This window comes from Bufo bufo, chromosome 5 (assembly GCF_905171765.1).
Source record: "Bufo bufo chromosome 5, aBufBuf1.1, whole genome shotgun sequence".
In the NCBI taxonomy this organism is placed as follows: Eukaryota; Metazoa; Chordata; class Amphibia; order Anura; family Bufonidae; genus Bufo; species Bufo bufo.
This window is the reverse complement of record NC_053393.1, coordinates 12,481,277-12,553,365: the sequence shown is the minus strand read 5'-3', so window position 1 is coordinate 12,553,365 and position 72,089 is coordinate 12,481,277.

The following is a 72,089-nucleotide window of genomic DNA, read 5'->3' as shown; positions in this document are numbered from 1 at the left end:
TGGTGTGCTGCTTTAAACCTACTGTTTCCATAGAACGGCGCTAGAGGAATTACAGAGTAATAGACAGTCTGGTCGGACTAAAAAGTCAGAGATATCAAAATTATTCTAATGCCACAGCGCAAAATACATTTCATAGTGCTGCGCCTGCCACAGTGGAGCTATCACCCTCAGAAGACGAAGCCATAACGCTCCTCAACTTGCACAGAAAAGAGCGCATTAGAGCAGCGGAGCGCCAGCATATACAACCGCGCAGCAACTGTTCCCTGAGTGAGCAAGCAAAGACACCTCCGCGGAGCTACCATAGAAGTCATAGAACGAGTACAGTAGTCAAACTGCAGCCGACTCTTAAAGTAGCAGAACGGCAAAGGCAAAATCGTCAGAGAAAGAGCGCCATCCCTCCTGCGATCCCTAGAGAGAGAAGGAGATGCATGGTGGGAGGCCAAAGTCCAGAGCTAGAGGGCCCGCACCACTATCCATAAAATAGGTCCTAAAGAACACTTCAGACTCCAAAAGTATGGTGACTTCCAGCAAGCATGCAGCAATGCCATCCCACATGTTCAATGACTGGAAGTACTGAACGACTATCTAGAAAACCACAGAATGCTAACTAAGCTATCTGAAAAAGTGGCTTCTAGATGAAATCGCTATGTGACTAAACAATTAGATCTAGGTAAGGACTTCCCAAGTCCTAGGTAAGGACTTTCCCAAGAAAGGCCTGCAGGAGAGATAAGACGAGCAAAAGCAACTAGCTTTGCAACCAACACAGCAGCTAAAGGTCTAGACACCTACGAGAGCAAGTTCATAGTCACTTTGTACTTGAGAACCAACTGTGTTTTGGATGTCTAAGAAAAGGCCATGTTATTAAGGAGTGTAAGAAAAAGGCCACATGCAGCATTTGCAAAGGACGCCATCCTACACCACTACATGAAGAATGTCCAAAGAAAGATAAATCCTCAATACCTAAAGATACTGAGGAAGGAAAGAAAGTATCGGTATTCTCTTGCAGAGTGAGGGAAAGAGAAAGCAATGGGACATCAATGGTTGTACCAGTGTGCATATTAATTCCTAAAAGGAAGAACAAGAAGGTATACGCCTATGCGCTACTGGATGCCCAGAGTGATGTCACTTTCATTGATCAAGAAATCTGCAAGAAATTACAAGTGGCTACAGAACCAGTGAAGCTCAAACTCACCACAATGAAGGGGAGAGACACATTAGTGAACAGTCAAAGGGTCAAAGGACTAAGAGTTAGAGGACTTCATTCAAACTTTACATTAGATCTACCTCCAGCTTATACAAAAGATGATATACCTCTAGATCAAGATCGCATATCTACCTGTGAAACAGCCAATGAAACGGAGCACCTACCTGTCATATCTCATAAAATGTCCCCGCTGAATGGTACCACAAAAGGTAATCACAGGAGGAAAGGGTGAACCCTACGCTGTTTAAACTGATCTAGGATGGGATGTTGATGGAGGAAAACAACAGATCGCAAACTCAAGACAGGTGACAGGATTGTGTCATTGAATATCTGTCCAAGAGTTACCAACTGTAAGTCCAGCGAAAGTAATCAAGATCCTTGAATCCGACTTTGCAGACATAAGTTCTAAAGAAAAGAGTGTATCCCAAGAAGACATAAAGTTCGTACATACTCTAGAAGAAAGTATTCAACAGAATCAACAAGGTCATCTTGAAATGCCCTTACCTTTTAGAGAACGACCTCGTCTGCCAAATAACAGAAATCTTGCCCTAGCAAGATTGAAATGTTTGAAGAAAAGAATGGGAAGAGATCCCAAACTCAAGAAGGATTATTTGAAATTCATGGAAGGCATCCTCGAAGACTCACATGCAGAGAAAGTTAACCTCTTCCCGACTGCAATCTGTATATATACGTGATAGCTGCACATGCCCCGTGCAGCTATCACGTCTATAAACGTCAAGACAGTTCTTTAATCCAAGCGCTGCAAAGCGCTTGGATTAAAGCTTCTGCCCCTGCCCTGCTGCTGTCACGGACAGCATACAGTGCAGTAATGCCGGCAAAGGACCAATCAGAGTCCGCTGTTGCCACCTACAGGGCATCTGATTGTATTATACTTTGCAATGCAAGAGCATTGCAAAGTATAGTACAGCCATCAGCCCCACTGGATCTTCAAGATCCAAGAGGGACTTGATAAAAAAAAAAGTGAAAATAATAAAAAGTAAAAATAAATAAATAAAAATGTAAAATTAAAAAAATAAATTGCCTTTTCCTATAAAAAATAAAAATAAAAATACACATATTAGGTATCACCGCGACCGTAACGACCGTCTCTATAAATATATCACATGATAGACCCCGTCCGATAAACACCATAAAAATAAAATTAAAAAAACTGTGTAAAAAAAGCAATTTTTGTCACCTTACATCACAAAAAGTGCAACAGCAAGCGATCAAAAAGGCTTATGACCCCCAAAATAGTACCAATCAAACCGTCACCTCATCCCGCAAAAAATTATACCCTATTTAAGACAATCGCCCAAAAAATAAAAAAGCTATGGCTCTCAGACTATGGAGACACTAAAACATCATTTTTTTTGTTTCAGAAATGCTATTATTGTGTAAAACTTAAAAAGATAAAAAAAAGTATACATATTAGGTATTGCCACGTCCGTAACGATCTGCTCTATAAAACTGTCACATGACCCAACCCCTCAGATAAACGCTGTGAAAATAAATAAATAAAAACTGTTCCAAAACAGACAATTTTTTGGTCGCCTTGCCCCATAAAGTGTAATAATGAATGATCAAAAAATCCTATGTACCCAAAAATGGTACCAATAAAAACCTCAACTCTTTCTGCAAAAAACGAGCCCCTGCACAAGACTATCGGCAGAAAAATAAAAAACATATGGCGTTCAGAAAATGGACACACAAAAACATAATTTATTTTTCAAAAATGCTTCATTATGTAAAACTGAAACAAACCAACAAAGAAAGTAGACATATTTGATATCATTGCGTCCGTAACAACCTGCTCTATAAAAATAGCACATGATCTACCCTGTCAGATGAATCTTGTAAAAAAAATAAAAAATAAACGGTGCCAAAACAGCCATTTTTCAGTTACCTTGCCTCACAAAAAACTTAATATAGAGCAATTAAAAATCATATGTACCCCAAAATAGTACCAATAAAACTGGCACCTTATTCCCTAGTTTCCAAAATAGGGTCACTTTTTGGGAGTTTCTACTCTAGGGGTGCATCAGGGGGGCTTTAAATGGGACAAGGCATCTAAAACCAGTCCAGCAAAATCTGCCTTCCAAAATCCATACGGCGTTCCTTTCCTTCTGCGCCCTGCCGTGCGCACCTACATCAGTTTACGACCACATGTGGGGTGTTTCTGTAAACCGCAGAATCAGGCGAATAAACATTGAGTTTTGTTTGGCTGTTAACCCTCAATGTGTTAAAGAATTTTTTTTTATAAAATGGAAAATCTGCCAAAAAAGTAAAATTTAGAAATGTCATCTCCATTTTCCTTTAATTCTTGTGGAACACCTAAAGGGTTAACAAAGTTTGTAAAATCAGTTTTGAGTTACTTGAGGGGTGTAGTTTCTACAATGGGGTCATTAATGGGGGGTTTCCACTTTGTAAGCCTCACAAAGTGACTTTAGACCTGAACTGGTCCTTAAAAAGTGGGTTTTGGAAATTTTCTTAAAAATTTTAAGAACTGCTTCTAAACTTCTAAGCCTTCCAACGCCCTAAAAAAATAAAATGACATTTCCAAAATGATGCCAACATAAAGTAGACATATGGGAAATGTTAAGTAATAAATATTTTATTAGGTATGACTTTCTGTTTTAGAAGCAGAGAAATGTAAATTTAGAAAATTGTGAATTTTTCTAAATTTTTGGTAAATTTGGGATTTTTTCATAAATAAAGGTGAAATATATTGACTCAAATTTTTGACTATCATGAAGTACAATATGTCACGAGAAAACAATCTTAGAATGGCTTGGATAAATAAAAGTGTTCCAAAGCTATTACAACATAAAGCGACGCATGTCAGATTTGTAAATTTTGACCTGGACACTGGGGCATCAATGACCCTTGGTCATGAAAGGGTTAATAATCAACCTAAAGAAGGAGAAGTGTGGTACATTCCAAATCAAGGTGTTTACCACCAGGGGCGGGCTGGGCCGGAGGGCAGGGAGGCAATTGCCCCCCAGGCCACCCTAAAAAAACGGCCGCTGGGCCGTCTTTAACAAAATATTTTATTTTATTTTTTTAATTCCTCAGGGCCGCACCGCTGATCACCACAGGCGGCACGGCCCTGTATGTAGTTGCGGCGGGCAGCAGTGGCGGCGGGCAGTAGAAGATGAGCGCTTCCATTGTGGAAACGCTCGTCTCCATATTCATCTGTATCGCCGTCCTCAGGACAGAGATACAGATGGCTGTGCTGTGGGGCAGGGGAGGGAAAGGCGTGCCCCTCCCCTGTTCTTCTGATAGGCCGCAGGCCCTAATGCCTGCAGCCTATCAGAGGCCGGCTCAGGCAGCGTGATGACGTCATTATCATCGCGCCGCCTGAGCCGGGCAGCACACAGCAGGGATACAGGCCGGAAGAGGCTGCATCGCTGCTGATGGGGGTAAGTAGTGGTTTGTTTTTTTTCTTTGCGTGGGGAGCTTGCACTATGGGGGGGCTGGCACTATGGCTATGGGAGGAGCTGGCACTATGGCTATGGGAGGAGCTGGCACTATGGCTATGGGGGGAGCTGGCACTATGGCTATGGGGGGAGCTGGCACTATGGCTATGGGGGGAGCTGGCACTATGGCTATGGGGGGAGCTGGCACTATGGCTATGGGGGGAGCTGGCACTATGGCTATGGGGGGAGCTGGCACTATGGCTATGGGGGGAGCTGGCACTATGGCTATGGGGGGAGCTGGCACTATGGCTATGGGGGGAGCTGGCACTATGGCTATGGGGGGGAGCTGGCACTATGGCTATGGGGGGAGCTGGCACTATGGCTATGGGGGGGAGCTGGCACTATGGCTATGGGGGGGAGCTGGCACTATGGCTATGGGGGGGAGCTGGCACTATGGCTATGGGGGGAGCTGGCGCTATGGGGGGGAGCTGGCACTATGGCTATGGGGGGGGGCTGGCACTATGGCTATGGGGGGGGGGCTGGCACTATGGCTATGGGGGGGGCTGGCACTATGGCTATGGGGGGGCTGGCACTATCGCTATGGGGGGGCTGGCACTATGGCTATGGGGGGGCTGGCACTATGGCTATGGGGGGGCTGGCACTATGGCTATGGGGGGGCTGGCACTATGGCTATGGGGGGAGTGGGCACTATGGGAGGAGCGGGCACTATGGGAGGAGCGGGCACTATGGGAGCATTTCTTACTGGCACATTATGGGGGGGCACCATGGGGGAGAGGAGCACTATGGGGGTATCTGGGGGCTCTAAAGGGGCTTTTTAAATTATTGGCACATTATGGGGGGCACTATAGGGGAGACCGGCACTATGGGGCATCTGGTGTCACTATAGGGGCATTATTTGGGGGCACTATGGGGAAGTGGGGGCTCTAAAGGGGCCTTTTTATTGGCACATTATGGGGGGCACTATGGCATTTGGTGGCACTAAGGGGGCATTTTTTACTGGCACATTATGGGAGGCACTATAGGGGAGAGCGGCACTATGGGGCATTATTTGGGGGCACTATGGGGGAGTGGAGCACTATTGGGGTATATTGTGGCACTAAGAAGGGGCATTTTTTACTGGCACATTGTGGGGGAGAGGAGCACTATAGGGGCATCTGCTGGGGGCACTAAGAAGGGGCATTTTTTTTACTGGCATATTATGGGGGATACTATGGGGAAGGGGGAGAGGAGCACTATGAGGGCATTTACTGGGGCACTATAGAAGGGTATTTTATACTGGCATACATTATGGGGACATTAGCTCAACTGCGGGCACTAAGCGGGGGTATTTCATGTACTGTCATATTATAGGGAGAATTATTACTACTAGGGGGTGTGGGAAATGTGGGAAACTAATGTCTGTTTCTCAATCTCTGCAGAGACGGGAGATGGCTGAAGAATCATCATGGCGGTCTGGGCTGAATGGAGAAGATAAAGAAAGAGAACGTCTACAACCAAGGTGAAATCACTGGATGTAAGAGGTATGGGGCGCTATGTAGGAGAGGAGATGCTCCGGCTCCCCCCCCCCCCTGCCATTTGCAGAAGGAGGATTCAGAGCTGGGTGAGGACGGCCAAAGGGGGCAGCAGGCCACGGGCGGGTGGCAGATGGTGGGGGGAACCACAGGCCTTGAGCAGGATCGGGGGAGGGAGGAGAGCGGAGGAGCTTCCTGGCTGTAGCTTGTTGTATAATGTGAAGCAGGCAGTGCAGCCAGGACGGGCCCCCCCTCTCCGTATGATGTGTAGAGACAGGCCGCAACTATAGAATGTCAGCTGTACAGTGTGTGTTGGGAGTGGCCTATTATATGTAGGAGGGGCTTTTAATAATGGGCGGGGCTAAAATGGGCCACTTGCCTGGATTTGCCCCCCAGGACTAAGGCTGCCAGCCCTCCCCTGTTTACCACTCAAATAAACCAGAAAAGATTAGAGTAGTATTTGATTGCTCAGCAAAGTACAATGGTGTTGCATTGAATGATCATCTACTAAAAGGACCAGATCTTACAAACACTCTGCCTGGAGTACTCTGTAGATTCAGAAAGTATCCCGTAGCGGTCATGTGTGACGTTGAAAAGATGTTCCACCAGTTTCATGTGAAGAATGACGATAAAGACTCTGAGGTTCCTATGGTGGGAAGACAGAGATACAGATTCAGAGCCAGCAGAATACAGAATGAAAGTACACTTGTTTGGAGCAGCAGCATCTCTAGGTTGTGCCAATTATGGTATGAAGTACCTGGCTAATCAGAATGAAGAAAAACTTTTATGTAGATGATGGTCTTATAAGTCTAGAGTCCACAGAATATGCAATCAAACTAGTGAAAAAAAAGCCAAGAGTTATGCGCAAGAGGAAACCTGTGCCTTCATAAATTCATCTCAAACAACAGAGAGGTACTGGAATCCATCAGTGACTCTGAACGTGCAGCAACAATGAAGAATGTAGATCTCAGTTATAATCATCTTCCAGTCCAGAACGTACTTGGATTGGGATGGAATGTAGAGAATGAAAAGTTCTTCTTTGAAGTATCTATTGAAGAGAAAGTTGCAACAAGACTTACCATTCTTTCCGCAGTGGCTTCTATATTTGATCCATTGGGATTCTTGGCCCCAGTAATACTCAGAGCAAGAGAAATACTACAAGACTTATGCAGACAGAAGTTGGGATGGGATGAGCCCATACCTGAAAATTTGAGACCAGGGTGGGAGAGTTGGATAAGAGACTTGCAAAACCTAAGAGAAGTTCGGATACCCAGATGTTTTGTACCTCATGATTTTGGAAAGTACAAGAAAATAGAACTTAATCACTTTTCAGATGCCAGTAGTTATGGTTATGGTCAGTGCTCCTACATCAGAGTTACAGGAGAATAAAAGATACACTGTGCCCTGGTTATGGGAAAGGCCAGAGTCGAACCTACCAGTATTCAGACAATACCAAAACTTGAACTGACAGCAGCTGTTGTTTCAGCATGAGTAAGCACGTTTCTGAGAGAAGAATTGGAGTTAAAAATAGATGAAGAATATTTTTGGACAGACTCACAGGTTGTCTTAGGATACATAAACAACGAAGCCCGAAGAGTCCATATCTTTGTCGCCAATAGAGTTCAGAAAATTCGGAAAATAAATCCGGAACATAAGATGATGCTTCAAGAGGCCTGAATGTAACAGAATTGAAAAAATCTAACTGGTTCACTGGTCCAGAGTTCCTTTGGGAAAAGGAAATCACACCCAGGAAAGGTTACACATAATTGTCTATGGGTGATCCAGAAGTAAAAGTTGTACAAACATTGAGCACTGCTGCCAAGTGTCAAGATGGCATACTTGAAAGACTAGCTGGATGTTCAAAATGAAATACGGTCATAAATGTAGTAGCTTGAATTCAATGTTTGGCAAAGGGAATCAGAAAGAAGGAATTGTCAAATGTAGAAGAAAGAATGAAAGCTGGAGGAACAGTCATAAGACTCATTCAACAGAGATTCTACAGTGAAGAGTTGAAGAGACTTAGTCAAGAACCTAAAAGGCTTCCAAACAACCACCCATTGTACAAGCTTAATCTTGTTCTGCAGGATGGTATACTGAAGGTGGGAGGGAGACTGGAAAATGCATCGTTACCTAGCAGAGTGAAGCATCCAGCAATTCTACCCAAAATCTGCACCTTCACAAGATTGATTATTGATCACTACCACAACAAATCCTTGCATCAAGGAAGAAGCTTTACCCAAAGCTGTTTGAGAGAATGTGGTGACTGTATAGTAAAAGGAAGCAAAGTAATAGCAAAGAATATAAGTAAGTGTGTAGTCTGCAGAAAGGCACGTAGACCCACCGAAGAGCAAAGAATGTCAGATTCACCGGCAGATCGTGTAAACCTATCACCATTTCTTTATAGCGGAATGGATTGCTTTGGCCCATTTATCACCAAACAGAACCGCAATGAGTACAAGTGATATGGACTAATATTTACATGTCTCAGCTCCAGAGCAATTCACCTGGAAATGTTAGAAGATACAGTACAGACCAAAAGTTTGGACACACCTTCTCATTCAAAGAGTTTTCTTTATTTTCATGACTACGGTCTTCCAACAGTCTTGAAGGAGTTCCCAGAGATGCTTAGCACTTGTTGGCCCTTTTGCCTTCACTCTGCGGTCCAGCTCACCCAAAACCATCTCGATTGGGTTCAGGTTCGGTGACTGTGGAGGCCAGGTATTCTGGCGCAGCACCCCATCACTCTCCTTCATGGTCAAATAGGCCTTACTTTCAAAGTTTTCCCAATTTTTTCGGCTGACTGACTGACCTTCATTTCTTAACGTAATGATGGCCACTCGTTTTTTCTTTACTTAGCTGCTTTTTTCTTGCCATAATACAAATTCTAACAGTCTATTCAGTAGGACTATCAGCTGTGTATCCACCTGACTTCTCCTCAACGCAACTGATGGTGCCAACCCCATTTATAAGGCAAGAAATCCCACTTATTAAACCTGACAGGGCACACCTGTGAAGTGAAAACCATTTCAGGGGACTACCTCTTGAAGCTCATCAACAGAATGCCAAGAGTGTGCAAAGCAGTAATCAAAGCAAAAGGTGGCTACTTTGAAGAACCTAGAATATGACATATTTTCAGTTGTTTCACACTTGTTTGTTATGTATATAATTCCACATGTGTTAATTCATAGTTTTGAGGCCTTCAGTGTGAATCTACAATTTTCATAGTCATGAAAATAAAGAAAACTCTTTGAATGAGAAGGTGTGTCCAAACTTTTGGTCTGTACTGTATGTCAACTGACGCATTTATTAACGCCTTGGGATGTTTCATAGCCATTAGAGGTACCGTCAGAGAGCTTAGATCTGACCAAGGATCTAATTTTGTCGGAGCGAAGATTGAATTGAAGAAAGCTCTAAAAAGAGATCGATAAAGAATAAGTAACTGAGTATTTGTTAGATAAACTGTGATTTTCATATGAATGCTCCACATGCAAGCCATACAGGAGGAGTTTGAGAAAGACAAATCAGAACTGTGAGAAATGTGTTAAGTTCAGTGCTGAAAAAGAACGCCGGAAGAATAGATGATGCTTCACTTAGGACCCTATTCTATGGAGTAATGTCTATTGTTAACAGTCGTCCACTTACAGTTGATAACATCAACGATCCAACAAGTTTGGACCCTTTAACTCCCAACCATCTACTTCGCTGTAAGTCTGATTACATACAGCCACCGCCTGGCAAGTTCACCAAAGAGGATTTATATGCTAAAAGGAGATGGCGAAGAGTTCAATATCTATCAGAACCGTTTTGAAATAGATGGAGGAAAGAGTACGTAGCCAATCTGATGCTAAGAAGTAAATGGCAAACACCCAGAAGAAATGTCCAAGTTGGTGACAAAGTGTTAGTAAAAGAAGAAGATTTACCTAGAAGTCAATGGAAATTGACCAAAGTTCTTGAAGTTCAAAAGGATGAAGACAGACTAGTAAGAAGAGTGTTGTTACAAATAGGAGACTCAAAACTTGAAAAAAATGCAAAACGTCTCACTACTCCACTCAAGGTGAAATGTCCTATACAGAAGTTAGTTGTTCTACTTGAGAGTGATAAAAAAGACACTTGGAAGTTTAGAACCTGATGGAAAATTCCTCTAATTCATGTTTAAGTCCTACCACTAAGAACATAGAATTATAGGTAATTTTGGTGGGAGTGTAGCTGGCCAGCTAATACCTGTCCTAGGTTGCTAATATAGCTTGTATGTTTATACAGCTAGACCTGCCAATAACTTTAATACAGTTCCTATGTTTATATGTTAAAGACAAAAACAGAGTTATTTACTGTAACTTCATGTTTTTGGATGTCATGTAACAGTTATATATTGTGTTCACAGAAGCAGAAAAGAAAATTTGCCTTCATTATATGAATGTAAGGTAAGCTCAATGACACAGCAGACACAACAGAAAGCATAGAGTTAAACTGTTGTTACTGAGAAGGAGGTAAGACCAATCACAGCCAGTCTCACACTGAGCAGGAGTCTTGGCCAATCACAGCCAATCTTACACTCAGCCTGTGTGGGAAATTCCCCTGGTAGAAAAATTATACACCAGAGGAGAGAAGCTGAACAGACATTCGCTCCACTAAGAGCTGTGTTTTATGGAAGAAGAGAGGCCAAAATAGGTATTTAGAACAGTTATATAATGTTCCTACTGTTAATATAGTGATTAGAACTGTATACTGAACTAGTTATATGTGTATTTACTTACAGTTCCACCAAATTGCAAATTATGAACTGTTCATGGCAGATCATACTGAGCCATAAAAGCAAACTGCCCAATGCAAATATATAGAGTAAACTGTAAACCAAGTAGAGCAAGTAGAACTATTAGTTAGACCTCAGATAAACCTCTCAGAGAGATCATAAAGTGCTTAAATAGTTTAAAGTGAGAGTACAGATACTCAAGAGAGAAATATATCCACCATTTTATGTTGAATGACAAGATTAAACAGTTGAACCACCATCTTATGCATACCGCCATTTTAAGATACTTTATTCAACACGTGTTATGTACATGGACTATCTGCTGCGGAGGCGGCAGTATTATATATGAAGAAAAGTTGAAGATAATAAAAAAGTTATTTCAAGCATTTGGTGTGCTGCTTTAAACCTACTGTTTCCATAGAACGGCGCTAGAGGAATTAGAGTAATAGACAGTCTGGTTGGACTAAAAAGTCAGAGATATCAAAATTCTTCTAATGCCACAGCGCAAAATACATTTCATAGTGCTGCGCCTGCCACAGTGGAGCTATTACCCTCAGAAGACGAAGCCATAACGCTCCTCAACTTGCACAGAAAAGAGCGCATTAGAGCAGCGGAGCGCCAGCATATACAACCGCGCAGCAACTGTTCCCTGAGTGAGCAAGCAAAGACACCTCCGCGGAGCTACCATAGAAGTCATAGAACGAGTACAGTAGTCAAACTGCAGCCGACTCTTAAAGTGGCAGAACGGCAAAGGCAAAATCGTCAGAGAAAGAGCGCCATCCCTCCTGCGATCCCTAGAGAGAGAAGGAGATGCATGGTGGGAGGCCAAAGTCCAGAGCTAGAGTGCCTGCACCGCTATCCATAAAATAGGTCCTAAAGAACACTTTATGTTGAATGACAAGATTGAACAGTTGAACCACCATCTTATGCATACCGCCATTTTGTGATACTTTATTCAACACGTGTTTTGTACATGGACTATCTGCTGCAGAGATGGCAGTGTTATATATGAAGAAAAGTTGAAGTTAATAAAGCAGTTATTTCAAGCATTTGGTGTGTTCTTTAAACCTACTGTTTCCATAGAAAGGCTCTAGAAGAATTACAGAGTAACAAACAGTCTTGTTGGACTAAAAAGTTAGAGATATCAAAATTCTTCTAATGCCACAGCGCAAAAAAAAACTTCATAGTGCTGTGCCTGCCACACATGGCATTGTGGGTGATACCTTGTTCCCAGAGTTCCTTTCTCTATATCCTAACACGTGCAACAGCCATTTTAGGAAAAAATGTGATTCGGTACCACGAAGCGTGAGGAAATTCGGATTCGGTGCAAATCGAATAATTCCTGAAATTTGGATCTAATTCCACTTCGTCAGCTTCGATTCGCTCATCTCTAATTACGATATCCGGTCACCTGAACATGAACATTGGCGCGAAAGTCTGTGTCTGTGTTTGGATTTTAAATAAAGCTTGTTGAAAGGCTGGAGGACAACCAATTAACAAGCTTTTAAGCTGTGGGCATTTGGAAGCAATCACAGTCAAGGTTAGTATAGGCAGCATGTGACCCGGCCTTTATGGTGCTGCTATTATGCTCTGACTAGTGTACGGACAGGACGCTGCTGCTGTAAGGGACAGTGTTAGGGTTTTAATAACTCTGTGGGTGACCTGTAGGCATTTATGTGGGTGCAATACACCACCTTTGCACCAGTAACACAGAAATACAATTCTTAATCGGCCGGTTCAGTCTGTGGGTGACCTATAGCCATTTTTTGGGGTGAGATACACCTCATTTGCACCTATGACACAGAAATACAATTGTTCGTAAAAAAAAAAAAAGAGAGCATCAAATGGACGTGGCCGTGGTGCTGCTGGTGGAGCTCCTGGTGCAGGGAGAGGACGTTTTCGATCTGTGCCACCTACAAGCCTAAATAAAACACCTTCCTCTGGTGCACGCAGGCGACAGGATGTTCTGCGTCATTTTGTAGGCCCGATTACCGCTCTAAGAATGGTGAGGCCAGAACAAGTAGAGGCGGTAGTATATTGGATTACTGACAGTGCCTCCAGTTCCTTCACATTGTCTCCCACCTAGTCCACTGTTGAAAGCGCAGAGTTGGCACCATTGGCCGATGGGCATCCGTCATCCACCTCTACCCCTTGCCCATCAGTCAAGCAGTCTAAGCCCCAAGTCATGCAGCAGTCACTTATGCTTTTTGCTGACTCATGACTGTTTTTATGGGCCATCCACCTAGCCCTGCCCCAGAAGGGGAAGATATTGAGTGCACCGATGCCCAACCACTTATGTTTGAGGATGAGGATGTAGGAGAACCACCATAGCACATCTATGATGATGAAACAGGTTTTAAATGCTGGGTCTTTCTGCACTGTGCAGACTGGCCAGGAGGGCATGGGTGAGGAGTGGGTGGAAGAAGACGTGGACGATGATGAGGTCCTAGACCTCACATGGCATCCAGGTCATGAGCAGGGTGCAAGAGCCGAGCGGCCGCCCCCTAGACAGTACGCCTTCTACTGCCCAACGCACCAAAGCCAGTTCCCTGGCGTGGCAGTTCTTCAGGCAGTGTGCTGATTACAGGACACGGGTGGTTTGCACTCTTTGCAGTCAGAGCCTGAAGCAAAGCATAAATGTTCTTAACCTGAGCACAACCTGCATGATTCAGCATCTAACCGCAAAGCACCGGCTGCAGTAGAGTAGACACCTCAAGAACCACGGAAGATCTGAGGCTCCTCCTGCTCCCTCTTCTGCTGCGGCTTCACCCATACCTCCCAAGTGTCCCTCTTTTGGAGGGACAGTCCCTCTTTTTGACCCTAGTCCCTCTCTGCTCCTTAACCCCTTAAGGACTCGGCCCTATTTCACCTTACTGACTTGGCCATTTTTTGCAAATCTGACCAGTGTCACTTTAAATGCTGATAACTTTAAAACGCTTTGACTTATCCAGTCCACTCTGAGATTTTTTTTTTTGTCACATATTGTACTTCATGACACTGGTAAAATTTATTTAAAAAAATACCAAATTTACCCAAAATTTGTAAAAAATTGCAAATTTCCAAGTTTCAATTTCTCTACTTCTATAATACGTAGTAATACCTCCAAAAATAGTTATTACTTTACATTCCCCATATGTCTACTTCATGTTTGGATCATTTTGGGAATGATATTTTATTTGGGGATGTTACAAGGCTTAGAAGTTTAGAAGCAAATTTTGAAATTTTTCAGAAATTTTCAAAAACCCAATTTTTAGGGACCAGTTCAGGTCTGAAGTCACTTTGCGAGGCTTACATAATAGAAACCACCCAAAAATGACCCTATTCTATCAACTACCCCCCTCAAGGTATTCAAAAATGATTTTACAAATGTCGTTAACCCTTTAGGTGTTCCACAAGAATTAATGGAAAATAGAGATACAATTTCAAAATTTCACTTTTTTGGCAGATATTCTATTTTAATATTTTTTTTCCAGTTACAAAGCAAGGATTAACAGCCAAACCAAACTCAATATTTATGGCCCTGATTCTGTAGTTTACTGAAACACCCCATATGTGGTCGTAAACTACTGTACGGGCACATGGCAGGGCGCAGAAGGAAAGGAATGCCATACGGTTTTTGGAAAGCAGATTTTGCTGGACTGTTTTTTTTTTACAACATGTCCCATTTGAACAAAAAATAAAAACGGTGCCAAAACAGCCATTTCTTGTTATCTTGCCTCACAAAAAGTGTAATATAGAGCAACCAAAAATCATATGTACCCTAAACTAGTACCAACAATACTGCCACCCTATCCTGTAGTTTCTAAAATAGGGCCACTTTTTTGGAGTTTCTACTCTAGGGGTGCATCAGGGGTTTAATTAACACAGTTTTTATTTTTTATTTTTTACGGTGTTCATCTGAGGGGTTAGGTAATGTGATATTTTTATAGAGCCGGTCGATACGGACGCGGCGATACCTAATATGTATACTTTTATTTATTATCTAAGTTATACACAATAATATCATTTTTGAAACAAAAAAAAAATCATGTTTTAGCGTCTCCATATTCTGAGATATAGTTTTTTTATTTTTTGGGCAATTGTCTCAGGTAGGGGCTCATTTTTTGCGGGATGAGGTGACGGTTAGATTGGTACTATTTTGGTGGGCAAACGCCTTTTTGATCGCTTGCTGTTGTACTTTTTGTGATGTAGGGTGACAAAAATATGGTTTATTTAGCAAAGTTTTTATTTTTTACGTGTTCATCTGAGGGGTTAGGTCATGTTTTTAGAGCCGGTCGATACCTAATATGTATACTTTTTTCCCTATTTTTTAAACTTTGAAGCAGCGGCGTTGCAAGGGGGGGTGCAGGCTTCACCGGGTGACACCAGTGATTGGGTGACCGTGACACCAGCAGGGCCGGCATTTACGAATCCCAGGCATAGTCATTTGTTTTGCCGTTCTCAGGAGAGGGAAAGATGTGTCTGGGATTCGAACCCACGACGTTCTGTATCAGAGGCAAGGCACTTACCCACACAGCCATAAGAGCTGCATTGCCACTGACTGAAAAAATATGAGACTTCTACTGTTATAGCTGGCTAAGTGTACATCTATACACATGACAGCTGCCCTAACACACCCAGCACTGCTATATCTCTATATGACATCTGTCCCAGCACACTCAGCTCTGCTATATCTCTATATATGATAGCTGCCCCAGCACACCCAGCTCTGCTACATCTAATACACATGACAGCTGCACCAGCACACTCAGCTCTACTATATCTCTATATATGACAGCTGCCCCAGCAAACCCAGCTCTGCTACATCTATACACATGACAGCTGCCCAAACACACCCAGCTCTGCTACATCTATACAGATGAGAGCTGCCCCAGCACACTCAGCTTTGCTATATCACTATATATCTATCTATTGTATAGCAATACTTAGAGATATATAGATGTAGCAGAGCTGGGTGTGCTGGGGCAGCTGTCATATATAGAGATATAGTAGAGCTGAGTCTGCTGGTGCAGCTGTCATGTGTATTAGATGTAGCAGAGCTGAGTGTGCTGGGACAGCTGTCATATAGAGATATAGCAGTGCTGGGTGTGTTAAGGCAGCTGTCATGTGTATAGATGTACACTTAGCCAGCTATAACAGTAGAAGTCTTATATTTTTTCAGTCAGTGGCAATGCAGCTCTTATGGCTGTGTGGGTAAGTGCTTTGCCTCTGATACAGAAGGTTGTGGGTTCGAATCCCAGCAGAAACTTTTCTGAAATACAGGCTAATTTAGAATACACAAGCACTGACTCCATATATGGACATAAAGGGCAGGACACAGGAAGAGGCTGACATGACAAGTATAAGTGTTTTTTTTATTTTTTTATAACCGACTGTTACTGCCATGGGGGGAGCGGGAGGCACTTGATACTGGCACATGGGGGAGAGGGGTTGGCACCTGAAACTGGCACATGGGGGGGGGAGGAGAGAGGCACCTGATACTGGCACATGGGGGGGGGAGGGGTTGGCACCTGATACTGGGACATTGGGGGGGGGGTGGTTGGCACCTGATACTGGGACATTGGGGGGGGGTGGTTGGCACTATGATACTGGCACATGGGGGATGGAGAGAGGCACTTGATACTGGCACTTTTGGGGGGGGGAGATGGCACTATGATACTGGGACATGGAGGGGGGAGGAGAGAGGCACTTGATACTGGCACTTTTGAGGGGCGGGGGATGGCACTATGATACTGGGACATGGGGGGGAGGAGAGAGGCACTTGATACTGACACATGGGTGGGTTTGGCACTATGATACTGGCACATGGGGGGAGAGAGGCACTTGATACTGGCACATGGGGGGGAGAGAGAGGCACTATGATACTGGCACATGGGGGGAGAGAGGCACTATGATACTGGCACATGGGGGGGAGAGGCACTTGATACTGGCACATGGGGGGGAGAGGCACTTGATACTGGCACATAGGTGGGAGAGAGGCACTTGATACCGGCACTTTTTTTGGGGGGGCACTATGATACTGGGACATGGGGGGAAGAGAGAGGCACTTGATACTGGCACATTGGGGGGGGGAGATGGCACTATGATACTGGGATTTGTGAGGGGAGGAGAGAGGCACTTAATACTGACACATGATGGGGAGGCATCTATGGGGACACTTACTGGCACATTATTGGGGGGCATTATGGGGGACACTAGGCCGGCAGCCTATCAGAGGCCGGACACTGAGGGCATCTACTGGGGCACTATATATGGGGCATTTTATACTGGTACATTATGGGGGCACTAGCAGGAAGAGGGGAGAGGAGCACTATGGGGGAATTTACTGGGGGTACTATATAGGGGTATTTTATACTGGGACATTATGGGGGCACTATGGGGACATTAGCTCAACTGGGGGCATTACAAGGGGGTATTTTTTGCACTGTCACATTATAAGGAGAATTATTTCTACTGGGGGGGCATTATGGTGGGCTTTATTACTCCCCCACGGTATGACCCCCTAGTAGCAGCACCAGTCTCTCCCTGCTCTGCTATCCCTCTGCCCCTTCTCCAAATCCTTATTATGAAATCTTTCTCATTAGGATAAAACACAACATCAGCTCCGCCGTGCCCCCGTCCAAAGTGTGAAAGTGGTGTCCGAGATCCCCAAGGGCCAAGCCAAGTAACTGTAAGTTTTCATGTGAAATATGTTTATGTTATACACATATAGCACACACTGTGCCCCACAATATACAGTATACCGCTACACTGTGCCACACAATATACAGTATACAACTACACTGTGCCCCACAATATACAGTATACCTCTACACTGTGCCCCACAATATACAGTATACCGCTACACTGTGCCACACAATATACAGTATACCTCTACACTGTGCCACACAATATACAGTATACCGCTACACTGTGCCACACAATATACAGTATACCTCTACACTGTGCCCCACAATATACAGTAGACCGCTACACTGTGCCCCACAATATACAGTACACCGCTACACTGTGCCCCACAATATACAGTATACCTCTACACTGTGCCACACAATATACAGTATACTTCTACACTGTGCCCCACAATATACACTATACCTCTACACTGTGCCACACAATATACAGTATACCACAATATACAGTATACCTCTACACTGTGCCCCACAATAACATAGTAACATAGTACATAAGGCCGAAAAAAGACATTTGTCCATCCAGTTCGGCCAGTTATCCTGCAAGTTGATCCAGAGGAAGGCAAAAAACCCTGTGAGGTAGAAGCCAATTTTCTCCACTTTAGGGGAATAAAAAATTCCTTCCCGACTCCAATCATGCAATCAGAATAACTCCCTGGATCAACGACCCCTCTCTAGTAGCTATAGCCTGTAATATTATTACGCTCTAGAAACACATCCAGGCCCCTCTTGAATTCCTTTATTGTACTCACCATGACCACCTCCTCAGGCAGAGAGTTCCATAGTCTCACTGCTCTTACCGTAAAGAATCCTCTTCTATGTTTGTGTACAAACCTTCTTTCCTCCAGACGCAGAGGATGTCCCCTCGTCACAGTCACAGTCCTGGGGATAAATAGCTGATGGGATAGATCTCTGTACTGACCCCTGATATATTTATACATATTAATTAGATCTCCCCTCAGTCGTCTTTTTTCTAAAGTGAATAACCCTAATTTTGATAATCTTTCAGGGTACTGTAGTTGCCCCATTCCAGTTATTACTTTAGTTGCCCTCCTCTGAACCCTCTCTAGCTCTGCTATGTCTGCCTTGTTTACAGGAGCCCAGAACTGTACACAGTACTCCATGTGTGGTCTGACTAGTGATGTGTAAAGTGGTAGGACTATGTTCATATCACGGGAATCTATGCCCCTTTTGATGCAACCCATTATCTTGTTGGCCTTGGCAGCAGCTGCCTGACACTGGTTTTTGCTGCTTAGTTTGCTGTTTATTAAAATTCCTAGATCCTTTTCCATGTCAGTGTTACTGAGTGTTTTACCATTTAGTATGTACGGGTGACTTGCATTTTTCCTTCCCATGTGCATAACCTTACATTTATCAGTGTTAAACCTCATCTGCCACTTATCTGCCCAAGCCTCCAATCTATCCAGATCCCTCTGTAGTAGTATACTGTCCTCTGTAGTGTATATACAGTATACTGTCCTCTGTAGTATATATACAGTATACTGTCCTCTGTAGTATATATACAGTATACTGTCCTCTGTAGTATATATACAGTATACTGTCCTCTGTAGTATATATACAGTATACTGTCCTCTGTAGTATATATACAGTATACTGTCCTCTGTAGTATATATACAGTATACTGTCCTCATCAGTGTAAATTACTTTACACAGTTTAGTGTCATCTGCGAAAATTGATACTTTACTATGCAAGCCTTCTACAAGATCATTAATAAATATACTTAAGATGATAGGGCCCAATACTGACCCCTCTGGTACTCCATTAGTGACAGTGACCCAATCTGAGTGTGTACCGTTAATAACCACCCTCTGTTTTCTATCACTCAGCCAGTTACTTACCCACATACAGATGTTTTCTCCCAGTCCGAGCATTCTCATTTTATATACTAACCTTTTATGCGGTACAGTGTCAAATGCTTTGGAGAAGTCCAGATATACGACATCCATTGATTCGCCGCTGTCAAGTCTAGAACTTACCTCCTCATAGAAACTGATTAAATTAGTTTGACATGACCGATCCCTCACGAAGCCATGCTGATATTGCGTTATTTGCTTATTTCCGTTGAGATGCTCTAAGATAGCATCTCTCAGAAAACCTTCAAACAGTTTACCCACAACAGATGTTAAACTTACCGGCCTATAGTTTCCAGGCTCTGTTTTTGGCCCCTTTTTGAATATTGGCACCACATATGCCACGCGCCAATCCTGTGGGACATTCCCTGTCAGTATAGAGTCCGCAAATATCAGAAATAAGGGTCTGGCTACGACATTACTTAATTCCTTTAGGATACGGGGGTGTATGTCATCCGGTCCTGGCGATTTGTCTATTTTAATCTTTTTAAGTCGCTGATGTACTTCTTCCTGGGTCAGACAGGACACTTTTAATGGGGAATTTATTTTTGCATTCTGCATGTCATCTGACAGTTTATTTTCCTCAGTGAATACATTGGAGAAAAAAATATTTAACAGCTTTGCTTTCTCCTCGTCGCTCTCTGCGACTCCCCCCTCATTACTCTTTAAAGGGCCAACACCTTCAGCTTTATACTTTTTAACATTTATATAATTGCAGAACATTTTAGGGTTAGTTTTACTCTCTTTGGCAATTAATCTCTCGGTCTCTAGTTTGGCCGCTTTTATTTGTTTTTTACATGTTCTATTTTTTTCCTTATAGTTTTTCAGTGCTTCCGTGCAACCCTCCTGTTTTAGTTTTTTATATGCTTTCTTTTTGTCATTTATTGCTTTCTTTACAGTTCTGTTTATCCACATTGGTTTCTTTTTGTTCCTTAACCTTTTATTACCATACGGTATGTACCTCTCACAATGAGTTTTTAGGATGTTTTTAAAGATATCCCATTTTGTGTCTGTATTTGTGTATTACTTTGTCCCAGTTAGTTTGGCCTATGGCCTCTCTTAGTTGGCTAAATTTAGCTTTTTTGAAGTTTGGTATTTTTGTTCCTCCCTGTAGAAATGCTCTTTTGAATGATAATTGGAAGGTTATTACTTTATGGTCACTATTTCCCAGGTGTCCCCCGACCTGCACGTCTGTTGTTCTGTCAGGTCTATTGGTTAATACTAAGTCCAGTATGGTCGTCCCTCTAGTCGGGTCCTGAACCAGTTGGGAAAGGTAATTGTCTTTGGTTATAGCCACGAACCTGTTTCCCTTATGAGATATACAAGTTTCAGTTTCCCAGTCTATATCTGGGTAGTTGAAGTCCCCCATAATAACCACCTCATTATGATTTGCCGCCTCGTCTATCTCGTTTAGTAGTAGATTTTCTGTGGACTCTGGTATATTAGGTGGTTTATAGTAAACTCCTATTAGTAATTTATTGTTGTTTTTAGCTCCATGTATCTCTACCCATAGTGACTCCACATGTTCATGTCCCTCACTTATATCTTCTCGGACTGTGGGCTTTAGACAGGACTTTACATAAAGGCAGACCCCCCCCCTCTCTTGTTTTGACGATCCTTTCTAAACAGACTGTAACCTTGTACATTAACTGCCCAGTCATAGCTATCCTCCAGCCATGTCTCAGTTATTCCCACTATGTCATAGTCCTCCTAACACATCACTAATTCCAGTTCACCAGTTTTATTAGTCAGGCTTCTGGCATTAGTATACATACATTTGAGAGGTTTATGTATATTTTTTACCTTACACCTTTCCTTTTGAACTGTTCTAGTCCCTCCTTCCATTTCTCCCCCAGTCCCACTACCCTGCCCCCAGTCTCTATCTGCACTATCTTCCCCTCCTATAACGTAATTTCCCTCCCCCCCAGTCCCTAGTTTAAACACTCCTCCAACCTTCTAGCCATCTTTCTCCCCAGCACAGCTGCCGCTTCCCCATTGAGGTGCAGCCCGTCCCTACGATAGAGCCTGTTGCCGATAGAAAAATCGGCCCAGTTCTCCAGGAACCCAAACCCCTCCTTCCTACACCAGTTCTTGAGCCACTTGTTAATCTCCCTAATCTCCCATTGCCTTTCTTGTGTGGCTCGTGGTACAGGCAGTATTTCGGAAAATACTACCTTTGAGGTCCTTGCCCTCAGCTTTTGACCTAAATCCCTGAAATCATTTTTAAGGACTCTCCACCTACCTCTAACTTTGTCATTGGTTCCGATATGGACCATGACCGCTGGATCGTCTCCAGCCCCTCCCAGTAATCTGTCAACCCGATCCGCGATGTGTCGAACTCTAGCGCCAGGAAGACAGCACACTGTTCGGCGATCACGGTCTTTGTGACAGATTTCCCTATCTGTTCCCCTAATAATGGAGTCTCCCACTACCAGCACCTGTCTGGCCTGCCCTGCTCTCCTGGTTCCCTGCTTACTGGAGCTGACATTCCCCTGACTGGCAGAGGAAGTGTCTGGCTGCAGCAGTGCCGTCCCTGGACTGACATCCCCCTCATCTGCCAAACGTGCAAACTTGTTGGGGTGTGTCAGATCAGGGCTAGCCTCCCTGGCACTCTTCCCTCTACCCCGCTTTCTAACTTTTACCCAGCTAGCTACCTCACTTTCCTCAGCCTCCTCTCTGTCACCCTCCCCCTCATCTACCCCAAAGAGTGCTTGCTCGGTGAGAAGCAAACTCTTTTGCAAATTGTCAATGCCTCTCAGTGTTGCAACTTGCCCGTTTAGAGACTCGATCTGCGATTCCAAACGGGTAATTTGCTCACATCTAGAACAAAGATATACACCCTTGAACTCCTGTTCCAGGACTGCATACATCATGCAAGATGTGCACTTGACTGTGTTGTAAATTGTGCAACACATACTAAATGGGGATTACAACAGTAAAAAAGTAAAACAGTATAAATGATTTAGATTTAGACCCTGTCTGCTGTAGTTGAAGGACCACGTAAAATTAAGCCAACAACATACAAGGAAATTATATCCAACCTTAGTTTCCAAACTCCTTTTCTTAAACTCCTTATTTTTTAACTCCACTTAATAAGAAGCCACTTAGCAGAGCAAGCCTCAGAAAGAGCAGGCTCTGAAGAGTATAAGTGGCTCAATTTATAGCACCTGGTTGCCCCGGGCACTCGCCTTAATTAAGCAGAGAAAAAAAAAAAAAAAAAAAAGCGATTTTAAATGCAAGTACAAGAATACAAACACTTAACTTTCAATGGTCTCTGCTACAATCCACACTCAGCCACCTGCAATCACTCCCACAAAACCACACACAGCTCTAGAACTCCTTATTTTTTAACTCCACTTAATAAGAAGCCACTTAGCAGAGCAAGCCTCAGAAAGAGCAGGTATACATCTACACTGTGCCCCACAATATACATCTACACTGTGCCACACAATATACAGTATACCTCTACACTGTGCCACACAATATACCGCTACACTGTGCCCCACAATATACAGTATACCGCTACACTGTGCCCCACAATATACAGTATACCTCTACACTGTGCCACACAATATACAGTATACCTCTACACTGTGCCACACAATATACAGTATACCGCTAAACTGTGCCACACAATATACAGTATACCGCTACACTGTGCCACACAATATACAGTATACCGCTACACTGTGCCACACAATATACAGTATACCGCTACACTGTGCCACACAATGTACAGTATACCTCTACACTGTGCCACACAATATACAGTATACCTCTACACTGTGCCCCACAATATACAGTATACCTCTACACTGTGCCCCACAATATACAGTATACCTCTACACTGTGCCCCACAATATACAGTATACCTCTACACTGTGCCCCACAATATACAGTATACCTCTACACTGTGCCCCACAATATACAGTATACCTCTACACTGTGCCCCACAATATACAGTATACCTCTACACTGTACTACACAATATACAGTATACCTCTACACTGTACTACACAATATACAGTATACCTCTACACTGCCACACAATGTACAGTATACCTTTACACTGTGCCACACAATATACAGTATACCTCTACACTGTGCCCCACAATATACAGTATACCTCTACACTGTGCCCCACAATATACAGTATACCGCTACACTGTGCCACACAATGTACAGTATACCTCTACACTGTGCCCCACAATATACAGTATACCTCTACACTGTGCCACACAATATACAGTATACCTCTACACTGTGCCCCACAATATACAGTATACCTCTACACTGTGCCCCACAATATAGAGTATACCGCTACACTGTGCCACACAATATACATTATACCTCTACACTGTGCCACACAATATACAGTACATTATACCTCTACACTGTGCCACACAATATAGAGTATACCGCTACACTGTGCCACACAATATACATTATACCTCTACACTGTGCCACACAATATACATTATACCTCTACACTGTGCCACACAATATACAGTATACCTCTACACTGTGCCCCACAATATACAGTATACCTCTACACTGTGCCACACAATATACAGTATACCTCTACACTGTGCCACACAATATACAGTATACCTCTACACTGTGCCACACAATATACAGTATACCGCTACACTGTGCCCCACAATATACAGTATACCTCTACACTGTGCCACACAATATACAGTATACCGCTACATTGTATAGTCTGTTCTATAAGCACCATTGTTTTGTGGCGGCGGACAGAAAATAATCTGAAAAGTGCCCCTCCCGAGACCAGGCTCTGACTGCTAGGGGGGGTTCTGCTGAGCTAATGGATGCCCCCTATAGCAGTAGCACCACCATAGCCCCCATATATGGCTAAAAAATTATTGCTTCGGGAAGGGGGGGGGGTGACACAATTTTCTACCGCATCGGGTAACACCAGCCCTAGCAACGCCACTGGACCCAGCCTCTATATAAGCTGGAGTCACGTAGCGCTGCACGTCACTCTGCTATTACTAGTGTAGGGAGAGGATGTTGCTTGTGATTTCAGAGAGAGAATAGGAGAGAGTCTAACTCAGCGATCTACATACATTGTGTTGTGTGGGTGCAGGGCACAATTTTTTTACCCTGCCCTGAGCCCAGTGCCCGAAAAAAACAACAACTTTAATAAGTCAGTTAGGTGGGCGGCGGCGGCGGCCATTTTATGCAAGCTCAGTGCACTAGCACTGCATCAGAGCTTTTGGGACGTTGAAAATCCCAATTTTTTGGGCAATTTACAACATCTGGTGCATTTGCAGGCTTAGTCAGTGTGCAATTTAAGCTAGAAATACAGCCATCTTTTTCTGGGTTTTTAAAAACACACTTTTTTTTGCTAAAAAACACTATTTTCCAGATCTGCAAGTGTTAAATTCAAGTTTAATATATATACAGCTTTCATATTCTGTTACCACAAAAACACCATTTTGGCAATCTACAACATCTTGATTTGTCTGTGTGCAATTTAAAGAGGACCTTTCACCGATTCTTACCCTATGAACTAACTATACAGACATGTGGAGCGGCGCCCGGGGATCTCACTGCACTTACTATTATCCCCGGGCGCCGCTCCGTTCTCCCGCTATGCCCTCCGGTATCTCCGCTCACTAAGTTAGAGTAGGCGGAGATTCCAGTCCCTAAGTTATGGTAGGCGGAGTCTGCCCTTGTTCTGCTCTAGCGCTGGCCAATCGCAGCGCAGAGCTCACAGCCTGGGAGGTTATTTTCTCCCAGGCTGTGAGCTCTGCAATACGATTGGCCAGCGCTACAGAAGAACAAGGGCAGACTCCGCCTACCATAACTTAGGGAACGGAGATACCGGAGGGCATAGCAAGAGAACGGAGCGGTGCCCAGGGATAATAGTAAGTGCAGTGAGATCCCCGGGCGCCGCTCTCCATGTCTGTATAGTTAGTTCATAGGGTAAGAATCGGTGAAAGGTCCTCTTTAAGGTAGAAATACAGCCATCATTTTTTGGGTTTTTAAAAACACACTTTTTTGCCAAAAAACTATATTTTCAGGCCTTGCAGCATCAGCACGTGTGAAATTCCAGGCTTATATACTGCTGTCAAATTCAGTTTTTAAACAAACACCCGTTTGGGCAAAAAAAAAGTTTATTTAGCAGCATTTGCTGCAGATGTCATTGTGATATACCGCCATGTGGTGCGCAAATCTTTAATTGAGGCCTAGTCTGGTTCAGGGCATGTGAGATACACCCTTTAAATACAGGGGTTTGATTCAGGTATTTAAAATACAGCCATTTTGGGCAAACAAATGTAATTAATGCCTAGTCTGGTTCAGGGCGTGTGAGATACACCCTGTACATACTGTTGTTCTATTCTACTATTAATTAAACACCCATTTAGGGCAAGATCCTAAAGTCGAGAAATATCAGGAGAGCTTCAAATAAGGGACGTGGCCCCGGTCGTGGTGCTGCTGCTGGTGGGGCTCCTGTTGCAGGGAGAGGACGTGGTCGATCGGTGTCAGCTACACGCACAAGTGAAACCCCTTCCTCAGGTGCGAGAAGGCGACAGAACCTGCAGCGGTTTTTGGTCGGGCCTAATGCTTCTCTACGAATGGTGAGGCCTGAACAAGTACAGGCGATAGTAGATTGGGCTGCTGACAGTGGATCCAGTTCCTTCACATTCTCTCCCACCCAGTCTCCTGCTGAGAGACCACAGTTGGCACCTGCAGCTGATGTCCATTAGTCTTTCTCCTCACCCCCTTGCAAATCAGCCAAGCAGTCTGAGCCCCAAGTCATGCAGCAGTCTCTTCTGCTTTTTGATGACTCTGTCAGGCCAGGGTTTCCCAGGGCCATCCACCTAGCCCTGCCTCAGAAGTGGAAAAGATTAAGTGCACCGATGCCCAAACACTTATCTTTCAAGATGAGTACATGGGAGGACCATCGCAGCACGTCTCGGATGATGACGAAACACAGGTGCCAACTGCTGGGGCTTTCGAAAGTGTGCAGACCGACAAGGAAGGCAGGGGTGAAGACTCGGTGGAAGATGATGTGGAGGACGATGAGGTCCTCGACCCCACATGGAAACAAGGTCATGCGAGTGACCTATGTAGTTTGAAGGAAGAGACGGTAGTCGCACAGAGCAACCAGCACAGCAGAAGAGGGAGCAGGGTGCAAAAGCGGAGCGGCCGTCCTCTAGACAGTACGCCTCCTACTGCCCACCACAGCAAGGGACCGAGCACACCAAAGCCAGCTCCAAGGAGTTCCCTGGCGTGGCAGTTCTTCAGACAATGTGCTGACGACAAGACACGACTGGTTTGCAAGCTGTGCAACCAGAGCCTGAAGCGAGGCATAAACGTTCTTAACCTGAGCACAACCTGCATGACCAGGCATTTAAGTGCAAAGCAAGAGCTGCAGTGGAGTAGACACCTCAAAAACCAAGAAAGGTCTCTGGCTCCTCCTGCTGCAGACTCAGCCTCTGGAGTGACAGTGCCACCTGCCACCCCGCAAACAGAGGATCTGCCAGCAACACCACCACATGGGTCACCAAGCATCTCCACAATGTCTCACAGAAGCATACAGCTCTCCATCTCCCAAACACTGGAGAGAAAGAAGAAGTAACCCCCCTACCCCCCACTATCCCTAGCCCTGAATGCCAGCATTTCTAAATGATTGGCCTTTGAAATGCTGTCATTCCGTCTGGTGGAGACGGATAGTTTTAAAGGCCTTCTGGCGGTGGCTGTCCCACAGTACGTCATGCCCAGCCGCCACTACTTTTCCAGGAGAGCCATCCCTTCCCTTCACAACCAAGTAGGGGACAAAATCAGGTGTGCACTGCGCAACGCCATCTGTGGCAAGGTGCACCTCACTACGGATACGTGGACCAGTAAGCACGGTCAGGGACGTTATATCTCCATAACAGCACACTGGGTAAATGCAGTGGCGGCTGGGCCTGAGGTGGATAGCAGTTTGGCGCATGTCCTTCCACCACCGAGGATTGCAGGGCACTTCAGTTTGCTTCCTATTGCTTCCTCCTCCTACTGTCACAACCAGACAGCTGAGAAGCTCTGACAGGAGCCGTCCAGATCCTCCTCCTTGAGTTTCTTTGTTTTGGTTTCTGTTCCTCACCTCGTTAGTCTATCTCAGCTGTCATGCAGTCGGACTGATTACTTCCCTTTAAATTCCTACCCATAAGGCAGTAGTGTGCGGCTGATACAACTTCCTGGAGTGTGTGTGCATGCTGTCCCAGTTCCCAGTTCCCAGTTCCCAGCTCCCAGCTCCCAGTTCCCAGTTCTCTGTCCACAGTCGTCTGCAAGATAAGTTCTGTTTATGTATTTATGATTTTCTGTTTTCTGGATCCAGGTGACCCTGACTCCCTCCGTGCCTGTGTAGGGAGCCGGTGGTCGTGTCCCCTCACTATTGTAGGGCCTTCAGGTCTAAGATAGCCGAGGTACGTGGATATGCGCCCATCCACCTTTGGGGTGGTCGCATAGGCTGAGCAATAAGGGAGAGCGGCAGGTCGATTGCAGGGGTCTCCCGTTTGTTCCTTAGTTGTGGGTCCAGTGAGTCATTGTTTGTATTGTATTATCTTGTTTCCTGTACACCATCCGTGACATTATCAGCCGCCAAAACCGTCTCAAGCATGGATCCGGTTACACTTTTGGCTGAACGCTTTCAGGGTCTTGCTTTGGAGGTAGCTGATCTCCGTAAGACTTTTTCTCAGTTTCAAGTGACCGGTTCAGCTTGCGTTCATGGAGTTTGTGCTGAGCCTAAGATCTCGCTCCCGGATACGTTCTCCGGGGGTAGTGAGAATTTTGTACGTTTTAGAGAGGCTTGCAAACTCCATTTTCGCCTTCTTCCCCATTCTTCTGGTGATGAAGAACGAAGAGTGGGTATCATTATATCGCTGCTCAGGGGTAACTCTCAGTCCTGGGCCTTTTCGCTGCCGGAGGGGGCACGGCCCCTCCGTTCAGTGGATGAATTCTTTCTAGCTCTGGGTCAGATATATGATGATCCGGATCGTATTGCTCTGGCTGAGTCTAGACTACGTCTGTTATGCCAGGGTAAACAATCCGCAGAGATTTACTGCTCAGAATTTCGGAGATGGGCAGCAGATACGGGTTGGAATGATGCTGCACTCCGAAGTCAATTTTGCTATGGTCTTTCAGAGGGATTGAGAGATGCATTTGCCTTTCATGAAAGACCTACCTCCTTGAATTCTGCTATGTCTCAGGCTGTTCGTATTGACAGGCGTCTTAGAGAGAGAGGAGAGATCTCTCCTTCCTGTCATACTCAGTCCCGGGACAGTGCAGCCAGGGCCGGATTAACGTAGGGGCGGATGGAGCTGCAGCTCCAGGCCCCTGCATGAAAATAGGCCCAGCAGCCCGCATACAGGGCCGCACTGGCACGGCCCGTTAGGCCGGTAACCTTGACTGCTGCACGGCCGGCCGTGCCGACAGTGAGGAGGCTCCTTGACTGGTGCAGTATTACACAGAGGGACTGACAGAGAGAGGAGCCCATCCCCGGCCCCGCCCCCAACAGCAGGCTCCAGCACGGACATTGCCCGGAGCCTGACTCCTCCCACACATGTGACTGATCACATGATCGTGACATCACGGAAGGTCCTTCAGCCTGCTAGCTGCTGCTTGTGCAGAGCTGTCATCCGGCTGTTCAGGGCTGTGTATCAGGTAGGACTCGGAGGCTGAGCACAGAGTACAGTCATAGCACACATCCCCTATAACAGTGCATCATCCATAGGTCCCCCATAACAGTGCCAACCACAGATCCCCATAACAATGCCATCCACAGATCCCCATAACAGTGCCATCCACAGATCCTCCATAACAGTGCCATCCACAGATCCCCATAACAGTGCCATCCACAGATCCTCATAACAGTGCCATCCACAGATCCTCCATAACAGTGCCATCCACAGATCCCCATAACAGTGCCATCCACAGATCCTCATAACAGTGCCATCCACAGATCCTCCATAACAGTGCCATCCACAGATCCCCATAACAGTGTCATCCATAGATCCCCTCCATAACAGCGTGATCCACAGATCCCCCATAACAGTGCCAACCACAGATCCTTCATAACAGTGCCATCCACAGATCCTCCATAACAGTGCCATCCACAGATCCTGTATAACAGTGCCATCCACAGATCCTGTATAACAGTGCCATCCGCAGATCCCCCATAACAGTGCAGGGGTGTGGAAATTTTTTTAAAAAACTACTTGTCGAAGGACTAAAGCGGGGGCTCGATCTACTTGTCCCTCATGACAACCTACTTGTCCTGATACAAAAAATAATTTTAAATCAAAACCTTATTTCAATGCACCGCCACGCTTTCTTATGCAGGGATGGGTGGCTGGCTTGCGTTCCAGCCTTTGTGGTGTGAAATGACTAAGTTTAGGCCTCGTTCACACCAGATGATTCTGTCCAGAATGCCTACATCGCGGCCGGCTCACTATGTTGTGGGGCAGGAGGGGGCGTGACAATCCATTGAAGTGAATGGCACCGTAGCCACAGGCGCAGGCGATCGGATGCACGGGATCGCAAGGCACAATTATGCCTGAGGTCCGGTCACAAGGCTGCTTGCAGCATTTTGTTTGGACTGGACCGCAGGCATAATGTGCCTTGCGATCCTGTGCAGCCAATCGCATTGCAGCCGTTGGGCATGGTTATGGTGCCAATCACTTCAACAGACCACTACACCCCTTCCTGCCTCACAATATAGTTAGCCGGCCGCAATGCGGTGCAGGGCATTCTGGACAGAATCAGGCCGGAACGCACTGCCTGGTGTGAACGAGGCCTTAATGTGATCACAGCAATTAGTTTAGTGCACACTCTTGCTAATCTTAGCACATTACTACCCGTACCTCTAGGTGGTTTAGGCAAACTAGCTGCTGATGTGGCATGGAAAGGACCCCCGTCACCTTCCCAGTTTGACAACACCTGCAGAAAGGGTGTCCTCTGAGGGGTGCTGGCAGAGGTGAAAGTTCTATCAATGCCCCTGGCTCTGTAACGGCTCTGTCACTGCTCCTCCCCCAGAACCTTTCATTGCTCCACCCCTCCAGCTCTGTAATTTCTTCTTCCCCACCCTGTCACTACACCACGCCCCCCCCCCCCCTTCCCACTCTGTCACCGCGGATGCGTCACTGCTCTTAGAGATGGGAAGTTCGGATCTTTTTCATGAATCGGATCTTCGGTTCACTTCCTGAGGCTACTTTCACACTAGCGTTCGGAGCGGATCCGTCTGATGTTTCATCAGACGGATCCGCTCCTATAATGCAGACGTTTGCATCCGTTCAGAACGGATCCGTCTGCATTATTACTTAGAAAAATTTCTAAGTCTGAAAGTAGCCTGAGCGGATCCGTTCAGACTTTACATTGAAAGTCAATGGGGGACGGATCCGCTTGAAGATTGAGCCATATGGTGTCATCTTCAAGCGGATCCGTCCCCATTGACTTACATTGTAAGTCTGGACGGATCCGCTCGCCTCTGCACGGCCAGGCGGACACCCGAACGCTGCAAGCAGCGTTCGGGTGTCCGCTCACTGAGCAGAGCGGAGGCTGAACGCAGCCAGACTGATGCATTCTGAGCGGATCTGCCTCCACTGAGAATGCATCAGGGCTGGACGGCTGCGTTCAGGACCGCTTGTGAGCCCCTTCAAACGGAGCTCACGAGCGGACACCTGAACGCAGGTGTGAAAGTAGCCTGAGTCGGCTCTCAAGTGAACCGAAGGTCAGGAGGGACTCGCTCCTGGCAAACACAGCTCTGCTGCAGTGAATGCCGTGGAGCAGACTGTGATGTAGTGGCTATAGTTATTGCAGGGACTCAGATAATTGTCTGAGAGTTTATTAGTTAAAAGAATGGTGTCACTGAGTCCCTACCAGGCTTCCTGCTCTGCTGCATGCACCCTGTACACACACAGCTCTGCTACATGCTATACTAGCTCTGCTACATGCTACACACAGCTCTGCTACATGCTATACTAGCTCTGCTACTTGCTACACACAGCTCTGCTACATGCTATACTAGCTCTGCTACATGCTACACACAGCTCTGCTACATGCTATACTAGCTCTGCTACTTGCTACACACAGCTCTGCTACATGCTATACTAGCTCTGCTACTTGCTACACACAGCTCTGCTACATGCTATACTAGCTCTGCTACATGCTCCCCCCCCCCCCCCATGGGGGTTCTACAAAAGAGCTATTGTGGGGCAAAATTCATATTCGTGTTTTAAAATGAACGCTTTCGCCTTTTATAAACAAGTAAATAAGGACACAATGCTGTTCAACTTTTGGTGTGCAACTTTTTCCAGGGCTGGTTTTTATCCCCAGTCCGGCCCTGCCCGCATAGGCCAACCGGAGCTAGGCCCGCATAGGCCGCCTCGCTGAGGTTGCCTGGCGGCCGCCCCGCAACCCTTTAGTAGGACCGAACCGTGCCGACTGTCAGATGATGACAGGGCCGGCGCGCAAGGAGAAATCTCCCAGGCCGGCCCTTTACAGAACTCACCAGGACAGTGACAGCTGACAGATCAGGTCAGGTGACAGGTCAGCTGTGCACGCCGCGCTGCGTCGTCACGTCAGACTCCTCCCCTGGGGCCTAGGCCATGCCGTAAAGTGAAAGACCGTGACGGCTGCTGCACGCGGGAAGTTCAAAATTCTTCCTGCGTGGAGTCAGGGGTGCTGCCAGCGGTGAGTCGCGTTCAGCAGCCTTCAGTGTACTGCCCAGAAAACAACTCCTAGGCGGTAAGTAAATCAGCATTGGCTCACCTCACCTACTGTATAATTTATACATGTCATTCAGGAGCATGGAAAAGCTGGGTGATGATTTTTTTCACCTAGCTTTTCCATGCTCCTGAATTGCATATCTGCTTATAGGCATATATATCTTTATAATAGCTGAGCCTGATCTATTATAAACAGATATGCCATTCAGGAGCATGGAAAAGCTAAGTGAGAAATAGTCACCTAGCTCTTCAATGCTCCTGAGTGGTATATCTGCTTATAATAGATCAGCTATTATAAACAGATATGCCTAAAGGCAGATTTGTCATTCAGGAGCATAGCATGGAAAGGTAAGGTGAGAAATTGTCACCTAGCTTTTCCATGCTCCTGAATGATATATCTGCTTATAATAGTTCAGCTATTACAAACAGATATGCCTAAAGGCAGATCTGCCATTCAGGAGCATGGAAAAGCTAGGTGACTGTTTCTCACCTAGCTTTTCCATGCTCCTGAATGGCAGATCTGCATATAATAGCTTGGCTATTATAAACATGTATGCATATAAGCAGATATGCCATTCAGGAGCATGGAAAAGCTAGGTGACTATTTCTTGCCTACCTATCTTTTCCAAGCTCCTCAATGGCAGATCTGCTTATAATAGATTAGCTTTTATAAACACATATGCCATTCAGGAGCATGGAAAAGCTAGACGTGAATAGCTTTTTCATGCTCCTGAATGACATATCCAGCAGCACTAGTTAACTCCTTGGGGGGTGGCTATACATAATACAGCCATCTATATAGATGGCTGTATATTTAAACTGTGGCCAGAGATGTACATTTAGGCTAAGTTCACACAGCAGATTTTTCACACGCAAACCCGTGCGTAAATCTGCTTCAAAATTACGCATGAACTTTAGTCCGATAGACTTGAATGGGATTACGCAGACCCGTTCACACTTCAAACTTTATGCATGCGTATTTTCACATGTGTAATTTTGCGTAAATTCACACTTTATTTGTGCTATAAAAAGTTGCTCTGCGTTGCGTTTTCATTTTCTATAAAAAGGCCCATTAAAATCTTCTGCACCAGGCCCATGATGCTCTTGATCCGGCCCTGAGTGCAGCGGTCTCATTCTGTGCACAGGGGTCTCAGTCGCTGTCAGCCCCTTCTGAGCAGGAGCCCATGCAGCTGGGGTTGATTGCCTCTGACAATAGAAGATTCAGCCCACAGGGGAGGGTTTGTTTTTGTTGTGGAGGTATAAATCATCTGGCAAATGTTTGTCCCTCTAGGAGATTCAGGCAGTTTTCTGGGAGTAATAAAGAGACAAAAAGGAAGAAATCTTTTAAGAATGTTCCGTCTGTTACTATTGGCAGGGTTGAGGCGGAAATTGAAGGTTTTCCTTTTGCTTGTAGTTCCCGTTTTGTCCTGCCTGCTAGGGTGGCGCTAGAGAGCAAGAGCATTTTTTGTGAGATTTTTGTGGATAGTGGAGCAGCTGTCAACCTCATTGATAATCAATTTGCAATAACTCATGGTTTCCAGGTATGCACTTTGGGAAGAGATATTCCTGTTTTTGCTATTGATTCAGCTCCACTTTCTCAGAAATCATTAAAGGGCATAGTTCACAATATCCGTTTAATTGTGAATGATGCTCATGTTGAGGATGTGTCATGTTTCGTCCTTAGCGGTTTGCCTACTCCTCTAGTGTTGGGGCTACCCTGGCTCACTAAACATAACCCCACCATTGATTGGCAAGCGAGGCAAATAAATGGTTGGAGTGACTTTTGCAGAGAGAATTGCCTCATAACATCTATTTCTGAGGTTTCTACTAAAACTGTACCACCTTTCCTCTCTGAATTTTTGGATGTCTTCTCTGAGAGTGGAGTTCAGGGTTTACCTCCGCACAGGGAGTATGATTGCCCTATTGATCTCATCCCAGGCGCCAAGCTGCCTAAATCTCGTTTATACAATCTTTCCCAACCTGAGAGGGTCGCTATGCGTGCTTATATCTCTGAGAGTCTGAGAAAAGGACACATACGACCCTCGAAGTCACCTGTTGCCGCTGGTTTTTTCTTTGTTAAGAAAAAAGATGGTTCTTTAAGACCTTGTCTGGATTTCAGGGAGCTGAACAGTATCACTATTCGTGATCCTTATCCGCTTCCTCTGATCCCGGACTTGTTTAACCAGGTTGTTGGGGCGAAAGTCTTTTCCAAATTAGACCTAAGAGGGGCATACAACCTGGTTAGGGTCAGAGAAGGAGACGAATGGAAGACGGCTTTCAATACCCCTGAGGGCCATTTTGAGAATTTAGTTATGCCTTTTGGTTTGATGAATGCCCCAGCCGTTTTTCAGCATTTCGTCAACAGCATTTTTTATCATTTAATGGGAAAATTTGTATTAGTGTATTTGGATGACATTTTGATTTTTTCTCCTGATTTCAAGAGTCATAAGGAACACTTACGTCAGGTCTTACTCATCCTGCGGGAGAATAAATTATACGCGAAACTGGAAAAATGTGTGTTTGCGGTTCCAGAGATCCAATTTCTGGGGTTTCTTGTCTCCGCTTCTGGTTTTCGCATGGACCCCGAGAAGGTTCGCGCTGTGCTTGAGTGGGAGCTTCCTGAGAATCAGAAGGCGCTGATGCGTTTTTTGGGCTTTGCTAATTATTACAGGAAATTTATTTTGAATTATTCCTCTGTTGTTAAACCACTCACTGATATGACCAGAAAGGGGGTAGATTTTTCTTGCTGGTCGGTAGAGGCGCGTAAGGCTTTTTCTAATATCAAGGAGAGTTTTGCTTCCGCTCCCATCCTAGTACAACCTGATGTTTCGTTACCCTTCATAGTTGAGGTTGATGCTTCTGAGGTAGGGGTGGGTGCGGTCTTGTCTCAGGGTTCCTCTCCTGCCAAATGGCAACCGTGTGCCTTTTTCTCAAAGAAGCTCTCCTCCGCAGAGAGAAATTATGATGTGGGAGATAGGGAATTGTTGGCCATCAAGTTGGCTTTTGAGGAATGGCGCCATTGGCTAGAGGGAGCCAGACACCCTATTACCGTGTTTACTGACCATAAAAATCTGGCCTACTTGGAGTCAGCCAAGCGTCTGAACCCGAGACAGGCCAGATGGTCTTTGTTCTTTTCAAGGTTTAATTTTGTTGTTACGTTCCGCCCTGGGGTTAAGAATGTGAAGGCAGATGCCCTATCACGTTGTTTCCCGGGAGGTGGGAATTTTGAAGACCCGGGTCCCATTTTGGCTGAAGGTGTGGTGGTCTCTGCTCTTTTTCCTGAATTGGAGGCAGAGGTGCAGGCAGCTCAGTCAGAAGCTCCTGATCTTTGTCCTCCTGGGAGGTTGTTTGTGCCTCTCGCTTTGAGACACAAGATTTTTAAAGAACACCACAATACGGTCCTTGCTGGGCACCCGGGGACAAGAGCCACACTGGATCTCATTGCCCGGAGATTCTGGTGGCCTGCGCTTCGTAAGTCGGTTGAGGGTTTTGTGGCAGCTTGCGAGACTTGCGCTCGTGCCAAGGTCCCTCATTCACGGCCATCAGGTCCTCTCCTTCCTTTGCCCATTCCTTCCCGTCCTTGGACACATCTGTCCATGGACTTCATAACGGACTTGCCTCGTTCCTCGGGGAAGTCTGTGATTCTGGTGGTGGTGGACCGTTTTAGCAAAATGGTGCATTTTATCCCTTTTCCTGGTTTGCCCAATGCTAAGACGCTGGCGCAGGCATTTGTTGACCACATTGTCAAATTGCATGGGATTCCTTCAGACATAGTCTCTGATAGGGGCACGCAGTTTGTTTCCAGATTCTGGAAGGCCTTCTGTTCTCGCTTGGGGGTTCGCTTGTCATTCTCTTCTGCTTTCCATCCGCAGTCGAATGGCCAGACAGAGCGTGTCAATCAGAATCTGGAGACATATCTGCGCTGTTTTGTGGCGGAGAATCAGGAGGATTGGTGTTCTTTTTTGTCCCTTGCTGAGTTTGCTTTAAATAACCGTCGTCAGGAGTCCTCTGATAAGTCACCATTTTTTGGTGCATATGGGTTTCATCCGCAGTTTGGGACTTTCTCTGGAGAGGGCTCTTCTGGTTTGCCTGATGAGGACAGATTCTCCTCGTCTTTGTCATCTATTTGGCAAAAGATTCAGGATAATCTAAAGAACATGAGTGAGAGATATAAGCGTGTGGCGGATAGGAGACGTGTGCCTGGTCCGGACCTGAATGTTGGTGATTTGGTGTGGCTGTCTACCAAGAATATCAAATTGAAGGTTCCCTCCTGGAAGTTGGGTCCTAGGTTTATTGGGCCTTACAAGATCCTGTCTGTCATCAATCCTGTTGCCTACCGTCTTGATCTTCCTCAGACTTGGAAGATCCATAATGTTTTCCATAAGTCCTTATTGAAACCTTATGTTCAACCTATTGTACCCTCGCCTTTGCCTCCTGCTCCGATTATTGTTGATGGAAATCTTGAATTTCAGGTCTCTAGGATTGTGGATTCTCGTCTTGTCCGCGGTTCCCTCCAGTACCTCGTTCATTGGGAGGGTTATGGTCCTGAGGAGAGGATGTGGGTCCCAGTGACTGACATTAAGGCCTCTCGTCTCATCAGGGCTTTCCATAGGTCCCATCCTGAGAAGGTGGGCCCTGAGTGTCCGGAGTCCACTCCTAGAGGGAGGGGTACTGTCACAACCAGACAGCTGAGAAGCTCTGACAGGAGCCGTCCAGATCCTCCTCCTTGAGTTTCTTTGTTTTGGTTTCTGTTTCTCACCTCGTTAGTCTATCTCAGCTGTCATGCAGTCGGACTGATTACTTCCCTTTAAATTCCTACCCATAAGGCAGTAGTGTGCGGCTGATACAACTTCCTGGAGTGTGTGTGCATGCTGTTCCAGTTCCCAGTTCCCAGCTCCCAGCTCCCAGTTCCCAGTTCTCTGTCCACAGTCGTCTGCAAGATAAGTTCTGTTTATGTATTTATGATTTTCTGTTTTCTGGATCCAGGTGACCCTGACTCCCTCCGTGCCTGTGTAGGGAGCCGGTGGTCGTGTCCCCTCACTATTGTAGGGCCTTCAGGTCTAAGATAGCCGAGGTACGTGGATATGCGCCCATCCACCTTTGGGGTGGTCGCATAGGCTGAGCAATAAGGGAGAGCGGCAGGTCGATTGCAGGGGTCTCCCTTTTGTTCCTTAGTTGTGGGTCCAGTGAGTCATTGTTTGTATTGTATTATCTTGTTTCCTGTACACCATCCGTGACACCTACTCTGCTTCCTCATCCTCTACCAGCTCCTCATCCGGTCAGTGTAACACCTTCACCACCAACTTCAGCACAGCCAGGGGTAAACAGCAGGCAGTTTTAAAACGTATCTTTTTGAGGGGAAAACCCCACACTGCGCAGGAGCTGTGGACGGGCATGGAACAACAGACCGATGAGTGCTTGGTGCCAGTGAGCCTCAAGCCCGGCCTGGTGGTGTGCGATAATCGGCGAAATCTCATAGCAGCTCTGGGACTAGCCGGTTTGATGCACATACCTTGCCTGGCGCATGTGCTGAATTGTCATGCCCTGCTCAGGTTATGTGCGGAGGTCTGCCAGGTTAGCAGCACGTGTGTAGCCTTTTGTTTTTGTTTTGGAGTTGAGCTGTTTTCGCCTCCCTTCAGGTGCACTGGGTGGGGTCGTTGGTATGAGTTTAAATTACACCCACTCCCGGTGTCCTGTGTGGGTTATAGCTTCTGTCTTGCTGAGAGGAAGGAAGGAAGGATTTGCTGTTCCTGCTCACTAACAAGATAAGTTGGTTTTGTTTTTCTTGTGGTTGTCTGTCTAGGCTGTTAGAGAGACGCCTGCCCCCTCCAGGTCCTGAGGGAGTAGGCTGCCTCATTTCCCCTTTCACCATCTTAGTGTATCTTCAGCCTAGGCACGGGGACACGTTCATTCCCACCTTCAGGGTTTGAACATGGGCATAGAAGTCTAGGGAGAGCTGGTAGGTATTTGTCAGGAGGTGACCTTTATCCCCAGCTTCTTGCCTAGACACTTGTTTGGTTGTATTCTGTGTATCTTGTATTCTGTCCAGCGTGACATTATAACCCGCCAGTACTTTGACTGCCCTTTCTTAACTGTTTTGAGATTGAGTCAATTGATGCGCTAGTTGACAGCATGCAGGGATTATACCTAGAGGTTGCTGATCTGCGTAATTCGGTCACACAGTGTCAGAATGCTCTGGCATCAGGTGCAATAGGAGGAAGTCAAATTTATGGGGAGCCTAAAGTCGCTCTCCCTGATAGATTTGCAGGGAATGTGGATGACTTTATCCACTTTAAAGAGTCATGCAAGCTGTATTTTCGGCTGTGTCCATCTTCGTCTGAAGATGAGAGTCAGAGGGTAGGGATAATCATATCCCTGCTTAAAGGGGACGCGCAATCCTGGGCCTTTTCTCTGCCATCTGGTTCTCTGGCCCTCCGGTCGGTGGAAGAACTTTTTAAAGCCTTGGGATTAATTTATGATGATCCAGATCGGGTCTCGATGGCAGAATCTAAATTGCGTAATTTATTACAAGGTGAACATACTGCAGAGGCTTACTGCATTGAGTTTAGGAGATGGGCTACTGAGTCAGAGTGGAATGACCCTGCGTTACATACTCAGTTTTGTCAGGGGTTATCTGAGAGATTGAAAGATGCCCTTGCTTTTCATGAGTACCCGGATACATTGGAGAATGCCATGTCTTTGGCAGTACGGTTAGATAGACGTATTAGAGAGAGGTGTAAGGTTCCCTCCGCGCAAGGGATCCCTTCTGTGAGTGGTTTCATCTCACCTGCTCCCCAGGGTGATATGACATGTAACTCTGGGGTAGGGGAGGAACCCATGCAGCTGGGTCAGGTGTCTATCCGTTCTTGTAGTAGGAACTTTAGGAGGTTGCATAAACTGTTATTACTGTTGGAAAAGTGGTCATTTAATTTAAAAGTGGTCATTTTATAGCACATACAAGGATCTCAGAGGTAGACGATCGCATGCCCACGTACCTAGACTGTGTGACACCTGAAAACCTTATAATAGTTAGGGGACACGACCACCGGCTGCCTGCACTTAATACGGAGGGAGTCAGGGTCACCTAGAATCAAGCCAGCATGGAAACACAATACATGAAAGGACTTATCTGAACAAGCAGCAACAGAAGTCTCCAGCAGTGGACACTTCAATCCAGGAAGTAGTATAAACCGCAAAGTGAGGCAGTATGGGAGGGAATATAAAGGAAAGAGGATTAGTCTAAATAGGTGACACCTGGGAGAAGGAAATGAGATGACAAAGTGAAACCAAAACAAAGAACATCATGCAAGAGGTAGAAAAGGATGGCTGTCAGACCTTCTCACAGAAGTGGCGGTGACACTATCACTGTCAATGCTACACATGAGGCATTGCCTCTTCTCTGTTTTCTCTCTATATACCTGATCCGACATTACTGGATCACGAAACCCACCCGCTTAACACAAAGTATCCAAGGGAACTAATATCTGAAAGATGGAATACTTCTCCCATCGGCTACAGCAACGTGAGAACCTGGTATCCCGCTACACCTCCAGGGATGGAACTTCCAAGAACACAGGTGAACGCACAACTGATAATACAATTGACTATACAACAGAAGAATCAGAGACTATGCTTAAACTTTTTAACTCGTTGTAGAAGAATCTAAAGAACGAACTGTTTCACCATCTTGATATAATGTTCCTCAAAATCTATCAGAAAGAAAACCTAGCGCCAAGGGGCCTGAGGCTCCCTATAGCGCCCACAGTTCCTGATGACCAAGTATTCGTTTTTGAATGGAATGACTATTCAGACCAATGCTCGGCAGGTCTTATTAGAATGGTGATTAATAAAAGACAAACCTTTATTGAGTCATACACAAACGCCATAGAGAAAGACATACAATCCCTCCGACTGTTCACCTCACACAGGGACTTCGCAAACATTAATCACAATCTCACCAATAGAATTTATCAAAATGAACAAGATCTCATTGCTAAAAAATAAATAAAAAAATCACAAAAATTACAACGGGACAGGAGAGACAGAGAAAAGGGCCCTTACCGTATATCTAAAAAACACTATCATCAGTCGCCTGAGATAGAACCAGCCTATCCGACACCTAACCATAGGAATTTATCCCAAAATATAGAAAACACCAAATCTAGCAATATGTTTCCCACAAAGCACTCGACATATGTAGTCATAAATAGAAATCGTACCTCCACCAACCTTCTGCTTAAAAATCCCAATCAAATTAATAATCATCATCCCACACTTATACCACAAAATGTGGCCCCAGAAAAAGTTTTTTTTATCATCTCTACCTCCCTGCAGCACCAATACTGTCACCAAAGACCCCAGTTATCAAATTGCTAACACCACCCACAACCACCCACAAACCACAATAAGACAACAGGACACTTATACTCATCACGTAAATACCAATGAACCTAACACAAATAGGACACAGAGGCCAGGTACAGATCTCCCCACAACAAACATCCCACAGCCCACCCCCAAAAAACAAGATTCTTCTACTGATGAATTTCTGGACAATTTTCGGACACTCCGTTCAAAATACCATGAATATAAGTCCAGACGGGAAGCTGCACACACAGATAGGGTCTATCAGACCAATCTAATTGACCTCAGTACGGATCCACCTATTAGTACATCGCAGGCCGAATTAAATTTTTCTCTGCATTTATAACCTGACCCTACCACTGAGACCCCTATAAGTCATGTACTAATTGATAATATAGATCCCAATACAGGGGGCCTTGTACCTTTTATAAATCCTGCCACAAAACCGACAAAAGCAGGTGAACCAATCCCCTCAATTTCCCACTCTCCTTTTTTTAGGGGTAACAAGGAGCACAGGTGCCATTCCAAAAAACCACCAACAAATAACAAAATACTTCAGACCAACACCCACAAAAAGAAAACTAGACGGAGAGGAAAGAGAGGAGGAGTCCAAAAATTAAAAATTAAATTAAAGTAAAGTAGTTAGAAAAAAGAAGAAAACAATTCCGCTTTTAAAAAATACAACCATTAAAATATTCAATCTATCCACATACCAATTTAATAAGCATGAGACCAGCCTACTGCAAAAAGGGCTCTCCTTCTGCCCCTTTGAGCTTTTTATCGATATTTAGAAGTTTAGAAGAAATTTAACAATAAAAAGACACTTCACAATGGAAAACCCCATATCACAGAAGCATAACATGAACCCAACAAATCAGGAGTACAGGCATATAGATGTATGCCCAAAATCCAACTTTTTCCCGTCATATAGTCAAGGGCACTGTATACCCACTTTTTTCGACTTAATCTCGGCCGATCTAAAGATGGTAACCAACGAACCAGTGACTTATAACTATAATGGCAATTTAACAAAATCGGAACAAATAGCCTTGAACACACTTAAAAACAACCGAGATATAATTATTCACCCTGCTGACAAAGGGGGGCAATAGTTATCCAGAACTACACCGAGTACGAAAACGAGGCCCAAAGGATCCTAAGCGACACCGAATGCTACTGAAAAAAATACCATAATCCCTTTACAGATGTAAACACTAGGCTAACCAACCTAGGGAGAGAGGCTCATAGTAAGGGTTATATAAATAAAAAAGAAAATAACTTCCTTGTACCCAAAATCCTGTGCAACCCCTATTTTTATCACCTCCCAAAAATTCATAAGAATAAAGACAATCCACCAGGCAGGCTCATTGTTTCCAACACCAAATGTGCGACCAGTAACCTATCCCAATATATGGATCTTCACTTACAGCCATATGTCAAGAACCTGCCCACTTACCTACATGACTCCAGTCAGCTCATCCGTGAACTAAAAACTATAAACTGGGAAGAAACATACGCCTTTCTTACTATGGACGTCATGTCATTATATACGAACATCAAGCACGATCTAGGCCTTCGGTGCATCCAATCAGTGTTAGAAAGGGATATCAGCCTAAAATCATCCCAAGTCTCTTTTTTGCTACAAAGCCTACAGTTCATACTAGAGAACAACTATTTGATATATAATGAAGACATCTACCACCAGTGTAAGGGGACCGCTATGGGGACACGAGTAGCGCCGTCTTTCGCTAATTTATTCATGGGGGAGTTTGAAGAGCTACACATAACCAAGCATTCAACCTACAAAAATAAAATTATCTTTTTCAAGAGATATATCGATGATATATTTATTATATGGGATGGGGACGAACTCTCTGCCAAAACCTTCTGCCAATCCCTGAACGAAACAGACTGGGGCATAACTTTCACTCTCAACTTCAATAGAACGGAGATCGAATTCCTAGATATAATCATCCAGAGCCACAACAACACCATATCCACAAAAACATTCTTCAAACCGGTAGACAGCAACAGTTATAGCCACTATTCTAGTTTTCACCATAAAAAATGGCTACAGAATATACCATATAGCCAGTTCAAACGAATAAGACGTAATTGCACATACAAAGAAGACTTTATACAACAAACAGACACCATCCGTAAACGTTTTTCTGCAAAAAAATATCCGGCCAAACTGATAAAAAATGCTTTGAAAAAAAGCTCCATCGTGTCCCAAGAGGAATGTCTAACCACAACCTCCAAAAAACAAGAAAAGCAAGACCGCCTTATCTTCATCACCCAGTACAGCACGTCAAATGGGCACATCAAGAACATTCTAGCCAAACATTGGCACATATTACTTCAAGATCCATACCTCTCAAAGTACCTATCTCCCAAACCAATTATTACATATAGACGAGCCCCAACGATAAAAAGCATCCTGGCCCCAAGCAAACCTAGACAACATAATGAACCACAAAACAAATCCAGTAAAACTGCGGCACAGAATGCGGGCAGCTACAGATGCCGGTCCAAGCGAGGTCTATGCTGTAAAACAATTACCCATAATCAAACCACATTCATGTCAAACCGTAACAAAACATCCTTCCCCATCAAACAATATATGGCGTGCCAGTCTTCTTATGTTATCTATCTCATTGAGTGTAGCTGCGGCCTGCAGTATGTGGGGCGCACGACACAGGAGCTACACTGTCGACTAAATCAACATAGATATAATATACAGCGGTTATACCAGAAACACAGCCGGTCAAGACACTGTGCGGTAACCATAGAAAAACAAGAACACCCAATAAAAATCACCCCCATAGAACACATACCCGCTAACCCCTTTAATCGGTTTGACACCTTACAAAAGCGGGAGGTCTTCTGGATATACCAATTAGATACGCTAACACCTCATGGTCTCAATGAACTGAGAGAAACAGTACTTTAATTTAATAACATATCAGCCACTATTACAACCCATTTAAAATAACCCCTTAAGTGTCAGGTTATTGTTTTTATTTTTTTTACTGTATTTAATTTTTCACAATATACCCCTATTGTAAGCTATGAATGCACTAGAGGTTTCCATCCCATCACCCCCACACTTATTAATTTTATCCCTTATTCTATATATATATTTTTTTTTTTGTGTCATAAAAATCCCCCCCCTTTTATTATGCCATATATTTTATATGTTAGTTCCTTTATCTTCATGTTATTTCCTTTCTTTTTATTCTTTGTATTTATTTGATCTCTTTTATATAATGCTAGATTGCCGAGATATCCATCTGGTTCTTTTTTATTAAAAATTTTGTGTTTTATGTATAGCATTGGTGCCACACAGGTGCTGTGTCTCCGCTCCCCTTATCTTTAATTTCACACTTATATGCTTATATTGTCTTGTACTTTGTTAATACACTGCGTGCAGAATTATTAGGCAAATGAGTATTTTGACCACATCATCCTCTTTATGCATGTTGTCTTACTCCAAGCTGTATAGGCTCGAAAGCCTACTACCAATTAAGCATATTAGGTGATGTGCATCTCTGTAATGAGAAGGGGTGTGGTCTAATGACATCAACACCCTATATTAGGTGTGCATAATTATTAGGCAACTTCCTTTCCTTTGGCAAAATGGGTCAAAAGAAGGACTTGACAGGCTCAGAAAAGTCAAAAATAGTGAGATATCTTGCAGAGGGATGCAGCACTCTTAAAATTGCAAAGCTTCTGAAGCGTGATCATCGAACAATCAAGCGTTTCATTCAAAATAGTCAACAGGGTCGCAAGAAGCGTGTGGAAAAACCAAGGCGCAAAATAACTGCCCATGAACTGAGAAAAGTCAAGCGTGCAGCTGCCAAGATGCCACTTGCCACCAGTTTGGACATATTTCAGAGCTGCAACATCACTGGAGTGCCCAAAAGCACAAGGTGTGCAATACTCAGAGACATGGCCAAGGTAAGAAAGGCTGAAAGACGACCACCACTGAACAAGACACACAAGCTGAAACGTCAAGACTGGGCCAAGAAATATCTCAAGACTGATTTTTCTAAGGTTTTATGGACTGATGAAATGAGAGTGAGTCTTGATGGGCCAGATGGATGGGCCCGTGGCTGGATTGGTAAAGGGCAGAGAGCTCCATTCCGACTCAGACGCCAGCAAGGTGGAGGTGGAGTACTGGTTTGGGCTGGTATCATCAAAGATGAGCTTGTGGGGCCTTTTCGGGTTGAGGATGGAGTCAAGCGCAACTCCCAGTCCTACTGCCAGTTTCTGGAAGACACCTTCTTCAAGCAGTGGTACAGGAAGAAGTCTGCATCCTTCAAGAAAAACATGATTTTCATGCAGGACAATGCTCCATCACACGCGTCCAAGTACTCCACAGCGTGGCTGGCAAGAAAGGGTATAAAAGAAGAAAATCTAATGACATGGCCTCCTTGTTCACCTGATCTGAACCCCATTGAGAACCTGTGGTCCATCATCAAATGTGAGATTTACAAGGAGGGAAAACAGTACACCTCTCTGAACAGTGTCTGGGAGGCTGTGGTTGCTGCTGCACGCAATGTTGATGGTGAACAGATCAAAACACTGACAGAATCCATGGATGGCAGGCTTTTGAGTGTCCTTGCAAAGAAAGGTGGCTATATTGGTCACTGATTTGTTTTTGTTTTGTTTTTGAATGTCAGAAATGTATATTTGTGAATGTTGAGATGTTATATTGGTTTCACTGGTAAAAATAAATAATTGAAATGGGTATATATTTGTTTTTTGTTAAGTTGCCTAATAATTATGCACAGTAATAGTCACCTGCACACACAGATATCCCTCTAAAATAGCTAAAACTAAAAACAAACTAAAAACTACTTCCAAAAATATTCAGCTTTGATATTAATGAGTTTTTTGGGTTCATTGAGAACATGGTTGTTGTTCAATAATAAAATTAATACTCAAAAATACAACTTGCCTAATAATTCTGCACTCCCTGTAGTGTATTGTCCTGAAGAAGAGGGTCAAATTCCCTCGAAACGCGTAGACAAATAAAATACTTACTATTTACTCTACTATCTGCGTGATATATCCAGCCTAGCAGCGCCAAAAAAGGAATAAGCAGTTCCAGTTTTTTCTATTTTTCTCTACTTGCTCCCGCATTTAATCTATAAATGCGTCCTGGAACCAAGGCTGCAGCGAGGCGCTCCCCGGATGCTGGTCGGGTTTATTTACCAGCAGGGCTCTTCAAGGTGTTGTGACTCCTCACAACACACTCTGGTAAGGGCTCTTTCACACTTGCGTTGTCCGGATCCGTCGTGTACTCCATTTGCCGGAAGTTGCCGCCGGATCCGTAACACCGCAAGTGAACTGAAAGCATTTGAAGACTGATCCGTATTCAAAATGCGTTCAGTGTTACTATGGCAGCCAGGACGCTATTAAAGTCCTGGTTGCCATAGTAGTAGTGGGGAGCAGGGGAGCAGTATACTTACCGTCCGTGCGGCTCCCGGGGCGCTCCAGAATGACGTCAGAGCGCCCCATGCGCATGGATGACGTTTCCATGCGATCACGTCATCCATGCGCTTGGGGCGCCCTCACGTCACTCTGAAGTGCCCCGGGAGCCGCACGGACGGTAAGTATACTGCTCCCCCGCTCCCCACTACACTTTACCATGGCAAACAGGACTTTAGCGTCCCGGCAGCCATGGTAACCATTCAGAAAAAGCTAAACGTCGGCTCCGGTAATGCGCCGAAACAACGTTTAGCTTAAGGCCGGATCCGGATTAATGCCTTTCAATGGGCAATAATTCCGGATCCGGCCTTGCGGCAAGTGTTCAGGATTTTTGGCCGGAGCAAAAAGCGCAGCATGCTGCGGTATTTTCTCCGGCCAAAAAACGTTCCGTTCCGGAACTGAAGACATCCTGATGCATCCTGAACGGATTTCTCTCCATTCAGAATGCATTGGGATAAAACTGATCAGGATTCTTCCGGCATAGAGCCCCGACGACGGAACTCTATGCCGGAAGAAAAGAACGCAAGTGTGAAAGAGCCCTAAGCGCATTACTTCTGTATTACTTTAATTACTTTATACTGTACTACACATCTGGTGCTGCCTCCGCTCTTCCCCCCCACTAGGTAGAGGAGGGATATATCACACCCAAAAATTTGTGAATTTCAACTGAAAATGTAACAGACAAATTTTGTTTTATTTTTTTACCTGTCTACTAGGTATAGCAGTGGTACATCACACCCATAAATTGGTGAATTTCACCCGAAAATGTAACTGACAATTTTTTTTTTATTTTTTTTTTACCTGTTGTGGGGGTCAGCTCAATAGTAGTAGGACAGCAGTCAGAGACAGTGACACAATGGCACAGTTCACGCAGGGGTTTGCCTGTTTTCTTTATTCTCATCCACAAACAAAATATAAGGCCTTTACATTTAGGCAAAGATACAAAATAAATTCCTGCTCGGCTGAGCACTAACTAAACATAAAATCACCCTTTCTATACGGGCGGCCTACTACCAGCCACACGACACAATTCACAATAAACTCAGTGTCCTTTTTGTTGCTTTAGCAGACTTCTGTAGCAATGGTGAAAGCCAGTCAGTTCAACCAGTCCCCACCCAGACATGGTCAGAGTGCAAACCTTTATAGCCCAGAAATGAGCTGAGCTCCATCACCTGGCTGAGAGCTCTATATGAAACCTGTTCTGGACAGGAAGGGAATGAGGAGCCCCGCTACCAACCTGCATCCTCATTCCATTAAAATCCAGGCCCGACAACACAATTTACCAAAGTCCTCAGCAAACTATGCTTTGCTAAGGCAGACCATCTTTTCCTGGATTTCTGATATCTCACCCAGGTTTCCTAGTTGAGATATCCACCTCCTGTAGCATAGTACATGGTATATGAAAGAAACCTAGGCGAAAATATAACGATTCTCTACTACTTTTCCAGTCACTCTCTCACACTGTCTACTAGGTATAGCAGTGGTACATCACACCCACAAATTGGTGAATTTCACACGGAAATATAACTGACTAATTTTTTTCTTTTTTTTACCTGTCTACTAGGTATAGCAGTGGTACATCACACCCACAAATTGGTGAATTTCACCCGAAAATGTAACTGACAAAGTAGTTTAATGACATAAGATAAAATAAAATACGTACAAATAAAAAAAAAAATTTTGATTTATGAGGTGGAGGTCCATATGGAGTAGGAGTTTGAGGAGGCGGCGGACATAGCGGAGTAGGTGGAAGCGGCGGTGGAGGAGGACGAGGTAGCCAACACATTTTTTTTTATTATTTTATTTTTTTATTAGGGTACACTCCAAAAGAGTGTGAAATATCCAAAATACAAACATGAGTAATTGAGCTGCAGTATAACAATGGCTGGGTGCGGCCGGTATACATGTCTATTCTGCACAAGGTACAGACAAGTCCTGAGGGATCCAGGCCTGGTTCATTTTAATGAACGTGAGCTTGTCCACGTTGGCTGTGGACAGGCGGCTGCGCTTGTCTGTGATGACGCCCCCTGCGTGCTAAACTCACGTTCAGATAATACACTGGCTGCAGTGCAGGCCAGCACCTCCAAGGCGTAAAGGGCAAGCTCAGGCCATGTGCCCAATTTGGAGACCCAGAAGTTGAAGGGGGCAGACCCGTCATTCAGTACGTGTAGGCGTGTGCACACATACTGCTCCACCATGTTGGTGAAATGCTGCCTCCTGCTAAGACGTTCCATATCAGCTGGTGGTGCTGGTTGTTGTGGCGTGCTGACAAAGCTTTTCCACATTTCGGCCATGCTAACCCTGCCTTCTGAGGTGCTGGCGGTGCCCCAGCTGCGTTGGCGACCTCTTCCTCGTCCTCTGCCTTGTGCTTCCACTGTGCCCCCGCTGTCAGGTGGGAATGCCACCAGCAGCGCATCTACCAGCATGTATTTGTACTCGCGCATCTTACGATCACGCTCCAGTGACAGAATTAAGGATGGTACGTTGTCCTTGTAACGAGGATCCAGCAGCGAGGCCACCCAGTAAACGTTAGAATGTGGGCAACTCGGCGGTCGTTGTGGAGACACTGCAGCATGTAATCGCTCATGTGTGCCAGGCTGCCCAGAGGCAACGACAAGCTGTCCTCTGTTGGAGGTGTATCATCTGTGTCCTCTGTATCCCCCTAGCCACGCTCCAGTGATGGCCATGAGCTGGTCTGGGTGCCACCCTTCTGTGAACATGGTTCCTCCTCCTCCATCTCCTCCTCCTCATCCTCCACCTCCTCTTCCCCAGAACTGTGCCCTGGCTGGACAATTGTGTACCTTGGGTTTGTGGGTGCAGGAACCCACCCTCGGAGCCACTTGGGAATGACTGGCCGGAAACCCTACGAAATGATCCCTCTTCTTCCTCCTCCTGTGCCACATCCTCTTCCATCATCGCCAGGAGTGTTTTTTCAAGGAGGCATAGAAGTGGGAGAGTAACGCTGAGAACGGCGTTATCGGCACTGGCCATGTTGGTGGAGTATTCGAGTACAGCGCAACAAGGAACACAGGTCTCGCATGGAGGCCCAGTCATTGGTGGTGAAGTGGGGCTGATCCGCAGTGCGACTGACCCGTGCGTGCTGCAGCTGAAACTCCACTATCGCTTGCTGCTGCTCGCACAGTCTGGCCAGCATGTGCTAGGTGGAGTTCCACCTTGTGGGCACGTCGCTTATGAGGCGGTGAGCGGGAAGGCCGAAGTTATACTGCAGCGCTGACAGGCAAGCAGCAGCAGGGTGAGAACGCCGAAAGCGCGCACAGACGGCCCGCACTTTATGCAGCAGCTCTGACATATCAGGTTAATTTTTAAGGAATCTCTGCACTACCAAATTCAGCACATGCGCCAGGCAAGGGATGTGCGTCAAACCGGCTAGTCCCAGAGCTGCTATGAGATTTTGCCCATTATCGCACACCACCAGGCCGGCGCTTGAGGCTGACTGGCACTAACCACTCATCGGTCTGTTGTTCAAGGCCCGTCCACAGGTCCTGCGCAGTGTGGGGTTTGTCCCCCAAACAGATAAGTTTTAAAACTGCCTGCTGTCGTTTACCCCTGGCTGTGCTGAAGTTGGTGGTGAAGGTCTTACGCTGACCGGATGAGGAGCTGGTAGAGGATGAGAAAGCAGAGTAGGAGGAGGAAGCAACAGGAGGCAAACTGAAGTGCCCTGCAATCCTCGGTGGTGGAAGGACATGCGCCAAACTGCTATCCACCTCAGGTCCAGCCGCCACTGCATTTACCCAGTATGCTGTTATGGAGATATAACGTCCCTGACCGTGCTTACTGGTCCACGTATCTGTAGTCAGGTGCACCTTGCCACAGATGACGTTGCGCAGTGCACACCTAATTTTGTCCCCCACTTGGTTGTGCAGGGAAGGGATGGCGCGCCTTGAAAAGTAGTGGCGGCTGGGCACGACGTACTGTGGGACAGCCACCGCCAGAAGGCCTTTAAAACTATCCGTCTCCACCCGGCGGAATGACAGCATTTCAAAGGCCAGTAATTTAGAAATGCTGGCATTTAGGGCTAGGGATCGCGGGTGGGAAGGGGGTACTTCCTCTTCCTCTCCAGCGTTTGGGATATGGAGAGCTGAACGCTTCCGTGGGACATTGTGGAGATGCTTGGTGACCCAGATGTTGGTGTTGCTGGCCGATCCTCTGTTTGCGGGGTGCCAGGTGGCACAGTCACTCCAGAGGCGGAGGAAGAGGCCGAGACTGCAGCAGAAGAGGAAGCAGGAGGAGCCAGAGACCTTTCTTGGTTTTTGAGGTGTCTACTCCACTGCAGCTCGTGCTTTGCACTTAAATGCCTGGTCATGCAGGTTGTGCTCAGGTTGAGAACGTTTATGCCTCACTTCAGGCTCTGATTGCACAGCGTGCAATCCACTCGTGTCTTGTCGTCAGCACATTGTCTGAAGAACTGCCACGCCAGGGAACTCCTTGGAGCTGGCTTTGGTGTGCTCGGTCCCTTGCTGCGGTGGGCAGTAGCAGGCGTACTGTCTAGAGGATGGCCACTCCGCTTTTGCACCCTGCTCCCTCTTCTGCTGTGCTGGTGGCTCTGTGCGAACACCGCCTCTTCCTCCGAACTACATCGGTCACTCGCATGACCTTGATTCCATGTGGGGTCGAGGACCTCATCGTCCTCCACATCATCTTCCACCCAGTCTTCACCCCTGCCTTCCTTGTCGGTCTGCACACTTTCGAAAGCCACAGCAGTTGGCACCTGTGTTTCTTCATCATCCGAGACGTGCTGCGATGGTCCTCCCATGTACTCATCTTGAAAGATAAGGTGTTGGGCATCGGTGCACTCAATCTCTTCCACTTCTGGGTCAGGGCTAGATGGATGGCCCTGGGAAACCCTGCTAACAGAGTCATCAAAAAGCAGAAGAGACTGCTGCATGACTTGGGGCTCAGACTGCTTGGCTGATTTGCAAGGGGGTGAGGTGAAAGACTGATGGACATCGGCTGCAAGTGCCAACTGTGGTCTTTCAGAAGGAGACTGGGTGGGAGACAATGTGAAGGAACTGGATCCACTGTCAGCAACCCAATCTACTATCGCCTGTACTTGTTCTGGCCTCACCATTCGTAGAGCCGCAATAGGCCCGATCAAATACCGCTGCAGGTTCTGTCACCTACTCGCACCTGAGGAAGGTGTTTTACTTGTGCGTGTAGCTGGCACAGATCGATCACGTCCTCTCCCTGCAACAGGAGCTCCACCTATTTGACACTCTGTGGCTGTATTTCAAATGTCTTAATTAAACCCCTGTATGTAGAGGGGGTATCTCACACGGCCTGACTCACAGTAGGCCTGAATTAAAGATTTGTGCACCAAATGGCGGTATTTAAAATCTCTGAATCTAACCCAAATGTATTAAGGGTGTATCTCACAATGACATCTGCATCAAAGGCTGCAAACTACTGTTTGCTTAACCGCTTCCCGACCGCCTAACGCACGGATGCGTCCTGGCGGCGGTCGATTCATTCCTCCTGGACGCATCCGTGCGTCATCTCGCGAGATTTCCTGTGAACGCGTGCACACAGGCGCGCGCGTTCACAGGAACTGCAGGTAAGCGAGTGGATCTACAGCCTGCCAGCGGCGATCGTTCGCTGGCAGGCTGTAGATGCGATTTTTTTAACCCCTAAAAGGTATATTAGACGCTGTTTTGATAACAGCGTCTAATATGCCTGCTACCTGGTCCTCTGGTGGTCCCTTTTGCTTGGATCGACCACCAGAGGACACAGGCAGCTCTGTAATAAGTAGCACCAAGCACCACACTACACTACACCCCCCCTGTCACTTATTAACCCCTTATTAACCCCTGATCACCCCATATAGACTCCCTGATCACCCCCCCTTTAATTTATCACCCCCCTGTCATTGATCACCCCCCTGTAAGGCTCCATTCAGACATCCGTATGTGTTTTACGGATCCACGGATCCATGGATCGGATCCACAAAACACATACGGACGTCTGAATGGAGCCTTACAGGGAGGTGATCAATGACAGGGGGGTGATCACCCCATATAGACTCCCTGATCACCCCCCCTGTCATTGATCACCCCCCTGTCATCGGATCACCCCCCTGATCATCGGATCCGCAAAACACATACGGACGTCTGAATGGAGCCTTACAGGGGGGTGATCACCCCATACAGTCTCCCTGATCACCCCCCTGTCATTGATTACCCCCTTGTAAGGCTGGCTCCATTCAGAGGTCTGTATGTGTTTTGCGGATCCACTGATCCATGGATCGGATCCGCAAAACACATACGGACGTCTGAATGGAGCCTTACAGGGGGGTGATCAATGACAGGGGGGTGATCACCCCATATAGTCTCCCTGATCACCCCCCTGTCATTGATCACACCCCTATCATTGATCACCCCCCTATAAGGCTCCATTCAGACGTCCGTATGTGTTTTGCGGATCCACTGATCCATGGATCGGATCCGCAAAACACATACGGACGTCTGAATGGAGCCTTACAGGGGGGTGATCAACGACAGGGGGGTGATCACCCCATATAGACTCCCTGATCACCCCGCTGTCATTGATCACCCCCCTGTCATTGATCACCCCCCTGTCATTGATCACCCCCCTGTAAGGCTCCATTCAGACGTCCGTATGTGTTTTGCGGATCCACTGATCCATGGATCGGATCCGCAAAACACATACGGACGTCTGAATGGAGCCTTACAGAGGGGTGATCAACGACAGGCGGGTGATCACCCCATATAGACTCCCTGATCACCCCCCTGTCATTGATCACCCTCCTGTCATTGATCACCCCCCTGTAAGGCTCCATTCAGACGTCCGTATGTGTTTTGCAGATCCCCATATAGACTCCCTGATCACCCCCCTGTAAGGCACCATTCAGACATTTTTTTGGCACAAGTTAGCGGAAATAGATTTTTTTGTTTTTTCTTACAAAGTCTCATATTCCACTAACTTGTGACAAAAAATAAAATCTCACATGAACTCACCATACCCCTCACGGAATCCAAATGCGTAAATTTTTTTAGACATTTATATTCCAGACTTCTTCTCAGGCTTTAGGGCCCCTTAAATGCCAGGGTAGTATAAATACCCCACATGTGACCCCATTTCGGAAAGAAGACACCCCAAGGTATTCGCTGAGGGGCATATTGAGTCCATGAAAGATTGAACTTTTTGTCCCAAGTTAGCGGAAAGGGAGACTTTGTGAGAAAAAATAAATACAAATCAATTTCCGCTAACTTGTGCCAAAAAAAAAAAATTCTATGAACTCGCCATGCCCCTCATTGAATACCTTGGGGTGTCTTATTTCCAAAATGGGGTCACATGTGGGGTATTTATACTGCCCTGGAATTTTAGGGGCCCTAAGGTGTGAGAAGAAGTCTGGGATCCAAATGTCTAAAAATGCCCTCCTAAAAGGAATTTGGGCCCCTTTGCGCATCTAGGCTGCAAAAAAGTGTCACACATGTGGTATCGCCGTACTCAGGAGAAGTTGGGGAATGTGTTTTGGGGTGTCATTTTACATATACCCATGCTGGTTGAGATAAATATCTTGGTCAAATGTCAACTTTGTATAAATAAATGGGAAAAGTTGTCTTTTGCTAAGATATTTCTCTCACCCAGCATGGGTATATGTAAAAAGACACCCCAAAACACATTGCCCTACCTCTTCTGAGTACGGCGATACCAGATGTGTGACACTTTTTTGCAGCCTAGGTGGGCAAATGGGCCCACATTCCAAAGAGCACCTTTCGGATTTCACAGGGCATTTTTTACACATTTTGATTTCAAACTACTTCTCATGCATTAGGGCCCCTAAAATGCCAGGGCAGTATAACTACCCCACAAGTGACCCCATTTTGGAAAGAAGACACCCCAAGGTATTCCGTGAGGGGCATGGCGAGTTCCTAGAATTTTTTATTTTTTGTCACAAGTTAGCGGAAAATGATGATTTATTTTTTCTTTATTTTTTTTCTTACAAAGCCTCATATTCCACTAATTTGTGACAAAAAATAAAAACTTCCATGAACTCACTATGCTCATCACGAAATACCTTAGGGTGTCTTCTTTCCAAAATTGGGTCACTTGTGGGGAAGTTATACTGCCCTGGCATTTTAGGGGCCCTAATGCGTGAGAAGTAGTTTGAAATCAAAATGTGTAAAAAATGCCCTGTGAAATCCTAAAGGTGCTCTTTGGAATGTGGGCCCCTTTGCCCACCTAGGCTGCAAAAAAGTGTCACACATGTGATATTGCCGTACTCAGGAGAAGTTGGGCAATGTGTTTTGGGGTGTCTTTTTAAATATACCCATGCTGGGTGAGAGAGATATCTCGGCAAAAGACAACTTTTCCCATTTTTTTATACAAAGTTGGCATTTGACCGAGATATTTATCTCACCCAGCATGGGTATATGTAAAATGACACCCCAAAACACATTGCCCAACTTCTACTGAGTACGGCGATACCACATGTGTGACACTTTTTTGCAGCCTAGATGGGCAAAGGGGCCCACATTCCAAAGAGCACCTTTAGGATTTCACAGGGCATTTTTTTACACATTTTGATTTCAAACTACTTCTCACGCATTAGGGCCCCTAAAATGCCAGGGCAGTATAACTTCCCCACAAGTGACCCCATTTTGGAAAGAAGACACCCTAAGGTATTTTGTGATGAGCATAGTGAGTTCATGGAAGTTTTTATTTTTTTGTCACAAATTAGTGGAATATGAGGCTTTGTAAGAAAAAAAATAAAGAAAAAATAAATCATCATTTTCCGCTAACTTGTGACAAAAAATAAAAAATTCTAGGAAGTCGCCATGCCCCTCACGGAATACCTTGCGGTGTCTTCTTTCCAAAATGGGGTCATTTGTGGGGTGTTTGTACTGTCTGGGCATTGTAGAACCTCAGGAAACATGACAGGTGCTCAGAAAGTCAGAGCTGCTTCAAAAAGCGGAAATTCACATTTTTGTACCATAGTTTGTAAACGCTATAACTTTTACCCAAACCATTTTTTTTTACCCAAACATTTTTTTTCATCAAAGACATGTAGAACAATAAATTCAGAGAAAAATTTATATATAGATGTCGTTTTTAAAAAAAAAAATTACAACTGAAAGTGAAAAATGTAATTTTTTGGAAAAAATTTAGTTAAATTTCGATTAATAACAAAAAAAGTTAAAATGTCAGCAGCAATGAAATACCACTAAATGAAAGCTCTATTAGTGAGAAGAAAAGGAGGTAAAATTCATTTGGGTGGTAAGTTGTATGACCGAGCAATAAACGGTGAAAGTAGTGTAGGTCAGAAGTGTAAAAAGTGGTCTGGTCATTAAGGGGGTTTAAGCTAGGGGAGCTGAGGTGGTTAACAACTGAATTTGACAGCAGTATACACTCACCTAAAGAATTATTAGTGCCCCCATACTAATACGGTGTTGGACCCCCTTTTGCCTTCAGAACTGCCTTAATTCTACGTGGCATTGATTCAACAAGGTGCTGATAGCATTCTTTAGAAATGTTGGCCCATATTGATAGGATAGCATCTTGCAGTTGATGGAGATTTGAGGGATGCACATCCAGGGCACGAAGCTCCCGTTCCACCACATCCCAAAGATGCTCTATTGGGTTGAGATCTGGTGACTGTGGCGGCCATTTTAGTACAGTGAACTCATTGTCATGTTCAAGAAACCAATTTGAAATGATTCGAGCTTTGTGACATGGTGCATTATCCTGCTGGAAGTAGCCATCAGAGGATGGATACATGTTCTCATTCTGTTTACGCCAAATTCGGACTCTACCATTTGAATGTCTCAACAGAAATCGAGACTCATCAGACCAGGCAACATTTTTCCAGTCTTCAACAGTCCAATTTTGGTGAGCTCGTGCAAATTGTAGCCTCTTTTTCCTATTTGTAGTGGAGATGAGTGGTACCCGGTGGGGTCTTCTGCTGTTGTAGCCCATTCGCCTCAAGGTTGTGCGTGTTGTGGCTTCACAAATGCTTTGCTGCATACCTCGGTTGTAACGAGTGGTTATTTCAGTCAACGTTGCTCTTCTATCAGCTTGAATCAGTCGGCCCATTCTCCTCTGACCTCTAGCATCCACAAGGCATTTTTGCCTACAGGACTGCCGCATACTGGATGTTTTTCCCTTTTCACACCATTCTTTGTAAACCCTAAAAATGGTTGTGCGTGAAAATCCCAGTAACTGAGCAGATTGTGAAATACTCAGACCGGCCCGTCTGGCACCAACAACCATGCCATGCTCAAAATTGCTTAAATCACCTTTCTTTCCCATTCTGACATTCAGTTTGGAATTCAGGAGATTGTCTTGACCAGGACCACCCCCCTAAATGCATTGAAGAAACTGCCATGTGATTGGTTGACTAGATAATTGCATTAATGAGAAATAGAACAGGTGTTCCTAATAATTCTTTAGGTGAGTGTATATACACTGCTCAAAAAAATAAAGGGAGCACAAAAATAACACATCCTAGATCTGAATTAATTAAATATTCTTCTGAAATACTTTGTTCTTTACATAGTTGAATGTGCTGACAACAAAATCACACAAAAATAAAAAAATGGAAATCAAATTTTTTAACCCATGGAGGTCTGGATTTGGAGTCACACTCAAAATTAAAGTGGAAAAACACACTACAGGGTGATCCAACTTTGATGTAATGTCCTTACAACAAGTCAAAATGAGGCTCAGTAGTGTGTGTGGCCTCCACGTGCCTGTATGACCACCCTACAACGCCTGTGCATGCTCCTGATGAGGTGGCGGACGGTCTCCTGAGGGATCTCCTCCCAGACCTGGACTAAAGCATCTGCCAACTCCTGGACAGTCTGTGGTGCAATGTGACGTTGGTGGATAGAGCGAGACATGATGTCCCAGATGTGCTCAATTGGATTCAGGTCTCGGGAACGGGCGGGCCAGTCCATAGCATCAATGCCTTCGTCTTGCAGGAACTGCTGACACACTCCAGCCACATGAGGTCTAGCATTGTCTTGCATTAGGAGGAACCCAGGGCCAACCGCACCAGCATATGGTCTCACAAGGGGTCTGAGGATCTCATCTCGGTACCTAATGGCAGTCAGGCTACCTCTGGCGAGCACATGGACGGCTGTGCGGCCCTCCAAAGAAATGCCACCCCACACCATTACTGACCCAATGCCAATCCGGTCATGCTGGAGGATGTTGCAGGCAGCAGAACGTTCTCCACGGCGTCTCCAGACTCTGTCACGTCTGTCACATGTGCTCAGTGTGAAACTGCTTTCATCTGTGAAGAGCACAGGGTGCCAGTGGCGAATTTGCCAATCTTGGTGTTCTCTGGCAAATGCCAAATGTCCTGCACGGTGTTGGGCTGTAAGCACAACCCCCACCTGTGGACATCGGGCCCTCATATCACCCTCATGGAGTCTGTTTCTGACCGTTTGAGCAGACACATGCACATTTGTGGCCTGCTGGAGGTCATTTTGCAGGGCTCTGGCAGTGCTCCTCCAGTTCCTCCTTGCACAAAGGCGGAGGTAGCGGTCCTGCTGCTGGGTTGTTGCCCTCCTACGGCCTCCTCCACGTCTCCTGATGCACTGGCCTGTCTCCTGGTAGCGCCTCCATGCTCTGGACACTACGCTGACAGACACAGCAAACCTTCTTGCCACAGCTCGCATTGATGTGCCATCCTGGATAAGCTGCACTACCTGAGCCACTTGTGTGGGTTGTAGACTCCGTCTCATGCTACCACTAGAGTGAAAGCACCGCCAGCATTCAAAAGTGACCAAAACATCAGCCAGGAAGATTTCGATGTTTTAATCAGGAGAAAATTCTGACCCCCCTGATTAAAACATCGAAATCCTTCATTCTAGACACTTCTGATTTTTTACAAAAATTAAAAAATACTGATGTCCCAATAGATTGCCACTTACTTACATTAGATGTGAACAGCCTCTATACTTCAATCACACATGAGAAAGGCATACTGGCCACAGCTATTCTCCTCAATAAACATTCCACCTTGAGTAACCCACAACAGGAATGTTGCCTGAAATTACTTGAAATTGTATTGACCAAAAACTTTTTTCTATTTGGGGATACTTACTATGGCCAGAGGCGTGGCACCGCTATGGGGTCCAACGTGGCCCCGCCCTACGCAAATGCGTTCATGATTAACTTCGAAGAAGATCACGTCTATACACATCCCCTGTTCCAACGACACGCTCACATATGGCTTTGTTTCATAGACGACATTTTTTGCATTTGGAAGGGACCCATTTCCACCATAGACAGCTTTATCCATGACCTCAATCACATTCATAACGAACTAGGATTTACCTCACACATCAACCAAGAGGAAATCAGTTTCCTCGATACCCTAATCAAAATTGATCAATCCGGATCTCTCAGCATAGATTTATACCACAAACCCACGGACCGCAATAGCCTTCTTCTCTACAACAGTTGTCACCCTAGAGCCACAAAAAAATCATTACCACGGTCCCAGTACACACGGGTAGATCGGATCGTGACAGATACCACAACAAAAAATACTAGATTCGAAAACATGACCGACAGGTTTGTACAAAGAGGCTACCCGCAGGGAATTCTAAATGAAACTCTCCTGGAACTCAAAAACCCACCCACGTTACCGGAAACGAAACGGGACAACTCCAATAGGATTGCATGCGTAACCACTTACCATCCCCTTATGCCCAAAATTCAGCAGGCCCTCAAAAAGAATTGGTCATTACTCTCCAAGGCTTATCCAGACATCAAAGAGTTCCAACAATATCCGCTGACTTGTTATAAAAGACCACCTAATATCAAGGACAAATTAATTAAAGCGGATGTAGGTAGCTTCACAAGACCTTTAAAACAAACTTTTTTACGCAGTAAACGGCAAGGGACATACCCGTGCTTACACTGTGCCCATTGCTCCAGTGTCATTAAAGGCGAATACGCCACACACCCACGTACCGGAAAAGCCATAGCAATCAGAGGATTCTACACCTGCGAATCTAGCTTTGTTGTTTATTTAATAAAATGCCCATGTGGCCTCGGATACGTCGGCGAAACCACACAACACATCAGGGACCGGATAAGCAAACACAAATCCACGATCAGACTAGGCCATACCTTCCTACCGATACCTCATTATTTCATTGAAAAGAAACACCAAATTTCCCAGTTACGTTTCCAAATCTTGGAGCAAATTGACCAGCCGAGGAGAGGAGGAAACCGGACGCTCCTCCTTAGGCAAAGGGAAGCTTTCTGGATCCATAAACTGGGGACATTAACACCACGCGGCTTCAACCGCGAATGTGATTTCTTTATAAACTTGTAAAAATATTGATGTATGTTAACATATATGTCTCTCATTTTTCCTACAGACGCACTGAAATTGTCCACAGCGGGTGAGGGTGATGTATTGGCCTCGGTTCCCCTTGTTCCTCTTCCCTTTTTCTCCCCCTGCCCTTTCCTTTCCCCCTTAACCCCTCTCCGTCCCCTACCTTGATTGTATCTATACCCTTATGTTATCTACATATCCTTTGGACCTAACAGCCATACAGACACACACGTATGGAATATGCCACAACATAGTTTATTTTACGCTATTGACTGTTCCTCATAGGTCACAACAGGATGATTTTAGTACTTAGTTATCCCCAGATCATAATAGATACCATAGATAGTGTGGATTCAACTTACATAATACTCCAAAATATTATGCTTATGACCTGTCATATCCATGAGGCCACTCTCCACCCCTAGCTCCTCCCCCAGTCTTTTTGTCACCTCCCCCAACTACCTCCCGCACGATCTATCCACATTATACATCATTATCCTATATCCCTTTTTCCAGATCAACAATATTGTGTATATAGATTAGATCCCATCTCCCCTTCCAACCATATTGTTGCACATGTAGATCGCATCCCATCTCTCTTCCAACCTTAAGATATAATGTCTGGCCATGCAGTGGAACGCATAAACGTATTAACTCCGCCCCTCTTACACAGTGTGGAACGCATGAACTACTCTACAGTTCACTACAGCCGGTCATGTGACCGGAATTACCATAATCCACAGCCCTAGCCGAGACTTCCGCCCTTTGGAACGCATACATGCGTTCCATATGACACATGACTTCCTGTCAGGTGATCGCTATCGCCGGACAGTGTGCTATTTAAACAGCAGCTCAAAGCCTACACACTTCTGCATCCAGCGCCCAGGCAAACCTTTACCCAGCATACAGGTAGATAACCATTTGCAATGCTTTCTCCACAGGTTACCTTTGTGAAATTCGATTCACCGATTTCTTGGGTCCACTATGCTGCTACCATGTGATCTCTGTGATTTATGTGCATCTATATTTACTCCTGCATAGCTTTATATCTGGGTGACGCTTCCCATGAAACCACATACTTATGCTATGCCACAACCATGTATGCCATGAATCTATTATGTAAATCCATGGATCTGTAAATGCTTTTATGATGCTCCTCATGAAACTTTATAATCTCACTCATACAATGCCACAACTGTGTATGCCATAAATTTATGTTTCTGAGAATCCATGCATCTGTAAATATCCATAGGACCACACTACAGATCCTATGGGATATACTACAGGTTGCTTTACCTGACATTTGCGGGATACCAATATGCCCAATATCTCCCATGGGCTTTATTTATTTATTTATGTACTCCCTGGACACCTCCCCTACCTGCGTTTCCTGTGACATTAATTCAGATGACAGCAATTTATACAATCATGCCTCAAATCCCAATAGAATTATGTCATTTTTCCCCCCCTCTATCTATTGCCCCTTCTATACTTCCTCCAGCCTAGATAATCATGTTTTACTAACCATTTGATTGTTATAAATATATGAATTTTTCATGTTTACGCACGCTCAGATGTTTTTACCAACCCCTGGACAGTATTCACTCTGCTGCGACAACACTATGAAATTTTGCTTGTAATTTAATTTATTTATTTTTTGTTCTATGTTACTTTATTTATTTTGTGACTTCATGCTCTGCATTCCATGTATATATAAAACACTTCAATATGTATATTCCAGATAACATGACCACTGATGAAGGTCCACTGTGACCGAAACGTCTGGTCAGAAATAATCTGTTATTCCTTATTTTTCACGGGCATATGGATGGTGCAGAAAACATGAAAAATAATAATAAAAAAATTATTTGAATTGCATAACCTACGGACTGAGTGCCTCAAATTCTTATTACTTAAATATGTGACAGTGGCCTGTTCCAGTGGTGGGTGACGTGAAGCCTGATTCTCTGCTATGACATGAAGACTGATTCTCTGCTGACATGAAGCCAGATTCTCTGTTACCAGACCTCTCTCCTCTGTCTGGGTGCCGGGGCCTAAATATGTGACAGTGGCCTGTTCCAGTGGTGGGTGACGTGAAGCCTGATTCTCTGCTATGACATGAAGACTGATTCTCTGCTAACATGAAGCCAGATTCTCTGTTACGGGACCTCTCTCCTCTGCCTGGGTGCCTGGGCCTAAATGTGTGACAGTGGCCTGTTCCAGTGGTGGGTGACGTGAAGCCTGATTCTCTGCTATGACATGAAGACTGATTCTCTGCTGACATGAAGCCAGATTCTCTGTTACGGGACCTCTCTCCTCTGCCTGGGTGCCTGGGCCTAAATGTGTGACAGTGGCCTGTTCCAGTGGTGGGTGACGTGAAGCCTGATTCTCTGCTATGACATGAAGACTGATTCTCTGCTGACATGAAGCCAGATTCTCTGCTATGACATGAAGACTGATTCTCTGCTGACATGAAGCCAGATTCTCTGTTACGGGACCTCTCTCCTCTGCCTGGGTGCCTGGGAAAAAATGTGTGACAGTGGCCTGTTCCAGTGGTGGGTGATGTGAAGCCAGATTCTCTGCTATGACATGAAGACTGATTCTCTGCTGACATGAAGCCAGATTCTCTGCTATGGCATGAAGAGACTGATTCTCTGCTGACGTGAAGCCAGATTCTCTGCTATGGGACCTCTGTCCAATTGATATTGGTTCATTTTTATTTTTTTAATTTTTATTTTAATTCATTTCCCTATCCACATTTGTTTGCAGGGGATTTACCTACATGTTGCTGCCTTTTGCAGCCCTCTAGATCTTTCCTGGGCTGTTTTACAGCCTTTTTAGTGCCGAAAAGTTTGGGTCCCCATTGACTTCAATGGGGTTCGGGTTCGGGACGAAGTTCGGGTCGGGTTCGGATCCCGAACCCGAACATTTCCGGGAAGTTCGGCCGAACTTCTCGAACCCGAACATCCAGGTGTTCGCTCAACTCTAATGGTAATTGAAATAAATTATTTTTTATAAAATGATTTTTGACTATTTTTAAAAGGGTTTCTGATAAAGGTAAATACTGCTATAGCAGTAAGGAGAGATTCTGTTGTAGCGTGATAAAAATGAAGATAAAAAATGAAAAATTGGTATAGTGTGATAAAAAAATATAATAAAATAAAAATTAAGATAAAAAATGGTAATTCTTATTAATGGCCATAATGGCCTAATTTTTTATGCAAGGTATATATGGTATGGAATAAAACATTAGACGTAGAAAAAAGGGGTAGGGGGGGGGCGTTTCACATAAAAGAAAAAGGCTTAGTTGATAAGACGTATTACATTTGGAGGGATTCAGAGATTGATCTCGAATGCTTCATTTAGAGACTATTCGGTTTATACAATACATCTCGCGGCGTCTTAGACATTGTAAATCCTTGCTCTGATGTACTGGTATTTGTTCAATGGGGGTAATTTTGAAACCTAAAAAACTACCCCCATGATAGTTTTCAGAGTGTCTGGAAACGCTATGTTTTTGCCCAACATATTGTAGGCCACATGGGCATTCTAAAACATACAAACTGAGAAGAATGGCGTGGTATTAAACAATCAGGAAGTGCTCAAACCCACATGCAGTTGTGCATATATATAGGGGAGCAAATCCTGCACTTGTGGCCCGCTGCTAATGGCGATCCCCAGCAAAAATGCATACAGTGGAGGATGCCTGCAGCGAACCACAAGTACCACAATAGACATTCTACACAAGATAGCAATTATGTGGATGTGATAATCAATATAGCAATATAACAAAATAATAGCAAAGACAGGTGCACTCTGCGGTCTTACTAAACCCTCAAACTGATTTTAAAATTGAGAGATTAGTCAACATGTCCTACAATGTAGGACATGTCTGAGCCCAAACACCGATCCAAGGTTTCTCAAGTAGCTCGGGGACCTAACACTCACCTACCTGAGCCGTATGGACTATACCAGGAGCCAGTGGGCAAATTACAGGAGCATGAGGCCGACTCACAAACAACTCACCAGTTACCTCCAGCATGCAACCATGCCAGCAATGGGAGGAGGGAGGAGTCTGCGAGTCCCACTCAAGACTGGCTGATAAGGCCCAGGCCTCACAGGTGCACCTGAAGCTACTTGAGAAACCTTGGCGCGGTGCTCGGGCTTAGACATGTTCTACACTGTAGGACATGTTGGCTAATCTCTCAATTTTATAATCAGTTTGAGGGTTTAGTAAGACCGTAGAGTGCACCTGACTTTGCTATTATTTTGTTATATTGCTATATTGATTATCACATCCACATAATTGCTATCGTGTGTAGGATGTCTATTGTGGTTCGCTGCGGACATCCTCCACTGTATGCATTTTTGCTGGGGATCGTCATTAGCAACGGGCCACAAGTGCAGGATCTGCCCCCCGATATATATGCACAACTGCATGTGGGTTTGAGCACCTCCTGCCTGTTTAATACCACGCCATTCTTTTTTAGTTTGTATTTATAGAGATGCTTGGAGGTGTATAAACTCCAATTTAAATGTGCAATGAGCAGGACACTGGGTCAGTGGAGTTGCTATGCAGTGGGTCAGTTTTATATGTGTATAAGTTCGTGACGCCATTTGCAGCTTGCGCAGGTACTGTAGCAGGGCCCTTTAAGATGTTAATGAGCTCACGTACTAGGTAAGGAATGCCAGAGGGGGATATTGTCTCTGTGTAGTGTCAACGGTGTCTCCTACCTGTAGTACGGCTGGACTCCTGTATCCCGGCTCACATGCAACAAAATGAGTGCTGTTATTAGGAGTAATGGAGGAATGATGGAATTTCCACACAGATAATAGGGTCCAACTTGTCTTTACTTGATGTTATGATATGCAGCTCTTGATCCATACAAGTATACAGCTTTAGTCTAGGATCCCAGCAGGTTTTGGCAATATGTGGCAGGAATTTATATCTATTCTGCATCTGGTACATACGCCTATTGATCTGGCAGGTATCTATCTACTGCTCTGTCTGTGGTCTGCTTAGTTTGGGTCTGACTAGCTGAAGAGGTACTTATTGTAATGACCGGCGTCACGCACAGGGAGGGAAAAGGGAAAGCCCTGCCCAAGGGAGAGGGAAAGGTGGTGACCCCTGACTCACCTTGCGGCTGGCACCTGACTGCCCTGACGTCCCTAGACGGGTTCCTCACCCGTGCGGCGATCACGTGCCTAAACCCTGGCTTTCCCTAAAATGAGCCCTAGATAGTGAACGGGCTGGTGGGATCGCTAGTCCGCACCACTGTCACTAAGAGGGAAACACCAGGGAGAGGACAGACATACAGACAAACACATAAACCCAGGTGGGCGACCACAGCAGACCACAAAGGTCCAACAGGGATCCGGAGGGTAGCGTTCTGGACCAACTACCAGAGAACGCAGCAACACAGCTCCAGAGGGTCAGAATAGATGTCCAGGCAGGAAGCTCTATATCTGGCAACCAGAGAAGTGTGAGAGGGGAATATAAGGAGGTTTGGGAGTGCTGGACAAGGAACAGCTGAGGAGAAGGAGCTACGGATCCCTGAGTGAGCCAAAAGGGTTTGCAAAGCAAACCCAGAAAGCTACCATAAGGAAACAGCCCTATCTTACATAGAGCGTGCAGCCAACCGCTGCGACTTCCTGACCCCGGGTATAACGGAGTCAGGCGTGGTTCTTGACACCCTCGTGACAGTACCCCCCTCTCTACGAGGGGCCTCCGGACACTCAGGACAAGGTCTCTCAGGATGAGAGGCATGAAAAACCCAAACTAGCCTGTCGGCGTTTACCTCAGACGCAGGAACCCACATTCTTTCCTCGGGACCGTAACCTCTCCAATGCACCAGATATTGAAGAGAGCGGCGGACCCGACGAGAATTAACAATTTTGGATATCTGAAATTCTAGATTACCATCCACGACAACAGGAGGGGGTGGAAGCGGTGACGGTTCTAGAGGTGGAACATATTTTTTGAGTAACAACTTATGAAAAACATTATGGATTTTAAAAGTCTGAGGTAACTCCAGGCGAAAAGCCACGGGGTTGATGATGGCTACAATTTTGTAAGGGCCAATAAACCTAGGACCCAGTTTCCAAGAGGGAACCTTCAATTTAATATTCCTAGTAGACAACCACACATAGTCATTCACTCCTAGGTTCGGACCTGGCGACCGTCTCTTATCAGCCATGCATTTGTATTTACCTCCCATATTTTTCAAATTAGCTTGCACCTTCTGCCATACCGATGAAAGAGATGACGAAAACCGTTCCTCTTCGGGAACCCCAGAAGACCCCCCCCTCTTTGAAAGTACAGAATTGGGGATGAAAACCATATGCACCAAGAAATGGTGACTTGCCAGTGGAATCCTGACGACGATTATTTATGGCAAACTCAGATAACGGTAAATATGATGACCACAACTCTTGGTTTTCAGACACAAAACATCTTAGATATGTCTCAAGGTTTTGGTTGGTACGCTCAGTCTGTCCATTCGACTGAGGATGGAAAGCTGAGGAAAAGGACAAGTGTACCCCCAAACGGGAACAAAAAGCTTTCCAAAATTTAGAAATAAACTGGGTACCCCGATCCGAAACAACATCGGAGGGGACCCCGTGAAGCTTCACGATTTCACTGACGAATACCTGAGCAAGAGTCTTAGCATTAGGTAGTGCGGGTAACGCAATGAAGTGTACCATTTTGCTAAACCTGTCCACTACTACCAAAATAACTGTTTTACCCGCAGACAAAGGTAAGTCAGTGATAAAATCCATTGACAGATGTGTCCACGGTCTATTGGGAATGACGAGTGGTAATAGAGACCCTGCAGGACGTGTATGTGAAACTTTTGCGCGCGCACAGGTAGAACAAGAAGACACAAAATCCAATACATCCTGACGCAACCTTGGCCACCAAAAACGACGAGACAATAGCTCCAAGGTTGCTTTACTACCCGGGTGCCCAGCAAGTGCCGAATTATGATGTTCCTTTAATAATTCGAAACGTAAGTTCAACGGTACAAACAATTTCTCTGAGGGGCAAGAGACCGGGGCGTCCCCCTGGGCCTCTAACACCTTCCCCTCCAGAACAGAGTGTACCGCAGAAACAACCACTCCTCTTTGAAGAATGGGCACCGGATCACTCACATTACCCCCTCCAGGGAAAAAATAGCGACCACCTAGCCTGTCTATGGGTGAGACGCTTAGCTGATTCGAGGTACAGAAGATTTTTGTGGTCCGTAATCACAGTGAGGGGGTGGATTGCCCCCTCTAAAAAGTGACGCCATTCTTCAAACGCTAGTTTAATAGCTAATAGTTCCCTATTGCCAATATCGTAGTTCTTTTCTGCTGCAGATAGTTTTTTAGAAAAGAAAGCACAAGGACGCCATTTGCCAGGAGACGGACCCTGAGACAGCACAGCCCCCACTCCCACCTCTGACGCATCGACTTCAACAATAAAAGGCTGGGAGACATCAGGTTGGATTAGTACAGGTGCCGAGGTAAACCTCTCTTTTAGAGAGGAAAAAGCAACTTTAGCGGCGTCAGACCATTTAGAAAAATCAGTCCCCTTCCTAGTCATGTCAGTAAGGGGTTTTACAATAAGTGAATAATTTTTAATGAATTTCCTATAGAAATTCGCGAAGCCCAAGAACCATTGTAGTGCTTTGAGGTTCTCAGGAAGATCCCAATTTAAAATTGCCTGGATCCATACGGAAACCTGACGCAGATAAAAAATAACCCAGGAATTGTATTTCCTGAACGGCGAAGACACACTTTTCAATTTTAGCATATAATTCATTCGTCCGTAGGACCTGCAGTACTTGCCTGACATGCACCTCATGTGTTCTCAGATCAGACGAATAAATTAAAATATCATCTAGGTATATTACCACAAACCTGCCGATTAGATGACTAAAAATGTCATTAACGAAATGTTGAAAGACGGCAGGAGCATTGGTCAGACCGAAAGGCATAACTAGATTTTCATAATGCCCCTCAGGGGTGTTAAAAGCTGTCTTCCACTCATCCCCCTCCTTAATACGAATCTGATTGTAGGCCCCCCTAAGATCAAGTTTGGAGAACCACCTAGCACCCGCAATCTGGTTAAACAGGTCAGGAATGAGAGGAAGAGGGTATGGGTCTCGGATGGTTATCCGATTTAATTCGCGAAAATCTAGGCAAGGACGCAGGCCCCCATCTTTCTTTTTAACGAAAAAAAAACCTGCAGCCACGGGTGAAGAAGAGGGTCTGATGTGTCCCTTAGCCAAGCTCTCGGAGATATAATCTTTCATGGCTTGTCTCTTTGGACCCGAAAGATTATATAACCTGGTCTTGGGTAATTTTGCGCCGGGAATTAGGTTAACCGGGCAATCATAAGGACGATGAGGTGGTAACTTCTGACAACCCTTTTCAGAAAAAACATCCTCAAAATCCGAAATAAATGTAGGTAGGGTAGTTATGGAGGCGACTAAGCAATTGCTATTTAAGCAATTTTCTCTGCACTGCTCACTCCACTCCAATATCTCCCTGGCCTGCCAATCCACCACTGGATTGTGCGCTACCAACCAGGGAAGACCCAGCACTACCGGAGTGGGAAGCCCCTCCAGAACATAACCTGAAAGCATCTCGTTATGGTGGTCCCCTACCCGAAGGTGTAAATTATGAACAATGTGGGTGAGGTTTCTCTGAGACAGGGGAGCAGAATCTATAGCGAATATGGGAATGGGTCTCTGTAAAGTACAGAGAGACAAACCCATAGTGCGGGCAAAATGGGCATCTATCAAATTTACCCCTGCTCCACTGTCTAGAAAGAAAGAAATAGTCTCCGTCTTAACACCAGAAACAATAACCGCTGGCAACACAAATTGCGATGTACGTATGGAGGAAACATATACCCCCCGGCTGACCTCCTCCACACAGCCTGGGGTTAGTAGTTTTCCGACGGTCTTTTGTTTCTGAGGAAAGAAGGACAGACATTAATGAAATGACCCCTCTCCCCACAGAAAAAACAAACCCCACGCCTACATCAAGCCTCAGGAGGACGGACCTGACGAGTGGTTCCTCCTAGCTGCATAGGCTCGTCTAAGTCCGTACAGACTAACTGCTGCTTGGGAGGGGTTACCAATTGCTCCGGTTTTTTCAACCTGTCCCTAAGGCGTCTATCTATTCGGATAGAAAGGGACATAACCGCATCAAGGGAAAAGGGGGTCTCATATAATGCAAGCGCATCCTTAACCCTTTCGGATAACCCAGAGCAGAACTGACTCCTGAGAGCCGGGTCGTTCCATTGGGTATCCGTAGCCCACCTACGGAAGTCAGAGCAATACTCCTCTACCGGCCGCTCTCCTTGTAAGAGTCTCCGTAATCTTGATTCAGCCAGGGCGACTCGGTCAGGGTCGTCATATATGAGACCCAAGGCCCCGAAAAACTCATCCACTGACCGAAGAGCCTGGGAATCAGTAGGTAAAGAGAACGCCCAGGACTGCGGGTCCCCGTGCAGCAGGGAAATAACAACCCCCACCCGCTGATCTTCATTACCAGAGGAGTAAGGGCGCAGTTTAAAATATTATTTACAGGCCTCACGGAATGTCAAAAACTTGTCCCTTCCCCCAGAAAATCTGTCAGGGAGAGGGACCTTGGGTTCCGCAACAACCTGGTTACCAGTAGCAACCGCTGGGCTTGCAGTCAGTTGTAATTGCTGCTGTTGCTGGAGGACCGACGCCTTCAATCCTACCACCTCCAAAGACAGGCCATGAAATTGCTTGGACAGAGCAGCAATTTGATCCATACTGGATTCTAAGTAGGTAGAAAGAAAAAGTATATTTTTTTTTTTTACCTACACAAAATAAAGGCCAGAGATAATGTAATGACCGGCGTCATGCACAGGGAGGGAAAAGGGAAACCCCTGCCCAAGGGAGAGGGAAAGGTGGTGACTAGGGATGAGCGTACCGAATTTTGGGGTGTCCGTGACACGGACCCGAACCCGAACATTTTCGTAAAAGTCCGGGTTCGGGTTCGGTGTTCGGCGCTTTCTTGGCGCTTTTTGAAAGGCTGCAAAGCAGCCAATCAACAAGCGTCATACTACTTGCCCCAAGAGGCCATCACAGCCATGCCTACTATTGGCATGGCTGTGATTGGCCAGTGCAGCATGTGACCCAGCCTCTATATAAGCTTGGGTCACGTAGCGCCGCACGTCACTCTGCTGATACAAATGTAGGGAGAGGTTGCAGCTGCGACGTTAGGGCGAGATTAGGCAGTGATTAACTCCTCCAAAAAACTTAATTCAGTGATCGATCTACAGCTGTGGATCATTGAACTGCTGCTATTCAATTGCTCACTGTTTTTAGGCTGCCCAGAGCGTTTTTCAGTCACTTTTTTCTGGGGTGATCGGCGGCCATTTTGTGGATTGTGGTGCGCCAGCACAAGCTACCACCAAGTGCTTTTAACCATCAACAGTGTGGTTATTTTTTGGCCATATACTACATCTGGTGCAGGCTGAGCCTGTGTCACCCAAGTGCATTTAACCATCAATAGTGTGGTTATTTTTTGGCCATATACTACATCAGGGGCAAGTTGAGCCTGTGTCACCCAGCACCTAAAAAATAGGCCTGACATTTATATTCCTCCAAATCAGTACTGTTTTAGCTGGTCAAGTTATTTGTAGTGACCGTAAAAGCACAGTGTTTGTTCTGGGTTGAAAAACAATTCCCAAATTTGCAATTCTCAATATTAGTGGGCAAGAGGTCGCCAACGCAGCTGTGTCACGGCCAGCTCCTCTGAGGGCAGGGTTAGCATGGCAGAGATGTGGAAAAGTTTTGTCACCACGCCACAGCTAAGTGCACCACCACCTGATACGGAACGTGTTAGCAGGAGGCAACATTTCACTAACATGGTGGAACAGTACGTGTGCACACCCCTCCACGTACTGACTGATGGTTCGGCCCCATTCAACTTCTGGGTCTCCAAATTGTCCACGTGGCCAGAGCTAGCCTTTTATGCCTTGGAGGTGCTGGCCTGCCCGGCGGCCAGCGTTTTGTCTGAACGTGTATTCAGCACGGCAGGGGGCGTCATTACAGACAAACGCAGCCGCCTGTCTACAGCCAATGTGGACAAGCTGACGTTCATAAAAATGAACCAGGCATGGATCCCACAGGACCTGTCCATCCCTTGTGCAGATTAGATATTAACTACCTCCCCTTAACCATATATTATTGTACTCCAGGGCACTTCCTCATTCAATACTATTTTTATTTTCATTTTACCATTATATTGCGGGGCAACCCAAAGTTGAATGAACCTCTCCTCTGTCTGGGTGCCGGGGCCTAAATGTGTGACAGTGGCCTGTTCCAGTGGTGGGTGACGTGAAGCCTGATTCTCTGCTATGACATGAAGACTGATTCTCTGCTGACATGAAGCCAGATTCTCTGTTACGGGACCTCTCTCCTCTGCCTGGGTGCCGGGGCCTAAATATGTGACAGTGGCCTGTTCCAGTGGTGGGTGACGTGAAGCCTGATTCTCTGCTATAACATGAAGACTGATTCTGTGCTGACATGAAGCCAGATTCTCTGTTACGGGACCTCTCTCCCCTGTCTGGGTGCCTGGGCCTAAATATGTGACAATGGACTGTTCCAATGTTGGGTGACGTAAAGCCTGATTCTCTGCTATGACATGAAGCCTGATTCTCTGCTATAACATGAAGACTGATTCTGTGCTGACATGAAGCCAGATTCTCTGTTACGGGACCTCTCTCCTCTGTCTGGGTGCCGGGGCCTAAATGCGTGACAGTGGCCTGTTCCAGTGGTGGGTGACGTGAAGCCTGATTCTCTGCTATGACATGAAGACTGATTCTGTGCTGACATGAAGCCAGATTCTCTGTTACGGGACCTCTCTCCTCTGCCTGGGTGCCTGGGCCTAAATATGTGACAGTGGCCTGTTCCAGTGGTGGGTGACGTGAAGCCTGATTCTCTGCTATGACATGAAGACTGATTCTGTGCTGACATGAAGCCAGATTCTCTGTTACGGGACCTCTCTCCTCTGCCTGGGTGCCTGGGCCTAAATATGTGACAGTGGCCTGTTCCAGTGGTGGGTGACGTGAAGCCTGATTCTCTGCTATGACATGAAGACTGATTCTGTGCTGACATGAAGCCAGATTCTCTTTTACGGGACCTCTCTCCTCTGTCTGGGTGCCGGGGCCTAAATGTGTGACAGTGGCCTGTTCCAGTGGTGGGTGACGTGAAGCCTGATTCTCTGCTATGACATGAAGACTGATTCTGTGCTGACATGAAGCCTGAATCTCTGTTACGGGACCTCTCTCCTCTGCCTGGGTGCCTGGGCCTAAATATGTGACAGTGGCCTGTTCCAGTGGTGGGTGACGTGAAGCCTGATTCTCTGCTATGACATGAAGACTGATTCTGTGCTGACATGAAGCCAGATTCTCTGTTACGGGACCTCTCTCCTCTGTCTGGGTGCCTGGGCCTAAATATGTGACAGTGGCCTGTTCCAGTGGTGGGTGACGTGAAGCCTGATTCTCTGCTATGACATGAAGACTGATTCTGTGCTGACATGAAGCCAGATTCTCTGTTACGGGACCTCTCTCCTCTGCCTGGGTGCCTGGGCCTAAATATGTGACAGTGGCCTGTTCCAGTGGTGGGTGACGTGAAGCCTGATTCTCTGCTATGACATGAA